At 40.0% G+C, this 72,089-nt stretch overlaps 1 protein-coding gene across 1 annotated transcript; it reads right to left on the reverse strand.

Annotated features, from left to right (window-relative positions):
* Nucleotides 1-25,239: 25,239 nt before the first annotated feature.
* LOC137299682 (streptococcal hemagglutinin-like) lies at nt 25,240-31,492 on the reverse strand. Its single transcript, XM_067968621.1, has 15 exons — nt 31,330-31,492; nt 31,048-31,209; nt 30,785-30,961; nt 30,386-30,502; nt 30,000-30,179; nt 29,718-29,879; nt 29,455-29,631; nt 29,019-29,135; nt 28,633-28,812; nt 28,351-28,512; nt 26,830-26,990; nt 26,670-26,737; nt 25,783-25,952; nt 25,465-25,523; nt 25,240-25,302 (listed from the first exon to the last, which is right to left on the reverse strand). Exons 1-15 carry the CDS (start codon nt 31,490-31,492, stop codon nt 25,240-25,242), a joined length of 2,118 nt encoding a protein of 705 aa, XP_067824722.1.
* Nucleotides 31,493-72,089: the final 40,597 nt, after the last annotated feature.

Consider the following 72,089-nt stretch of genomic DNA (forward strand, 5'->3'; position numbering starts at 1 on the left):
GAGCATTCCTGATTCTTCTGACCCAACGTAATACAAACATTTTCAAAGATTTTTGGCCTCTTGCCACCAGTTAAGAAGCTGTAGACTTGGAAGAACTAGCTGCACCTAGTTCCTGTCCAATTTCACATCAGGGTCCTACAGCCAGCATAAGACCCCGATTTGAATAACCAAATATGCCTGCCGCCTGTTTCAGGTAAATGTCCTGGGGGACTAAAAGTCGCCTGATTCAATTTTGCATGAGGCACACTTCTGGATATAGAATATTGTGACATGATTTTGGACCCTGTTTCATCTATTTCACACCTGCAAAACAGGTGCATCAATGTCCAGTTTCTCTCCTAGTATAGCTACCGATTTATTGTGAGCAATACCATGGGAGAATTGCTGGTATTCCATTATATTTCTTTAAGAAAACTGTATTGTGAATTTGGCAATCTTTTCATTACCAATAATATATTAAACGTTCTATGTCCACATTTATAATGTTAACCGCCTAAGTAATTTGTAATGCTGCAATTACACCCTCCTCAGTGCCTCAGTTTTGTATTTCAGCTTCCTTAGCCTGGACTGCAGAGAAATTCTATCCACAAACCAACTCTACCTCTCTTCCCATATTGCGGTATGTTTTGCCATTTAACTATAAATAATAATATAAAGTCAAAGTATCATATAAAATTAAGGAAAGCATGTATGACTTTAAAATAGCAACTGAATTATGATCTGTCCAATTAATCCCCCCCCTCTTCATTTGAAGACTATGCTAGGTTGCGGCTGCAAATATACAATATCATGGGAAATCGACTAGCACTGTATTAACTTTTACACAGTAAATAAAAATCAGCCTTACCATATTAGTGATATTGGTTACCATACTTCGATATTCAAATGAATTTTTATTTTCAAGTTTTTTTGTAAACTTTCTGTTTACTATTGTGAAATTGAGTCTGAATGACTGATCCTTCGTTTGTGGGGTTTGTTCACTTGGTTTTGGCTCCTGGTAACCTAAAATTAATTTTGAAAATTAATACTTCTGTGGAAATTGTAAAGATGTATCTGTACATACATTTCTTGTAAGCCACAGCAACATTACTAGTGTAAAAAAAACTTAGTTCCCCATTTTTTGTAAATGGCAGAGTTTATGAATTAATTCATCTGCTTATTAATATGTTCATAAAAGCTTTTTCTTCTAGGTTTCTAAAAATACAATTTAAAAGTCCTCTTCATGTAAAACCAAGCAGTACTGATTTTCCTGTCCATAATACCCCATGTGCCCCAGTTTTGTAACGTTGGGTCACATGCCTTTTGAACATGACACACATTTCCAGGGGCCAAATGGGCAGGTTCAATTCAGATGGAAGCAATTAAATGATGCAGAAGAGATGATAATACTTTCCACGTCATTTTACAGCTCTAACACTGGGCAGAAGCTTGCGTTAAAAAATGCCAATAGAAACTGGGCTCTCGGTGATGCTAGTTGTGCTGTGAGATTGCAAGATCTTTAAAGGGGCAGCCTGCAACTTTGGCTTCACTTTTGGGACATTCGTCGACCTATGGTAAAACTCCATTGTGGGTGAAGGCAATTTTACTGCTGACAGAAATCAGGGTAAAAATTCCTTTCCCCATTACAAGTTTCCACTCCTTATTTTGAGCAGGTGCTGAATCAATGGTGGAACAACCAACACTAACCCAGGACATTTAAATCAGCTAAACCCAGAAATACAGCTGGGTTCAACAGAGCTCAAGTTGGTCATGTGAAAAATGCACACAATACAAAATCTGCTGACAAGATGGTGGGTGGAGAAAACTCAGCACAGCACCTTTAAATTATTAGAGATGGATTGAAACAAAATGTAAGATTTCTTCTAAATTCTAAAAGTTGTACAAAGTATGTAGATGGCCAGTGAATTATTTATGCTAATTCTTTTATTAAAAAGTGATAATTAATTTGAACAAGTAAATACCATTTACAAACAGACTGCTGCTGTTCAGTGAATATGGTCCTAAGGCAGAGATTTGCCTTGTGTTGTCGCTGAACTCACGGTACACAGTAACTTTACCAACTTTCTGAGGGGTTGGTTCATTTTTAAAACGACAGACTGCAGACACTGCTGTCTTATCATCATTTGCACGACTGTGGGAAAAAAAGGTACAAAAAATCATTGATGATGTTGCTAGCTTAGCATTATAATCCTTTAAAAATTAAAGCTTTAATGTCCTTCATTAAAATACTTCCTGGATTTTATCATACTACAATTCAGAAAACATTGATCTTTCCATTATCCATTTTATCTCCTGTGATTATCATTCAAGTCTGTGAATAATCACTTGGTTGCATGGAATGTATTAATACACTGATATGTCCAAGCTTGAAATTATTTCCTTGGTACATCAGCAAGAGATAAGGCTTAATTATTTGGGAAAATGGTGAATTCATATGAGTGCAAGAACAATTGTAATTTTTATACTGACTGACTTGTCCTCCCAGTTAGAAAAGGCACACAATTGGTGGATAGTTGTGATTCTGCATGTGTTACTGCTCTGGATCCTAAATATTAGTTTTAAAATTTAATATTTATTTTGAAAAAAATTGTTTGGAATTTTTATTTGTTACTTAACCATTCAGTCCTCTTATCTGATTGTTACTGTGCATCATGATTTGTCAAAATTATACTGACATTTTGTTTAGTGTTTGGTAGATGTGAATTATCACAAAAATCTGTCAATGTATCCAAAAAATGATGCGCACTAAACAAGGAAAATTAACGATGGGGTCATTTTTAACCTAACCCACCTGGTATGAAACTGACACGATCAGGTTAGCCATCAGTTTTATACCCCACTCAATTTCACTTCCTATTGACTTCAATTGAGAGTAAAATCGGGTGGGGTGTTAAACAGGTGGCCAATCTGATCAGTTTCCCATCGAGCGGGTTAGGTTAATATTCTCCCCAATATTTTTATGCATTGTACAAATCTTTGGTGTACTTTTGCAATTTGAATGAAACATACATTTCCTTAACCTTCTCAAAACAATCTTTTATCAATTCTGAACACATTTGCAGTTATCCCAGAATAAGTATCAAAAGGAACGGCTCAGTCTCCTGTTTCTTATTTATATTGCTACAAATCGAAAAACAATTACAATGTTTTCTCAAATTGTGCATGACTCTGAAATTGAACATTATTAAAAGCAATAATTCTTACCTGAAGGATAAAATCTTACAATTTGAGAATGTTGATTTTATATTGCTCTTGGTGTACAGATTCTCAAGCTGCAAGAATTAGTAAGTTTAGTTACAGAAATTAAAAAGTATAACAAAAATTGATTTAAAAATATGACTGACCACAATCATACCCTATTAATAATAATTGCTGATGCAGACTTATGGAGTGGAGAGTTGGGATTTTGTAGAAATGCTGTGAATGGTAAACTAGTAATAATGAATCTCATATTAAACTCAGTTGGTTGTCTTCCTAGATTTGGTGATTCAGCTAAAAAAAAAGCACAAGCAGATCAGTAATGAGAAAGTACAACTGAATAATTTGCTTTTCAAATGTCTTATTTTTAATGCAACCAAAGAGCATAAAATAAATCAGGAGACTTGTTTTGTTCAGCTACTAATGTCCATAATAAAATTCAAATGTTTTATTGAGTTGGAATAAAAAACGCTCTATTTCAACTACCCAGAATTTTAACTTTTGGTGGTTTGGGGCCCAGCAAGGCGGGACTTCAGACCACCTTATGGATGCATGCCTGGGTCCAGCCAATCCTCCAACTTCAGGATCCTTTCACCAGGAATTCCGTCCAGATTGGGGCTGGAGATTTGCTGTGGCAGGCCTCGAGGCCAATCGCAAAATGCAATTATAATTTTCTTTGCTATCAGCTTCCACCAAAACAAATTCTACAAGATATGGCAGCCATGACGCTTTAAACCCTAACAATAAAATTTATCACATAATAATCATGAACTTGAATGTAACAACTATTCTCCCTTCCACAAGCTTCATAACAAACTATTCCCGAGGACATCTTGGAGTCTGAGTACACCTTCCCCTCCCCACCCAGTAAACAATTGGGAAAAATCTATGATGTATTAAATTTGCTATTTATGTTATGCATTCCTTATTTGAGCATTGATATTTTTAACACATAGATGGTGATTTTCAACTGCCAACCGCCTATTTCTTGCCTGAAAAACAGGCGGCCAGCAGTTGAAAATCAAAAAGGGCCATCGGCTGCCCCATTGACACCCAAGACCCACATGATGCAATTTTCAGATGGACATGTGAATGGACGAGCAGCATGCCCTCCCGTTTTGTGCGTATGGCTGTTTAAATATGCAATTGGGACTCTACAGCAGTTGTAGGACCCGGTTTCCAAATTTCAGGTACAAATGAAAGGAGGTTGCGCCACACACGCCCTGCCCACTTGTACCAGGTGGTGAGCGGCCTAACCAGTGGTCCTTATAGGGACCACTAGTGGCCACTCAGGAAAAGGTCCAGAAATTTGTTTTTGGAAGAATGTTTGTGGGGCCAGGAGGAGCAAGAGTGCTCTTGCTGGCTCCACAAAAATACTGCAATCTGCTGCCAGCCCATGCTCAACCCCCTCCGGGATAGCCCCCCCCCCCCCCCCCCACTGCCAAACATGGGTTGACCTGCTCAGTGTGGGAACTGGCACTTTACCACCCTCCCACAACAGGCAAGTTACAGTGTGGCACCTGTTTGACTGCCGGCAGCATTAAAATGGTTCAGATGTCCTGATACTGGCTTCGGGCAGAAGTCGAATTTCACCGTCCCCACATTCACACAGAGCACTTCTAGCTCTGATGGAACACCATTAGCTCCAAAAGCAGCAGCTCCCCATCTTCATACCGATAGCATTGCTAATACACTCTGAGGGAAATTCACATCCCACTTTCTGTGGGCAAAACCGTGGGTGATCAATTAGTTTGTATAAAATTTGTCTGTCTGTGACCCAAGGACTACATTTCCAACAGTGGCTCACCATATGGCCATTTCCCCCCTCCCCTGAACATTTCCAGGAGGCTGTCTGCACATATCCTGTCCCACACTAAGTCCTGTTCACCCATCACCCCTGCCTTCGCTGAGCTACACTCGCTCGCCTTCTCACATCACTTCAAAGTTAAAATTATTGTCCTTGTCTTTAAATCTCTCCATGGTCTTGCCCACCTTACCTCTGTAACCTCCTCCAGCTCTATATCATCTCCTAACACTCTGGTTGTACTAGAAGTGAGAGGAATGGCTGCTGTTGGGGGCAGGGTAGGCCCATGTGATAAAACACTAAGAGCAATGTCACCAAGAACTCATGAGCGGGAGTGGGCAAGTATAGCCAAACAAAAAAGTGTGACAATAAACAAAAACACTGATTAAGAAAAATATGCTACTTACTGGTTAAATTTGTTGACTCATGGTAATCTGTTAAATTAATAACATTTGCAAGAATTAGTTAATTCAGTTAAATATTGAAATCAGAATCAATAAATTTGTTTTAATTCCTCTCAATACACTTTGATATAAAAGAATATTTAATTTGATGCATAAATACCATTCACATAGAGGCTGTCTCTGTCCAGTGAATAAGGTCCTAAAGCAGAGATCTTCTTCGTGTTCTCTCTAAACTCACGGTAAACGGTAACTTTATCAACCTGCTGAACAGCAGTACCTTTTTTGAAAGTACAGACTGCGTACACTGTAGTGCTACCAACATTTGCACCACTGCTGAATAAAAAGAGCCAATTAATGATATAAGCCATGAAAAGCTAAACTTTAAAACAATATTATCAACCTGAAAATTGATGTGTTTTACAAACACTGAAAGTCAGACACGCTGGCGGTTAAAATACGAGTGCAAAACAGGCACACCGGAAATTGGACCAAGGATAGTCTGAAATCGGACTTTGTCACCATGAAACTGGCGAGTAGTGGGTGCCAATCAGGCATCCTGATGCAGCTTGCCGCTCGGGCGCAGCACTATATCGACTGGCTCGGAGGCCAGCAGCAGACCTCAGGTATGTCCTGGGAGGGCGAGACGAATGGGAGGGAGCGAATGCTGTCTGGCAGTGGCCTGCAGTATTGCTCCTCCGGCTCCTCCTCGCTCCACATTAAGGTAAGTGTTCCTTTAAGGACCACAGGTTAGGCTGCTGTAGACCTGTAAAAATTAGTCACCTAGATTTTGACGAATTTCAGATCAGGGTCCTTAGGGACATTAGGCCCCTTATTAGCATATGCAAGGAGCCTACCTCCGGCTTAAGGCAGCCACCAGGGATGCCTGAATATCGCTTGAGCTAATATGGCGTTGGATGTATTTCAAGCGCCCTTGGTACGCGGGACATAGCCCTGCGAGATTGGACCTTTTTGCCCCCGTTTTGCACTCGGGAAATGGGCAAAACGAGATACAATCTCGCCCCCAAAATGTATCTACACTTATTAAAGGTGCTTCCACCTATCACATTGTAAATTAATTAGGTATTATATTGTTATTGTATGGCACCATTCTATAATTATTGTTATTTATTGCGTATGTGTATCTATTAAATTCAAACAATTACTTTTAGTGGATTTAAATTTGAAGACAAAGCTCTCACCTGAGAGATTCTATTTTGCATCCTGAGAATGTTGATTTGATGTTGCTGTTTTTATACAAATGGTCGAGCTAAAGCAACAAAAAACAAAATATATTACAAGAAATAAGTTGCTCAAGAAACTAATTTTTTTACTGATAATTCTGGTACAACAATCTTACCCTGTTAGCAATAATCATTGATGCGGACTGGTAGAGTTGAGAATTAGGATTTTTTAGAGTTGATGTGAATGCCAGGTTAGTAATAATAAAGGTCACATTGAATATTGTTGTCAGTGCTCCCTGGTTTGGATTTTGTGTTACCACCACAATAGGTTCTTCCGCTATAAAGAAACACAAGTGAATTATTGAACTGAAAATCTCTCCTTCCTTTTATTTCCACTTCAGGAAGACTAGGGTGGGAGGACTCAGAACTAGTGTCATGGGGTTTGTGAGAAGGCAGTGGAGTGCTGAGGGGTGGGTAGTGAGCACCAGTGGGAAGTAATGTTCATTGGGAGGTGTTGTTGACACTGAGCAATGCGGTACAAAACTCAGAACTTAAAAGGTACACAATGCAGGACCATACTAGGGAGTAGAAGGTGCATTGAGCCTCGAAATGGACAGGAATGTAGCAAAGAGTTAGCCAGAAGAAGCAGTGAAGTCAATGGCTTGGCATTTATGGAAGGAACGTGTGATGATTACCGTGCAAATGTTTAACGTGAACATTTTGTTGTCCGCTATTATAATGGAAATATTAATCCGATTAGCTAAACCAGCTTAAAATCTCTGTTAATTTATATTATTATATATATTTAATGCCCCTTTCAAAACAAAAATCTAATGTTAACATTTTGTACTGAAAATGCAACCCTGTGCTCCCAGCAGGTAAGTGAACTGAAGGGGCACGGGTTGGAGAAAGCATTACTCATTGTAGCCCCACATCACTGATCCATGCCCCTATTGAACATAGCTCCCTACAGGAGTGTGTGATTGCTGATTTTACCCTTAAGATGCTGTGGTGGCTCAGTGCAGAAATACACTGAATGTTGTGTCACAGGCTCGGATGTGCTTCTGGTTCCTAAAGTAGTCACTAATTTTTCTGCAAATGACCTCACAGATTAAAATATAATACTGCCAAAAACAAGATCATACTTACTGGTTAAAGGAGTTGATTCATTATAACCTGCGGAACAGAAACACAATGGGGTCAATTTTAGGATGGCCGAGCGGGTGCGTTCGTGGGGGGGGGGGTTCCTAAAATTGGGGAATCCTGGAGAGGGTCCGGAGCCCGGCTCCAACCCGCCCACTTCCGGGTTCCCCAATGACGCAAATCGGTGCGCGCCCAGCTCCCGCATGCGGGACTCCCACCGGCAATTAAAGCTCGCGGGATGACAGTTTAGGTAGTTAGGGAGGTACTTGAGGTCGTTGACAGACCTCATTGGGAAGAGATTTTAGCAGGGATGTGATTTTGGACTCTCCTCAGCGTGTTTCCCATGCTGTAGGAAACACTCCCTGTTGTTGCAGATGTGTATCAGTCAGCAGCCATTGGGAGATGCAGAGGATTCCTTGAAGGTTGGGGGAAATACCTCATTCATTGCAGCAGGGCACCCTGTCACCTCAGACAAAGTTTTGCCTGTCACACCGTTGTCTCCACACTCAAAATTATTACATCATGCCCTAAACATTGCTGTCCAAACACATTTACCTACTTTGCGGACCCCCTCACACTCACACCGTCAGGATGGAGGGGGGAGTTCCATGGCTGCATTCATCACTCCATTGGAGGACAAGCAACATCACCAGCCTCGCCAGGCATGCCGTCCACCTCCACCACGTGGAGCTACACAACACAGTGCTGCGCAACAGGCAGCTGCACAAAGTAGTCGTGCAAGTACACATACACCCACTGTAGGGTGACCCAATGGGTGGCATCAAGGGTGTTCATGGAGAACCTCATGAAAGGGCATTATTGCACAAGCCAGTCAAGAATGGCCAAGAAGTGGCAGTAGTGGTGACAATGTAATATGTAATGTGAGTTGATCAGAAATCAAATATAAGTAAAAACCATGACAAACCCTCAAACACCCCTTCATGCCCATGACATGTTTGCCTTACGCTTCCTACTACACATATGTCATGCATGCCCTGTGGCTGCAGCACAGGTAGTGGCAGGTTGGGTGAGGCTGACCGTGAAAGAGATGCATGAGAGGGTGAGTGTGAGATAGAGCCATGAGATAGTATGAGGATTGGGTTGAGTGGTTGTGGTGGAATGAGTACTGGGGTGATGAGTAAGTGCAGGTAAGATGAGGATGAGGATTCAGTGGGTGTGAGAATTGATGTGATAGAGTAGTGTTGGCAGTGCAGAAGGAGATGTGGGGTGGGGGCGCTGGTGTGGCAAATGGAGTGTAGTGGAATGAGTAAGAATACTCACTTCAGCTGACCTGGTTAGGTCATTGAAGCACCTCCTGCACTGTATGCAGGTGCGTGATATGTTGGTGGTGCTGGTGACCTCCTCTGCCACCTCAAGCCAGGCCTTCGTGGTGGCAGAGGCAGGCCACTTCCTCCTGTCTGCCGGGTGGAAGATCTCCCTCCTCCTCCTCCTCCTCCTCCTCACCCTATCCAGTAAGACCTGGAGTGAGGCATCATTAAACCTGGAGCAGCCTTCCCCCTGGGCTACTCCATGCTGTAATTTTGCCTATTTTCTGCAGCATCTGTCAGTGGAGGACTGCCCCTTTAAATAGGGCTCCTCCAGCTGACAGCCTATGATGCGGGTGTGCAGTTCGCCCGCTGCGCAGCTTTCCAGCGCGAATCCCGGAAGCCAAGGTAAGTTTACTTACGATCGCGTGCCAAACCCACCGATTTCACTGGGCATGTTACCCACGCGCCCAGTCGACCCCCCCACTGCCAACCCACCTCCCTCCTAATATTGGGCCCCATGACTTACCATAGTAGAATCAACACAGGGTATCACAATTCTGTGGGACAAGCTGGATGGACTAGAGGCTCTTGTCCTGTCAATCATTCTTTGTATAATGTATTTTGTTTGGTTTAACTGAACACTTAAATTTTAACTACAGAGATTACATTTTAACATGAAAGAATATTTAATTTGATACATAAATACCATTCACATAGAGGCTGTCTCTGTCCAGTGAATAAGGTCCTAAAGCAGAGATCTTCTTCGTGTTCTCCCTGAACTCACGGTAAACGATAACTTTATCAACCTGCTGAGCAGCAGCACCTTTTTTGAAAGTACAGACTGCGTACACTCTAGTGCTACCAACATTTGCACCACTGCCGAATAAAAGAGCCAATTAATGACACAAATATAATATATTAAACAATATTAACAACCTCAGACATTTGCAAGTCAATTATACACCACTATTAGATTTGAAAGACAGATATATTATGCATGTTCATTTTAAGGTGCTTTCCGCCTATCCCATAATCATTTAACAGGTAATTCTTATGGGGTTGAATATCTGTGGAGTTCTCCCAATCTTCCACTGTAATTTTATCAAAAGATCCGTATCAACCTCGGAAATGAAAATGGGGCGAGTTCTGTAGCAGGTGTGTGATTTGTTCTGCCAGTTTACCGTTCAAGCGAAGAAGGTGAAAATTACCCCCAAATTATCTTCATAAACTCCAGATCAAACTCAAAGTTTGTTGAACAACTCCAGGCTGATAAGTATTGGAGTTTGTAGGAATTTGAATAACCATCTTCCATGTTCAAAAGGAATTACCAACCAGTCACATATCTGAACCAATCACATGACATGATGTTGTTTGAATTGTGTGGCTTGGTTCCTTCCTCAAGAATATTAGTAAACAATTTTACAACGCCAAGTTATAGTCCAGCAATTTTATTTTAAATTCACAAGCTTTCGGAGGCTTCCTCCTTCCTCAGGTAAACGTTCACCTGAGGAAGGAGGAAGCCTCCGAAAGCTTGTGAATTTAAAATAAAATTGCTGGACTATAACTTGGTGTTGTAAAATTGTTTACAATTGTCAACCCCAGTCCATCACCGGCATCTCCACATCAAGAATATTTGCACAGAGATAGATGAACAATCGTTGCAACATTTATCCTGATTTAGGCTAGGACAGGGCTTCTGTGACTGTAATAGATTTTTAACCATTTGTTGTACCATGACTGAGTTAAAGGAGCCCCAACCTAGCTAAAACTGGACAATAAAACGCTTCATTTTTGTCACATTTGCTTCCTTTGTATTAATTTTTTTAGTATTTTTTCAATTTTACGATAAAATGTTGGTACTTAAAATCGTCTCATGTTAATGTAATGGTGAATGCACATAATGCTTTCTATGCACGAACACTAAAACATTGTATAATATTATAAGCATTAAGCACAATTTTAGTCAATATTTAATTTTTTAAAAATTTGTTAGGCTTATGATGAATTTAAATAACACAACTTCAAAGTAAAGGTATCAATCAAAAATATTAAGGATTAAATCGCACTGCGTAATAGTAGCAATATAGATGTCAATGTGTTTTTGTGAAATTCCGTTCCCTGCTATTTGGAAATGGTCCCCAGCATAAGGTAAGTGCTTGGCGGGGTTCCAAAAAGATACCGTGTAGGGACGGCTGGGCCAGAGTAGGCCCAAGGATTCCTTCCAGGGCCTGGAGGAGTATGTCTGATTCTCCTGGTCCCCAAGGAATCCACACAAGGAATAACATTTTTACTTATCTTGGCCTCTTCTAGCCACTCTCCTACATCCCGCCAGATTTCTCTGGCGGTTTTGACACCAGGCGGGCCTCTGTCTGAGTCTCCGTTAAAATCACATTGCGCATCAATGTCATCATCGGGCACAACATTTAGATTTAAATTAGGTCGCCGCCTGCTTGGAGTGTGAGCCTCGGCTGACTTCAAAGTTGGTGAAGGTAAAATGCCACTGAGTGGGAATGGTGCGGCCTCGGGCCGGATAGTGGACTCGGCTGACTTTAATCTCTCCCGCACACCATTCCTGCAGGGCGGGGGATTAAAATCGACCCCATAGATTGTTGTAGTGGGAAACAAAGGAAGTTCACCCAAAAGTATGAATCAAGAGGTTACAAATAATGCCCAACAGAATTTCATCCCCTAAATGAGTAGTTTTAAGAGCAAAACTTTTCACCTGAGAGATTTTACTTTGCATCCTGAGAATGTTGATTTGATGTCGCTGATTTTATACAAATGGTCGAGCTGGATGAACAAAATCAAAATATATTACAAGAAATAAGTTGGGAAAGAAATAAAATCATAAATACTGTTTACTGATAATTCTGGTACCACAATCTTACCCTGTTAGCAATAATCATTGATGCGGACCGGTAGAGTTTAGAATTAGGATTTTTTAGAGTTGATGTGAATGCCAGGTTGGTAATAATAAAGGTCACATTGAATATTGTTGTCGGTGCTCCCTGGTTTGGATTTTGTGTTACCACCACAATAGGTTCTTCCGCTGTAAAGAAACACAAGTGAATTATTGAACTGAAAATCTCTCCTTCCTTTTATTTCCACTTAAGGACAGGGAGACTAGGGTGGGAGGACTCAGAACTAATGTCATGGGGTTTGTGAGAAGGCAGTGGAGTGCTGAGGCGGAGTGGTGAGCACCAGTGGGAAGTAATGGTCACTGGGAGGTATTGTTGACACTGGACAATGTGGTACAAAACTCAGAAATGACCAGATCCACAATGCAGGACCATACAGGGAGCAAAAGATAACATTGAGCCTCAAAATGGACAGGAATGTAGCAAAGAGTTAGCCAAAAGGAGCAGTGAAGTCAGTGGCTTGGCGTTGCTTTAGGGAAGGAAAATGTGATGATTACCGTGCAAATGTTTAATGTGAACATTTCTTTGTCCACTATTTTAACGGGAAAATTAACCCATTTAGCTAAAATGGCTTAAAATCTCTGTTAACATCTGCTATTTTATATATATATATATATATATTTATATTTTTATTGACCCTTTCAAACCAAAACGACTAACATTAACATTTTGCACTGAAAACGCAATCCTGTGCTCTCAGCAGGTAAGTGAACTGAAGGGGCACAGGTGGGAGAAAGCGTTACTCATTGTAGCCCTATATCACTGATCTATGCCCCTATTGAACATAACTCCCTGCAGGAGTGTGTTATTGCTGATTTTACCCTTAAGATGCTGTGGTGGCTCAGTGCAGAAATACACTGAATGTTGTGTCACAGGCTCGGATGTGCTTCTGGTTCCTAAAGTAGTCACTAATTTTCCTGCAAATGACTTCACAGATTAAAATACAGTACTGTCACAAACAAGATCATACTTACTGGTTAAAGAAGTTGATTCATGATAACCTGTGGAACAGAAACATGATGACTTACAACAGTATATTTTGTTTGGTTTAACTGCAGCATGAACACAACTTTAAACTATAGAGATTAGATTTTAACAAGAAAGAATATTTAATTTGATACGTAAATACCATTCACATAGAGGCTGTCTCTGTCCAGTGAATAAGGTCCTAAAGCAGAGATCTTCTTCGTGTTCTCCCTGAACTCATGGTAAACGGTAACTTTATCAACCTGCTGAGCAGCAGCACCTTTTTTGAAAGTACAGACTGCGTACACTGTAGTGCTACCAACATTTGCACCACTGCCAAATGAAAAGAGCCAATTAATGACACAAATACAATATATTATACCATAGACATTTGCAGGATTCTGGACAGCATGCAAGTCAATTATACACCACTATTAGATTTGAAAGACAGATATATTATGATGTCCATTTTAAGGAGCATGTTGGAATTTGAATAACTGTCTTCTAAGTTCAAAAGGAATTGCCAACCAGTCACATATCTGAACCAATCACATGACATGTTGAAGTTTGAATTATGTGGCTTGGTTCCTTCCTCAAGAATATTTGCACAGAGACAGATGAACAATCGTTGCAACATTTATCCTGATTTAGGCTAGGAATGGGCTTCTGTGAATGTAATAGATTTTAAAGGATGTAATAGACTGAGTTAAAGGAGTTAAAGGAGACCCTACATAGCTAAAACTAGACAATAAAAGGCTTCATTTTTGTCATTTTGCTTCCTATTGTATTAATTTTTAGTCTTTTTCTAATTTGCAATAAAACGTTAGTACTTGTTAATGTAAGCATGAATGCATGTAATGGTTTCTATGCACTAACATGTAAGCATTTTACTGTATTATAAACATTAAGCACAATTTTAGTCAATATTTCATTGTTTTAATTTGTTAGGCTTGTGATAAATTTAAACAACATAACTCCAATGTAAGGGTATTAACAAAACATAATAGGGTTTAAATCACTCTGCATGATAATAGCAACATAGATGTCAATTTGTTTGTGTGAAATTCCGTTCCCTGCTCGGTTTCTCTGGCGGTTTTGACACCACACGAACCTCCGCTTGAGTCTCTGTTAAAATCACATTGCATGCCAATGTCATCATCGGGGCACAACATTTAGGTTTAATTTAGGCCCCCGCCTGCTTGCAGTGTGAGCCTCGGCCGACTTCAAAGTCGGTGAAGATAAAATGCCACCGGTTGGGAATGGTGCGTCCTTGGATCGGAAAGTGGACTCGACCGATTTTAACCTCTCCCGCGCACCATTCCTTAAATTAAAATCACCTCTTAGACTTTGATGTAGCGGGAAACAAAGGAAGTTCAGCCAAAAGTGTTAATCAGAGGATTACAAATAATGCCCAATGGAATTTAATCCCTTTGAGTGAATAGTTTAAAGAGCAAAGATTTTCACCTGAGAGATTCTACTTTGCATTCTGAGAATTTTGATGTAATTTTGCTGTTTTTATACAAATGGTTGAGCTGGAGGAACAAAAATAAAATATATTACAAAAAATAAGTTGCAAAAGAAATAAAAATCATAAACACTGTTTACTGATAATTCTGGTACCACAATCTTACCCTGTTAGCAATAATCATTGATGCGGACCGGTAGAGTTGAGAATTAAGTTTTTTTAGAGTTGATGTGAATGGCAGGTTGGTAATAATGAAGGTCACATTGAATATTGGTCCCTGGTTTGGCTTTTGTGTTACCACCACAATAGGTTCTTCCGCTGTAAAGAAACACAAAGGAATTACCAAACTGAATATGCAGTAGAAATAAATGAACTCTTCAACCATTTTCTTTTTAATTGCTAGATCTCCCATGGCTTTGCTCACCGAGAAATAGACAATACACTGTTTGATAACTACAGGAACATTATATCACACTGTACACACTGTAGCCACATTACACTGATGGTGGAGGGAGTGGATGTTTAAGTGAATAGATGAGGTGCCAATCAAGCAAACTGCTTTGTCCTGGATAATGTCGAACTTCTTGAATGATGTTGTAGCTGCACCCATCCAGGAGAGTATACCATCACACTGCTGACTTATGTAGGTGGTTGAGAGGCTTTGGGGAGTCAGGACGTGAGCCACTCACTGCAGAATACCCAGCCTCTGACCTGATCTAGTAGCCACAGCATTTATGTGGCTGGTCCAGGTGAGTTTCTGGTCAACGGTGACTCCCAGGATGTGATGATGGGGGGCTTGGCAATCATAATGCCATTGAATGTCAAGGAGAGGTGGTTATGCTCTCCCTTGTTGGAGATGGTTATTGCTTGAAACATGTGTGGCGCTAATGTCACTTGCCACTTATCAGCTCAAGCCTGGATGTTGTCCAGGTCTTGCTGCATGTGGGCATGAACTGCTTCATTATCTGAGGAATTGCGAATGGAGCTGAACACTATGCAATCGTTGGTGAACAGCCCCACTTCTGATCTTATGATGGAGGGAAGGTCATCGATGAAGCAGCCGGAGATAGTTGGGCCTAGGACACTGCTCTGAGGAACTCCTGCAGCAATGTCCTGGAGCTGAGATGATTGGCCTCCAACAACCACAACCATCTTCCTTTGTGCCAGGTATGGCTCCAGCCACTGGAGAGTTTTCCCCCTGATCCCCATTGACTTCTGTTTTACTAGGGCTCCTTGATGCCACATTCGGTCAAACTGACTTGATGTCAAGGGCAGTCACTCTCACCTTACCTCTGGAATTCAGCTTGCATGTCCATGTTTGAACCTAGGCTGTAATGAGGTCTGGAGCCGAGTAGCTAAGCTTTAGAGATCAGGAAGATTCCAGTTTGATTCTGGTGTTGAGTTGGATAAACTTAGCTGAGTTGGTAGCAGAGGCACTACAATTGGTCTCAGTGCTCCTGGATTAGAGAGGGTGAAATTGGCTAGGGTTCCCACTCGTGAAATTATTGTGTAGAATTCTCGTGCTCGCTACTTCTACAGGGTCTAAAAAGTCATTTTTACTATTTTGTTATGAAAAAGCAAAGCAGAACCAAAGCTGCTCTGGTGGCTTAGTCCAGAAATACTGTGTCCTGGGTGTCAGCCGTAGCTCAGTGGGCAGCACTCTTGTTGCTGAGTCAAAAGGTTGTGGATTCATATCCCACTCCAGAAACTTAATCTAGGCTGATACTCTTGTGCAATACTGAGGGAGTGCTGCACTCTCAGAGGGGCCGTCTTTCTGATGAGACGTTAAACCAAGGTCCCATCTGCCCTCTAAGGTGGACGTAAATGATCGCATGACACTATTTCAAAGAAGAACAGCGGAGTGCTCCCGATGTCAACATTTATCCCTCAACCAACACCTAAAAACAGCTTATCTGGTCATTTGTCTCATTGCTGTTTGTGGGATCTTGCTGTGCACAAATTGGCTGCTGCATTTCCTACATTACAACAGTGAACACACTTCAAAGTATTACATTGGCTGTAAAGTGCTTTGGAACATCCTGAGGTCGTGAAAGGCGCTATATAAATGTAAGTTCCTTCTTTCTTTCTACCACTGGCTGAGGTGAGCTGCTGTTTCGAATAGTCACTAATTGGTTTGATTATGATCTCCCACATTAAAATATAATACTGCCAAAAAAAAATCACACTTACTGGTTGGAGGAGTTGATTCATGATAATCTGTGGATCAGAAACAGGATGACTTAATTCAGTGAATTATTTCCCTTATAACAGTGAAATCATTACATTTTATTTGGTATAAGTATTCTTAACAGGATGAACTAAAGCATAACTTTTAACTACAGAGACTATGCTTTAACATGGAGGAATATTTAATTTGAATACATAAATACCATTCACATAGAGGCTGTCTCTGTCCAGTGAATAAGGTCCTAAAGCAGAGATCTTCTTCGTGTTCTCTCTGAACTCACGGTAAACGGTAACTTTATCAACCTGCTGAACACCAGCTTCATTTTTGTAAGCACAGATGGCGTCCACTTTAGTGTTACCACCATTTACACCACTGCCAAGTAAAAAAAGCCATTAATGAAACAAGCCATTAAACATAACATATCAACACAATTTTAAAAAGCTCAAAAATAGATTTTTTTCCACAAAATAACTAAGACTTGCAGGATCATAAATAAATTCCATACAACTGTTTATACACTATCAAATTTGAATAACTTTGAGTTATGAATGCACATTGATTTATTACATTATCTTCCTTTTATTCTGTAACTTAGTGAAGCAATCAGTCTCTGTTCGCTGTGCAGCATTTCCATGATTACATTGTTACTCATTCTGGATGTGCACCCAGAAATTCAATACAACTAGCCTTTCTACTGGGTTCTTCATGTCCAAGAAGACATCTCAAAGTCGATAATAATGGAAGGAGAAACAGTGGATGCTAAGCAGATGGGGAAGAGGGAAAAGTGGAGAGATTTAGTGAAGTTACAGGCATCTGTCACAGCTCACTGCCATCGAAAAGATAAAATTTAGAGTATTATGATGAGTTATTCTCTTAAACAACAGCCTACTCATCGCACTTTCCGCAGGCAAACCTCTCACCCTCTATGATCCAGAAGCTGCAGCCCTGTTGCTTTCTGCCTTGACAGGTGCCTCATACCACTCAAGACTCACACCATCCTACATCACCTCATTTTTCTGGTGCCGGCTGCGTTCAGGGCAGCCCAATTTTGCATAGAGGGCTTCAAATGCCCTTCGGTCTTTTGCATCTGCAAATAGGGAGCCAATGTCTGTTTCAGGCCCTGGTCCTGGATGTCTCTTTTTCTGCCTTCACCAATATGGCAGGTGATGCACCTCCATGAGTAATGAATGCGTGCACCTCACCCGTTATATTGGATGCTAAGGTGCCTGTTTTGCACCTGAAAAATGAGGGTGATGCCATCGCATTTCGAGGCCATGGTTCCAAAAGCTTTCCACCACTGGACATTTTCCTCACCTCAAGTCTGGGTCTGTTGTAGACTAATTGATAGAGATTGATTACCATGATTAGTCAGCAACTCCATTATCGTTGTAGAAGGCGAACGAGATGGATCTGGGTCTTTTTTCATCTAACAATTCTTATGTTCCTATGAGCCACAGAGACCAAGAAGGTCCCACTACCATATCCCTCTAGTTTTATGCTAGGTTTAGTTTAACTCAGGTGCTGTATGAAGTCATTTTGCAAAGGTGTCCAGGCATTATGCAGACAGTCTGTTGGACAGTGTGAATACTATAAACTGAAACGGCTTCTTTTTAAAGTTATGAGAGTGTGGATTCTTCCTTTTGCACACCGAAAACAATAAAAATTTGCCAGCCAGGGAGCGGACCTTTTAAATGTGTGTTCAGCACACACGAAGAATGTTCTCTTTTGACTAAATTCATTGCAAGACTTAGCAATGTGCAGCATAACTCTGGTCTGTAAGTGCACATCGTAATCCACTGGTCTTAGATTGGTACGTATAACAGCAGTGTTAACTTCTTATCACCATTGTCTGAAGTAACAGGAATATTTTCACCTGGTTTCTTCTGACTGTTTTTATTTATTGGAATGGTAAGGACAAGAATTCTCACCTGAGAGATTTTATCTTGCATCCTAAGAATGTTGCTTTGATGTTGCTGTTTTTATACAAATGGTCAAGCTGGAGGAACAAAGCAAAATAATGTATGAGAAGAAATAACTTGACACATAAAGCGTGTCAATAAAAAAATGCAATTTGACAAAAAGTATTTTTTCTAAAAGCTTACATGGTGAACAATGATCATTGACGTTGACTTGTAGAGCAGAGAATTGGGGTTTTTTAGTAGTGATGTGAATGGCAGTTTAGTAACAATGAAGGTCACATTGAATGTTGTTGATTCTTCTGCTACAAAGAGACAAAAGTAAAGTATTAAACTAAAAACACAATAAAAATGTATTTGCTCTTCAAATACATTAGGGCTTAAAATCTGTAGTACTTGCTGTGTGCTCCTGCCATAACAGATGGAGCACTGCATTGTCAGAGGTGTTGCCTTTTGGAATGTATATTAAACTGAGGCTCCGTATGCCTTTTCAGGTGGATGTAAAAGATCCAATGGTATTATTTAAAAAAGAGCAGATAAATTGTCCTGACCAACATATATCCCTCAGCCAACATCACCAAAACAGGTTAATTGGCCTCGTTCCATATTGTAACCTGTCTATGATTCTATGATTCTGTTATATTTTGACACTGGTGCTAAGTTATACTGCTGCCATCACTCTGGTTAGGTAAAACAGAGCTCCACACACCAGCGCCCAGATACTGATTATACTTAGGAATTACTGTTGTCAGCATATGTCATGGTACATACGGTATTAAAAACCAGGTTCATTCATGGGAAAATAAACAGAAATGACTAGACATTTTCTTGCCGTTGCCTCCAGGTGCACATGTCAGGACACCTGTACCCTGGGCACAAAATCTGGAAAAAGGTGGGAGAGACCTATTACGCCTGATGTCCCCCCTCCTTATGGGACTTCAGAATTTCCAGGGCTTCCCCAGAGGGATGAAGCAGGGCCCAGAACTGCAATAGGTGCAGGTCCTACGTTACTATGTTAAAGGAACAGGAGGGGCAGTACCCAGCTTCGCTTCTCAATTGGGGTCATGTTAGCCAATACCAAATTCAGACACTTCTTTTCCTGGACTGGTGCAGCACTGTGTCAACATACTACGCCTATTTACTTGTGAAGGTCAGAGGGGATCAGGAAAATTGGTTCCTATGTCTGTGTCAGGTATCTGAGGGAGGGACCAAGCCATTCAAACCAAATACAATCTTACGGGTTTTGTTTGTTGGCAGCTCTTCTTCAGTTACAGAGACACATATTTAAATTTCTTTTGACCCAGTCAAATTTTGTAATGTATTTCTCAGCCTATCATGTTCCAGTTAAATAGTCTGTCTGAATCCATCTGAGATTCTGAACAGGAGAAAATATATCAAGTAAAAGCTCAATAGCTCCCTATCATGGTTAAATGACTGGTATGTTTAATATGTACTTGAAAAAAACAATAAAATAATATTCCAAAATAAAAATCCCGAAAATATTTTTTCAAAAATTATACTTACCGATTGAAGGAGTTGACTCGTGATAACCTGAGAAACAAAGAAGATTTGGTTTAATAAGCAAACTCAGTTAATTATTTCTCTTTAAACAATAAATAAATTTAATCACTCTGAGTTAAGGCTAACATCAAAAAATGCATGTGGCTGTGAAAATCTCTGGCCACTCCAGCAAACTCCCGCTGTAACTGGTGGATTATGTCAAAACGGACAGAAACCATGCCCACCCCAAATATGGCTAGTGATGTTCAAGGGGGCAGAAATGGGGACTTCACACGTCTGAGTTCCTGTTTCTGAGTTTCCCAGTGGATGGCTGGCGGATATGAGACCAGAAGTACGGGACAGAAATGGAGCCCACCTGGGGTGACCAGCAAAACCTGACAATGGTCACGATCCCAGTGTAAGAGCCAGGATCACTGGCTGGCGCATTTTTGGGGCCACAATCCTCAACGACACAGAGCACACTTTAACAAAAAGGAGTATTTAGTTTGAAAGGATCAATACCATTCACATAGAGGCTGTTGTTGTCCAGTGAATAAGGTCCTAAAGCAGAGATCTTCTTTGTGTTCTCCCTGAACTCACGGTAAATGGTAACTTTATCAACCTGCTGAGCAGCAGCACCTTTTTTGAAAGTACAGACTGCGTACACTGTTGTGCTACCAACATTTGCAGCGCTGCTGAATAAAAAGAGCCGATTAATGAAACAAGCCATGAAAAGCGAAACATTATAACAATATTATCAACCTCAAAGTTAATTTGTGCCATAAAAAGAGTAATAACCATAGGAATGTAAAAAAACATGAATATTACCTCTTGCATCTGATCATTTTAAATATCATAGGCACTATTATTTATGGTTCCTTCAGTCTTTTCCAGTGTAATTTAGTGAGAGCGTAAGTGTGTATTTATTGTGGAACACAAATTAATGATATTACTGCTATATTTATATATCTAGGAAGTTCAATAAAAACAACAGCTTTTTGGTATTTAAATTCAATATTTTTTTGTTTGAAAAATAAAGCATTTTTGCCTACGATATTCAAAGGCACTTGTAGGATTGAAAACCAAGTACACTCACTGAAAATAGGCCAACTTGTTTTGATACACAAAGCTCCAGAATATCGATATTGGCCTGGAATTTCCACTGGAGTTACGCCAGAAAGCTGGTGTAACTCCAAAGGAATGTGGCAGAAAATTCCCAAGGGGCTATCCCTCCAGCTCCCCTCTTGTCTGCAACACTTTTGATGTTTTATAACCATTGTCTCAATGTACTTGGGCATTTCCGACCTGTTTCTCCTGTTCTTATTTTATTTGTGGTGAAAATATTAGAATAATCACTAAAAGGACAGTTAAAAACAAGCACCAAACAGTGAGTTGCATTAAGAGCAAAAATTATTACCTGAGAGATTCTGTTTTGCAACCTAAGAATGTTGATTTGATGTTGCTGTTGCTATACAAGTTATCAAGCTGAAAATGTAGAAAAAAATCAGAAAGCACTGAATAAGAAACCCAGTTATTTTCATAAAATACAATCTACCATAATCAGGTAAACCCTCAGAATATTTATTCACCTCTACATTTCCACTATTCAATGTTGGACTTTTGCCTTCCACAGATGATAACACTACGCTGATACTGTCAGCACAGCATTAACATGGAGAATTGGATCATCTCAACCTGAGGGGTAGATTTATGAATTAGTGCTCCTGACACAGGAGCTTCACAGGAAAGGAACTTGGGTGTATAGCTCAATACGTCCCACCCAATTTTTCATCCATTATTTTTAAGTTTTGTTTCTCTCAAGTGACAACAAAATCACCTCTGTGAGTTTCTCCTGATAGTTGGCAGTACTAAGCACTTGAATTATCTATGCTTCAAATATAATTTTTAAGATAACTTGCACTCAGCAGCCACATATATTTTTTGGGCAACAGGTTAATAGCCTTGGTTTCTATGGGAGGAATGTACCTGTGTAGAGAGAACTGCAATTTCCTCTAATTTGCTGCATGCATTTTGAATCCATTGGACAGTTCACTTCTACTAAGACTAATGAGTACACACCTAGTAGAATGGTCTGTTTACACTTGTTAAGCCAGCAAACATCCATGATCCTAACTCTATCCCACTGTCAGTCAGGATCCCCAGTCCCACTGCCAGAAACAGCTGATGCACTAAAATGAACAAAGTTGCAGCTGACAAGTCAGCAACTGTTAAAATGGACAGGGCAATTATGCAAGGAAGATGAAGCAATAGTGTTAATCTTTTGAAGATATGAATGAAAAATAGCACACACCTAAATGAATGAAGTTATAATTCCATTCATTTTACTATGTGTTGCTTTTTATTTATACATTTCGATGTGTGACAGCTGTCTCTGGTAATTGGGTTGGATTGCCTTCAAATTTCCTACAGTCACGATCCCAATGATTACACTGAGATCATGCATGATGATGCCCTCCAGCACTGATCCCAACGCAGTTTGCGAGGTCAGTGGAAGGATGCATCTTTTATATGGGGCAGGTGGTGCATCTCTTTATTTAGCCATCTTGGTCTACGTCTGTTCTCTTGCTTCTTGCGAGTATATATTTTCTTTCCATATGCCTTTCTTCTGCTTCCTACTTAACTCTGCTTAGAGTGATTCTCACAGCCTCAAAACCTGCCCCATGCCCATGGAAACTCCCACAACTGACCACCTTTGTGGGTTAGGGGTTTCCCAGGCCTCCAAATGTTCCTGTCACCCCCCTGATTAAAGGCGCTGATCTGGTTAATTTTTTAAAAAGTTTTAATTCTTTAGGGGTCCGTTCAACATGTGGAGGTCGATACACTTCTATTCGTTTGGCATATTGGCTGCCACACTGTGGAGGAGGAGCAGGAATTCACAGTTTAGGGAGTCCCCACCCTTGGCCACACCCCTTGCCTGTCATTTACCTTGTCAGGGATGGATGGAAGTCCCACCTCTTAGAAATCACTGAGGAAACTCCCAGAAATGGCAGAGATCCGGCATAACTGGGTCTCCACCATTTCCTTGGGGGTTCGCCGGACTCCCTTTGGAGTTATGGCAGGAAATCGACAGATCCCTGTGGAATTTCAGGGCCCATATCTTTATTTAGCCATCTTGGTCTATATCTATTGTTCTCTTGTTTCTCACGAGTATATGCCTTTCGTCTGCTTCCTACTTAACTCTACTTAGAGTGATTCTCATAGCCCCAAAATCTACTTCCCTAAAGCTGCAAATCATAATCTTCCAAACAGCCTGGTGCATGATTTTTTTAAAATTCTGATAATTCTGCTACCACAATCTTACCCTGTTAGCAATAATCTTTGATGTGGACTGGTAGGGTTGAGAATTAGGATTTTTTAGATTTGACGTGAATGCCAGGTTGGTAATAATAAAGGTCACATTGAATATTGTTGTCAGTGCTCCCTGATTTGGATTTTGTGTTACCACCACAATTGGTTCTGTTGCTGAAAAGAAGCACAAAGGAATTATTGAATTAGAAGTGAATGATCTCTTCAACTATTTGTCTTTTTAATTATAAGAAAAGAAGTCTAAATAAATAAATTTGTAACTGAAATGCATAAACCAAAACATTCCATTAATTTATATGAAAACAACAATCTATTCTTTGCTAGTGTAAATAATTCTTACCATTTAATATTCAAAATATAATAAATATACATAGATAGGCTGGGATTGTCTATATAGTAAGTATCATACCCATTGACTTCAGTAAGTGAATTTGTTGTGCCTCCTAGCTTTGTAAGAGTGCAGATTGATTGGAACAGGAGACAGACAGGAAGGTCCAACAATGCTGCCAATCAAGGACTGCCCAAAACAGAGCATCACAAGGCTTCCCCCAACATTTCCCAACAAAATGGTACTGCAATGGTGCCCAAGCAATAATAAACATAGTGCAGTGGTGGAGAGAGGAAAGGAAAATAATTCCTAATGTAGTAAGATTATGAAACATTACAACCTTAAGTGGCATTATTCAGCTTTAGATATTATTTTGACTTACTTTTCATGTCAAACATTTTATCAGATGGTTACTAATCAACTATCCCTATCTATTTAGTATATAATAACATTAATCTTACTCATTGTTTCACTGGTGACTGATGCTCCTGTAACTGTTGTTGATTGAAGTGAAGAGGTTGGTGAAGTAGTCAGGGATGTTGTTCTCAACGTTGCCACAGTATTTGTGGTGGTTGGATGTCCAGATATTGCTGGAGATGACTGAGTAGTAGTTGATGTTGCTGGAGGGGACTGAGTAGTTGTTAATGGTGCTCCACTCGATGCAACTTTTCAAAAGAACAATATTCATTTGTTGCAGTCCACATTATGTAGAGAGTGACAGTTCATAGATTCATAAAACATTACAGCACAGAAACAAGTCATTTGGCTCATCAAGTCTACACCAGTGTTTTTCTCCACCTTGTTCTGTTATGCGACTGCCAGGATGGCAGAGGGTGAACTAGATAGACCTTGGTCTTTTATCGTCAACTCTAGCAATTCCTACATTCCTAACACCTAGTCTAATTCCAATCTTCTGGTTCCTTCCCATACTCTTTAATATTCTTCTTTTAAAATAACCATCTAATTCCCCAAAAGATAAGTGGAGCATTGGGAAATATGTTTCCCAGTCACGACGGTCTTCTGGAGCTTGTTTGCTCTCTTTTGGGAATCGGAGAGGAATTTCCCAGAGTTTTCTTTCCCCTAAATTGCCTAGTGTTTTTTTCTTGGTTTCTTTGCCTCTCCCAGAGGAGAGATTGTGTGACTGGTTGGTGGGGGAGGGTGGGGAGCGGGAGGGCGGATGGGGTTGTCGTATACATTCATCTCATAATGACATTTGACATAGGAACAAAGGAACAGGAGTAGGCCATTCAGCCCCAACAACCTGTTCCGCCATTCAATTAGATCAAGGCTGATCTGTACCTCAACTCCATTTACCTGACAAGCTTGATGGGTCAGCTGGTTTTTTCTGTCCTTCAGTCTTATTTCTCAGCATATCCACCTCACCCTGTGCCTTCAAAAGCCTCCTAAAGTTCCTCCTCATTTTATAAATGCTTTCATTCCCACCTGACTTCTCTTTCCTGTCTCTCCTTCCTGTTCAGTATTCACTGCACTGGAAAGCACTGTGAGATGTCTCTCTTTAGTGAGGAGTGTACAGAAATAAGTTGATGTTGCTGATTTATGTACAACATTTTAATAAATAGAGTATTAAATAGGTTCATCAAGAATACTTTAATAATGCATAGAGTTTTAAGGGCTAATTCTTTGATCCTGCATTCCCACTAAGGAGTAGAATTTGCTGCTGCTTGTAGTAGCTATCCTAGTATTTTGAAAGCATACTTATAAATATAAAATTAACTCACATACTGAACCAAACCCAGCTGTAGATTACTGGGATAAATACTGGTTTAAATACATGTACAAATATATATTCCCTGCTCTAAATGCTCATAGAACTGACCATATATTAAAGTCAACTCACTCTTGAATTTGATACTTTTAAATAAGACTGTAAATTCATTTCTTTGCTTTGCTGCTGTCCTGCATCATAAACACATATAATTCACAGAACAAAGTAACTTATAAAACACTCACTGGGTGAAGGAGTTGATTCGTGGTAGCCTGAAATATAAGACCGTAGGGTTAGAATGATATAAGCTAAAAATTTGCAATTTCTGGGATGTAACCATTTTTAGGTTTTTCTGTTTGGTGTTGATATTGAGATCAAATGAGTATTAATTATTCCCAGTGGCACAATGTAATGACGGAAATAAGATATTTGGTATGAATGAAAATCTACCATTTACGTAGAGGCTGTTGCTGTCCAGTGAATACACTCCTAAGGTGGAGATGTTCCTCGTGTTGTCTCTGAACTCCTGGTAGACATCAATTCTATCAACTTGCTGACCCAGAATGGATTTTTTGAAGATACAGAGTGCCTCCACTTCAGTACTGCCATTATTTGCAAGACTGACAAATAAAAACAATGATTAAGCTAAATTATGAATAACTTTATTTCAAAAGATGTTATTGGTCTCAAGAATGCATTGAAAATAAATATCAAATTCATATCATTAATAAACATGTTGACTAGGGTTGTAAACATCTTTGGGCTGCTTTTATACCAGAGATGCTGGTTTCAGACTGCATTCCACTGATATGCAACCAGCAGATCTGAGTCACACTGTCAGCTACGCCGAGCACTGAGCTCAGCAACAGAGGAGTATATTATTTTTAATATTATGAGAGGACAGGCTAAGTTTAAAAATTTTCTCGGCAATAGATTGTAGACTAGGGTCATATATTGTGCATCTATTTTTCCTGCGATTGATGAAATTTGGATCAGTTTGGATTATTTGACTTGTGTCCCCAACAAACTGCTGTAAATTCAACTTGATAGTTTTAATGCTTTGAGCATTATATTTCCTTTGCAATATTTCAAACTTACTAATTTCTATCACACAGGCTTCTGAAAGCAATGTGGTAAATTTATTTCCATTACATATAGAAATGTGGTTGAGTGAATGGCATTCAATCATATAACTATCCTTTACTAGTTGCACTCTCTAAACAAAATTCTTTTTTTTTGTACATTTCTTTGAAAATCTGTTTCCATATCCCAAAAACACAAGTCATTCTGAACAGTTTGAAAACTTCCACTGTCGTATTAAAAGGAATTATTCTTACCGGAGATAGACAGTTGTGCAACTTGAGAAGGTAGACTTTATACTGCTCTGACTGTACAGATTGTTGAGCTGGTGGGACAAATGTTTCAGGTTTTAGAAGCAAAAATAAGAGAAACCAGATTTAAAAAATAATATTTAAGAATGTAGTGCTGGAAACTCACCTTATCAATAATAGCGTGCGATGTAAAACTGTGTAGCATTGAACCAGGATTTTGTAAACCCATGTTGATTGGTGGCGTAATTATAATGAAGGTCACATGAAAATTAATCGGCAGTGCTGCCTGGTTTGGATTGTGTGTTTGTATTATAATTGGTGCTTCCACTATAAAATAAAATATTAAACAGAAAACATGTAGCTCTTGCTTATGTTTATTAAAATGTAAAAGAATACAAAATAAATAAACAGTATTTGAGATGCTCAACAATATTATTCCAGTAGTTTGGTGACTTATAAGCAAATAAACAGGTTCACCAGATGCAGTTTGCAGCCCCATTATACGGTGCTCACTACCACTGCGATCTGCCAAATGCTCTGTTGGGGATGTGACAGCAGTGCGTGAAGGCGGGAATTTTAAATTCATTATTCAAAGGACTTGTACAAAACAAAATCAATCATAATAATCATTTTAATTTTTATTTCAAGGTTACATGTACTTAGAAACCATTTTTCTAATTGCCTGATGTTGTGGTGCCATGTGGCCTGGCTCATGGACGTGCAATGTGCATCATTTTCCAACTATTAAAATGAATGATTGGTCACAATTTCCAATGTGCACTAAAAAAGAAAATATTTGCATTTATACAGCACCTTTCACGGCCACAGGGCATCCCAAAGTGCTTTACAGCCAATGAAGAACTTTTGAAGTGTAGACCGTTTGTGCACAGCAAGATCCCACAAGCAACAACAAATTAAATGTTGGCTAGGACACCAGGAGAACTCCCCTGCTCTTTTTCAAATAGTGCCATGCAATCTTTTTACGTGTACCTGGGAGGGTTTAATGTCTCATATGAAAGAAGGCACCTCCCACAGTGCAGCACTCACTCTGTACTGTACTGTAGTGTCAGCCTAGATTATGTGCTCAAGGCTCTGGAGTGGAACTTGAACCCAAAACCCATCTAATTCAGAGACGAGAATGTTACGATTGAGCCACAGCTGACACTAGCAGCAAGCGAGGCTCCCCGCTGGCTCCATGGACCCAGTACTCACCAGAGTTAAGACTCAAAAGCATAACATTGATGGCAAGGAGGACAATCTTCGATCACCCGAAACAGGCACAAAGTCGGTGGAGCGACTGCATCTCCTGCCCAAATTGGATGACAGAAGACCCAAACCAATTTCAATTAGGGCCTTGGTGTTACTGGGGAGCTGCGGATGCCAAAAGGTCATAATTATATACCTTTCCCGGAAGGGCACACGGTTCGTTTGCCACATTCCCACCTGAGAGTAAAACTTCCTAGATTCTGTGGCATTGGACAATTTTGTCTTAAATTAATTATTGCTCAGTTATTCATTAAACAAATTAAATATCACTGTAGGACCTTACTGTTGGAATTTACATTTTGCATTCCACAGAATTTATGAAATATTCTTTTGCAAAAAATTGTTCAACATGCTGACATCCTGAATTTATCCACTGAAGAAGAATAATTGAGAATGTATTGCGTAATTGTCTTTGTCTTACTTGTTTCAGTTGTGAACAATGTCCCAGTACTGCTTGTTGGTGAAGACGATTGTGTTGGTGCGGAATTTGTTGTCTCACTTGGACTGACGGATGACACTGGTGATTCAACCGTTATTGCTGGAGATAATGTGATTGGAGTTGATGCTGCTGTAATTGACGTGCCTTTTGAAAGAACAGTAACATGTATGTTAATGAACTTTTAAATCCATCTTTTCTAAATTTCGCAAAGCAGTGCAGTGACAAATAGTGTTCGACAAAGTAGTGCAATGGTTTTCATCCTACCTGTTTGACTGGTAACTGATGTCACTGCCGTGCTTCTTGGTGAAGATGCTCGTGTTGCTGAGCTTGGTGTTGTTGATATGGAATTTTCAGCCTGCACTGTACTACCAGATGAGGGTGTTGCCTGTGCAGATGTTGTAACTGATGACTCAGCAGATGTTGACGTGGCTTCAATGGATGCACCTTTTGATAGAATAGAATAATTTATGAACGTGAATTTTGTCATTCATATTGTGCATGGATGTAACAAATACAGTTTCTTGTTGCATCAATCAGAATTTGACGCTGCTGTATTGCATGAATTTCCACATTGTAAAACACAGAATTAAGTAAAAAAGCAGACTGCAAAATGTTGTCACCCAAAGTGTTGTATAATTGTTTTGTCTTACTTGTTTCAGATGTGGCTAATGTCACAGTAGTGCTTGCTGTTGAAGATGATTGTGTTGGTGACAAGTTTGATGTCTCTGTTGTACTGATCAATGTCGATGTTGATTGTGGAGAGGTTGCTGTGGATGAAAAGGATTATGGTTGATGGAACTGTACTTGATTCCTTTTCGGAAAGAACAGAATTGTTTCCCTCTGCAATCTTTATCGGGAAAACCCGTGTTCACATTTTGATCTGTGCTCGATGGCACTGTGGTCCAGGTGATCAAGGCTTTAAGGCTGCAGGCACTTCTGCTTCCAGAACTGCCTTCAAGAGGACTAACTGCTTGTTGCACGGAATTGGGGCATTTAGTCTTCTACTCCGTCCTTTCACAATTTCTGAACACAATAACCTTACCTTCAGGAATATACAAATTGTGAATTTTTTCATTTCCATCGTACCTGTTTCAGTTGTAGCAAGCGTCACTGTTGTGCGTGTTGGGGAAGATGATTCTGATTGTGAAATTGGGGCTATTGATATCAAATTTGTTGTCACTGTTGTACCAGCAGATGACAATGTTGACAGTGGAGGTGCTGGAGATGACTCAATGGAAGATGATCGGACTGTACTTGATGCACCTTTAGAAAGAAAAAATATCATTTATTCTTCTGGACCGTTAATTCCATGTTGTACACCATGTTTTGCTGAATTGTCTTTGTCTTACTAGTTTCAGCTGTGACTAATGTCCCAGTACTGCTTATTGGTGAAGACGATTGTGTTGCTGGGGAATTTGTTGTCTCTCTTGCACTGACGGATGACGCTGTTGATAGCGCCGTTGTTGCTGGAGATAATGTGATTGGAGTTGATGCTGCTGCAATTGACGCGCCTTTTGAAAGAACAGTAACATGTATGTTAATGAACTTTTAAAAACATCTTTTCCAAATTTCACAACGCATTGCAGTGACGAATCATGTTCGACAAAGTAGTGCAATGGTTTTCATCCTACCTGTTTGACTGGTAACAGATGTCACTGTCGTGCTTCTTGGTGAAGATGCTCGTGTTGCTGAGCTTGGTATTGTTGATATGGAATTTTCAGCCTGCACTGTGCTACCAGATGAGGGTGTTGCCTGTGCAGATGTTGTAACTGATGACTCAGCAGATGTTGACGTGGCTTCAATGGATGCACCTTTTGATAGAATAGAATAATTTATGAACGTGAATTTTGTCATTCATATTGTGCATGGATGTAACAAATACAGTTTCTTGTTGCATTAATCAGAATTTGATGCTGCTGTATTGCATGAATTTCCACATTGTAAAACACAGAATTAAGTAAAAAAGCAGACTGCAAAATGTTGTCACCCAAAGTGTTGTATAATTGTTTTGTCTTACTTGTTTCAGATGTGGCTAATGTCACAGTAGTGCTTGCTGTTGAAGATGATTGTGTTGGTGACAAGTTTGATGTCTCTGTTGTACTGATCAATGTAGATGTTGATTGTGGAGAGGTTGCTGTGGATGAAAAGGATTATGGTTGATGGAACTGTACCTGATTCCTTTTTGGAAAGAACAGAATTGTTTCCCTCTGCAATCTTTATAGGGAAAACCCGTGTTCACATTTTGATCTGTGCTTGAAGGCACTGTGACCTAGATCATCAAGGCTTTAAGGTGCAGGCACGTCTGCGTCCAGAACTGCTTGGTGCACGGAATTGGGGCGTCCTTTCACAATTTCTGAACACAATAACCTTAGTTTCAGTAATTTACAAATTGTGATTTTTTTCATTTCCATCGTACCTGTTTCAGTTGCAGCAAGCGTCACTGTTGTGCGTGTCGGGGAAGATGATTCTGATTGTGAAATTGGGGCTATTGATATCAAATTTGTTGTCACTGTTGCACCAGCAGATGACAATGTTGACAGTGGAGGTGCTGGAGATGACTCAATGGAAGATGATCGGACTGTACTTGATGCACCTTTAGAAAGAAAAAATATCATTTATTCTTCTGGACCGTTAATTCCATGTTGTACACCATGTTTTGCTGAATTGTCTTTGTCTTACCAGTTTCAGCTGTGACTAATGTCCCAGTACTGCTTATTGGTGAAGACGATTGTGTTGCTGGGGAATTTGTTGTCTCTCTTGCACTGACGGATGACGCTGTTGATAGCGCCGTTGTTGCTGGAGATAATGTGATTGGAGTTGATGCTGCTGTAATTGACGCGCCTTTTGAAAGAACAGTAACATGTATGTTAATGAACTTTTAAAAACATCTTTTCCAAATTTCACAACGCATTGCAGTGACGAATCATGTTCGACAAAGTAGTGCAATGGTTTTCATCCTACCTGTTTGACTGGTAACAGATGTCACTGCCGTGCTTCTTGGTGAAGATGCTCGTGTTGCTGAGCTTGGTATTGTTGATATGGAATTTTCAGCCTGCACTGTACTACCAGATGAGGGTGTTGCCTGTGCAGATGTTGTAACTGATGACTCAGCAGATGTTGACATGGCTTCAATGGATGCACCTTTTGATAGAATAGAATAATTTATGAACGTGAATTTTGTCATTCATATTGTGCATGGATGTAACAAATACAGTTTCTTGTTGCATTAATCAGAATTTGACGCTGCTGTATTGCATGAATTTCCACATTGTAAAACACAGAATTAAGTAAAAAAGCAGACTGCAAAATGTTGTCACCCAAAGTGTTGTATAATTGTTTTGTCTTACTTGTTTCAGATATGGCAAATGTCATAGTAGTGCTTGCTGTTGAAGATGATTGTGTTGGTGACAAGTTTGATGTCTCTGTTGTACTGATCAATGTAGATGTTGATTGTGGAGAGGTTGCTGTGGATGAAAAGGATTATGGTTGATGGAACTGTACTTGATTCCTTTTTGGAAAGAACAGAATTGTTTCCCTCTGCAATCTTTATAGGGAAAACCCGTGTTCACATTTTGATCTGTGCTTGATGGCACTGTGACCTAGATGATCAAGGCATTAAGGTGCAGGCAGGTCTGCGTCCAGAACTGCCTTCAAGAGGTCTAACTGCTTGGTGCACGGAATTGGGGCGTCCTTTCACAATTTCTGAACACAATAACCTTAGTTTCAGTAATTTACAAATTGTGATTTTTTTCATTTCCATCGCACCTGTTTCAGTTGTAGCAAGCGTCACTGTTGTGCGTGTCGGGGAAGATGATTCTGATTGTGAAATTGGGGCTATTGATATCAAATTTGTTGTCACTGTTGCACCAGCAGATGACAATGTTGACAGTGGAGGTGCTGGAGATGACTCAATGGAAGATGATCGGACTGTACTTGATGCACCTTTAGAAAGAAAAAATATCATTTATTCTTCTGGACCGTTAATTCCATGTTGTACACCATGTTTTGCTGAATTGTCTTTGTCTTACTAGTTTCAGCTGTGACTAATGTCCCAGTACTGCTTATTGGTGAAGACGATTGTGTTGCTGGGGAATTTGTTGTCTCTCTTGCACTGACTGATGACGCTGTTGATAGCGCCGTTGTTGCTGGAGATAATGTGATTGGAGTTGATGCTGCTGTAATTGACGCGCCTTTTGAAAGAACAGTAACATGCATGTTAATGAACTTTTAAAAACATCTTTTCCAAATTTCACAACGCATTGCAGTGACGAATCATGTTCGACAAAGTAGTGCAATGGTTTTCATCCTACCTGTTTGACTGGTAACAGATGTCACTGCCGTGCTTCTTGGTGAAGATGCTCGTGTTGCTGAGATTGGTATTGTTGATATGGAATTTTCAGCCTGCACTGTACTACCAGATGAGGGTGTTGCCTGTGCAGATGTTGTAACTGATGACTCAGCAGATGTTGACGTGGCTTCAATGGATGCACCTTTTGATAGAATAGAATAATTTATGAACGTAAATTTTGTCATTCATATTGTGCATGGATGTAACAAATACAGTTTCTTGTTGCATTAATCAGAATTTGACGCTGCTGTATTGCATGAATTTCCACATTGTAAAACATAGAATTAAGTAAAAAAGCAGACTGCAAAATGTTGTCACCCAAAGTGTTGTATAATTGTTTTGTCTTACTTGTTTCAGATGTGGCTAATGTCACAGTAGTGCTTGCTGTTGAAGATGATTGTGTTGGTGACAAGTTTGATGTCTCTGTTGTCCTGATCAATGGAGATGTTGATTGTGAAGAGGTTGCTGTGGATGAAAAGGATTATGGTTGATGGAACTGTACTTGATTCCTTTTTGGAAAGAACAGAATTGTTTCCCTCTGCAATCTTTATAGGGAAAACCCGTGTTCACATTTTGATCTGTGCTTGATGGCACTATGACCTCGATGATCAAGGCTTTCAGGTGCAGGCACGTCTGCGTCCAGAACTGCCTTCAAGAGGTCTAACTGCTTGGTGCACGGAATTGAGGCGTCCTTTCACAATTTCTGAACACAATAACCTTAGTTTCAGTAATTTACAAATTGTGATTTTTTTCATTTCCATCGTACCTGTTTCAGTTGTAGCAAGCGTCACTGTTGTGCGTGTCGGGGAAGATGATTCTGATTGTGAAATTGGGGCTATTGATATCAAATTTGTTGTCACTGTTGTACCAGCAGATGACAATGTTGACAGTGGAGGTGCTGGAGATGACTCAATGGAAGATGATCGGACTGTACTTGATGCACCTTTAGAAAGAAAAAATATCATTTATTCTTCTGGACCGTTAATTCCATGTTGTACACCATGTTTTGCTGAATTGTCTTTGTCTTACTAGTTTCAGCTGTGACTAATGTCCCAGTACTGCTTATTGGTGAAGACGATTGTGTTGCTGGGGAATTTGTTGTCTCTCTTGCACTGACGGATGACGCTGTTGATAGCGCCGTTGTTGCTGGAGATAATGTGATTGGAGTTGATGCTGCTGAAATTGACGCGCCTTTTGAAAGAACAGTAACATGTATGTTAATGAACTTTTAAAAACATCTTTTCCAAATTTCACAACGCATTGCAGTGACGAATCATGTTCGACAAAGTAGTGCAATGGTTTTCATCCTACCTGTTTGACTGGTAACAGATGTCACTGCCGTGCTTCTTGGTGAAGATGCTCGTGTTGCTGAGCTTGGTATTGTTGATATGTAATTTTCAGCCTGCACTGTACTACCAGATGAGGGTGTTGCCTGTGCAGATGTTGTAACGGATGACTCAGCAGATGTTGACGTGGCTTCAATGGATGCACCTTTTGATAGAATAGAATAATTTATGAACGTGAATTTTGGCATTCATATTGTGCATGGATGTAACAAATACAGTTTCTTGTTGCATTAATCAGAATTTGACGCTGCTGTATTGCATGAATTTCCACATTGTAAAACACAGAATTAAGTAAAAAAGCAGACTGCAAAATGTTGTCACCCAAAGTGTTGTATAATTGTTTTGTCTTACTTGTTTCAGATGTGGCTAATGTCACAGTAGTGCTTGCTGTTGAAGATGATTGTGTTGGTGACAAGTTTGATGTCTCTGTTGTACTGATCAATGTAGATGTTGATTGTGGAGAGGTTGCTGTGGATGAAAAGGATTATGGTTGATGGAACTGTACTTGATTCCTTTTTGGAAAGAACAGAATTGTTTCCCTCTGCAATCTTTATCGGGAAAACCCGTGTTCACATTTTGATCTGTGCTTGATGGCACTGTGACCGAGATGATCAAGGCTTTAAGGTGCAGGCACGTCTGCGTCCAGAACTGCCTTCAACAGGTCTAACTGCTTGGTGCACGGTATTGGGGCGTCCTTTCACAATTTCTGAACACAATAACCTTAGTTTCAGTAATTTACAAATTGTGATTTTTTTCATTTCCATCGTACCTGTTTCAGTTGTAGCAAGCGTCACTGTTGTGCGTGTCGGGGAAGATGATTCTGATTGTGAAATTGGGGCTATTGATATCAAATTTGTTGTCACTGTTGTACCAGCAGATGACAATGTTGACAGTGGAGGTGCTGGAGATGACTCAATGGAAGATGATCGGACTGTACTTGATGCACCTTTAGAAAGAAAAAATATCATTTATTCTTCTGGACCGTTAATTCCATGTTGTACACCATGTTTTGCTGAATTGTCTTTGTCTTACTAGTTTCAGCTGTGACTAATGTCCCAGTACTGCTTATTGGTGAAGACGACTGTGTTGCTGGGGAATTTGTTTTCTCTCTTGCACTGACGGATGACGCTGTTGATAGCGCCGTTGTTGCTGGAGATAATGTGATTGGAGTTGATGCTGCTGTAATTGACGCGCCTTTTGAAAGAACAGTAACATGTATGTTAATGAACTTTTAAAAACATCTTTTCCAAATTTCACAACGCATTGCAGTGACGAATCATGTTCGACAAAGTAGTGCAATGGTTTTCATCCTACCTGTTTGACTGGTAACAGATGTCAATGCTGTGCTTCTTGGTGAAGATGCTCGTGTTGCTGAGCTTGGTATTGTTGATATGGAATTTTCAGCCTGCACTGTACTACCAGATGAGGGTGTTGCCTGTGCAGATGTTGTAACTGATGACTCAGCAGATGTTGACGTGGCTTCAATGGATGCACCTTTTGATAGAATAGAATAATTTATGAACGTGAATTTTGTCATTCATATTGTGCATGGATGTAACAAATACAGTTTCTTGTTGCATCAATCAGAATTTGACGCTGCTGTATTGAATGAATTTCCACATTGTATAACACAGAATTAAGTAAAAAAGCAGACTGCAAAATGTTGTCACCCAAAGTGTTGTATAATTGTGTTGTCTTACTTGTTTCAGATGTGGCTAATGTCACAGTAGTGCTTGCTGTTGAAGATGATTGTGTTGGTGACAAGTTTGATGTCTCTGTTGTACTGATCAATGTAGATGTTGATTGTGGAGAGGTTGCTGTGGATGAAAAGGGTTATGGTTGATGGAACTGTATTGATTCCTTTTTGGAAAGAACAGAATTGTTTCCCTCTGCAATCTTTATAGGGAAAACCCGTGTTCACATTTTGATCTGTGCTTGATGGCACTGTGACCAAGATGATCAAGGCTTTAAGGTGCAGGCACGTCTGCGTCCAGAACTGCTTGGTGCACGGAATTGGGGCGTCCTTTCACAATTTCTGAACACAATAACCTTAGTTTCAGGAATTTACAAATTGTGATTTTTTTCATTTCCATCGTACCTGTTTCAGTTGTAGCAAGCGTCACTGTTGTGCGTGTCGGGGAAGATGATTCTGATTGTGAAATTGGGGCTATTGATATCAAATTTGTTGTCACTGTTGTACCAGCAGATGACAATGTTGACAGTGGAGGTGCTGGAGATGACTCAATGGAAGATGATCGGACTGTACTTGATGCACCTTTAGAAAGAAAAAATATCATTTATTCTTCTGGACCGTTAATTCCATGTTGTACACCATGTTTTGCTGAATTGTCTTTGTCTTACTAGTTTCAGCTGTGACTAATGTCCCAGTACTGCTTATTGGTGAAGACGATTGTGTTGCTGGGGAATTTGTTGTCTCTCTTGCACTGACGGATGACGCTGTTGATAGCGCCGTTGTTGCTGGAGATAATGTGATTGGAGTTGATGCTGCTGTAATTGACGCGCCTTTTGAAAGAACAGTAACATGTATGTTAATGAACTTTTAAAAACATCTTTTCCAAATTTCACAACGCATTGCAGTGACGAATCATGTTCGACAAAGTAGTGCAATGGTTTTCATCCTACCTGTTTGACTGGTAACAGATGTCAATGCTGTGCTTCTTGGTGAAGATGCTCGTGTTGCTGAGCTTGGTATTGTTGATATGGAATTTTCAGCCTGCACTGTACTACCAGATGAGGGTGTTGCCTGTGCAGATGTTGTAACTGATGACTCAGCAGATGTTGACGTGGCTTCAATGGATGCACCTTTTGATAGAATAGAATAATTTATGAATGTGAATTTTGTCATTCATATTGTGCATGGATGTAACAAATACAGTTTCTTGTTGCATCAATCAGAATTTGACGCTGCTGTATTGAATGAATTTCCACATTGTATAACACAGAATTAAGTAAAAAAGCAGACTGCAAAATGTTGTCACCCAAAGTGTTGTATAATTGTGTTGTCTTACTTGTTTCAGATGTGGCTAATGTCACAGTAGTGCTTGCTGTTGAAGATGATTGTGTTGGTGACAAGTTTGATGTCTCTGTTGTACTGATCAATGTAGATGTTGATTGTGGAGAGGTTGCTGTGGATGAAAAGGGTTATGGTTGATGGAACTGTATTGATTCCTTTTTGGAAAGAACAGAATTGTTTCCCTCTGCAATCTTTATAGGGAAAACCCGTGTTCACATTTTGATCTGTGCTTGATGGCACTGTGACCAAGATGATCAAGGCTTTAAGGTGCAGGCACGTCTGCGTCCAGAACTGCTTGGTGCACGGAATTGGGGCGTCCTTTCACAATTTCTGAACACAATAACCTTAGTTTCAGTAATTTACAAATTGTGATTTTTTTCATTTCCATCGTACCTGTTTCAGTTGTAGCAAGCGTCACTGTTGTGCGTGTCGGGGAAGATGATTCTGATTGTGAAATTGGGGCTATTGATATCAAATTTGTTGTCACTGTTGTACCAGCAGATGACAATGTTGACAGTGGAGGTGCTGGAGATGACTCAATGGAAGATGATCGGACTGTACTTGATGCACCTTTAGAAAGAAAAAATATCATTTATTCTTCTGGACCGTTAATTCCATGTTGTACACCATGTTTTGCTGAATTGTCTTTGTCTTACTAGTTTCAGCTGTGACTAATGTCCCAGTACTGCTTATTGGTGAAGACGATTGTGTTGCTGGGGAATTTGTTGTCTCTCTTGCACTGACGGATGACGCTGTTGATAGCGCCGTTGTTGCTGGAGATAATGTGATTGGAGTTGATGCTGCTGTAATTGACGCGCCTTTTGAAAGAACAGTAACATGTATGTTAATGAACTTTTAAAAACATCTTTTCCAAATTTCACAACGCATTGCAGTGACGAATCATGTTCGACAAAGTAGTGCAATGGTTTTCATCCTACCTGTTTGACTGGTAACAGATGTCAATGCTGTGCTTCTTGGTGAAGATGCTCGTGTTGCTGAGCTTGGTATTGTTGATATGGAATTTTCAGCCTGCACTGTACTACCAGATGAGGGTGTTGCCTGTGCAGATGTTGTAACTGATGACTCAGCAGATGTTGACGTGGCTTCAATGGATGCACCTTTTGATAGAATAGAATAATTTATGAATGTGAATTTTGTCATTCATATTGTGCATGGATGTAACAAATACATTTTCTTGTTGCATCAATCAGAATTTGACGCTGCTGTATTGCATGAATTTCCACATTGTAAAACACAGAATTAAGTAAAAAAGCAGACTGCAAAATGTTGTCACCCAAAGTGTTGTATAATTGTGTTGTCTTACTTGTTTCAGATGTGGCTAATGTCATAGTAGTGCTTGCTGTTGAAGATGATTGTGTTGGTGACAAGTTTGATGTCTCTGTTGTACTGATCAATGTAGATGTTGATTGTGGAGAGGTTGCTGTGGATGAAAAGGATTATGGTTGATGGAACTGTACTTGATTCCTTTTCGGAAAGAACAGAATTGTTTCCCTCTGCAATCTTTATGGGGAAAACCCGTGTTCACATTTTGATCTGTGCTTGATGGCACTGTGACCTAGATAATCAAGGCTTTAAGGTGCAGGCACGTCTGCGTATAGAACTGCTTGGTGCACGGAATTGGGGCGTCCTTTCACAATTTCTGAACACAATAACCTTAGTTTCAGTAATTTACAAATTGTGATTTTTTTCATTTCCATCGTACCTGTTTCAGTTGTAGCAAGCGTCACTGTTGTGCGTGTCGGGGAAGATGATTCTGATTGTGAAATTGGGGCTATTGATATCAAATTTGTTGTCACTGTTGTACCAGCAGATGACAATGTTGACAGTGGAGGTGCTGGAGATGACTCAATGGAAGATGATCGGACTGTACTTGATGCACCTTTAGAAAGAAAAAATATCATTTATTCTTCTGGACCGTTAATTCCATGTTGTACACCATGTTTTGCTGAATTGTCTTTGTCTTACTAGTTTCAGCTGTGACTAATGTCCCAGTACTGCTTATTGGTGAAGACGATTGTGTTGCTGGGGAATTTGTTGTCTCTCTTGCACTGACGGATGACGCTGTTGATAGCGCCGTTGTTGCTGGAGATAATGTGATTGGAGTTGATGCTGCTGTAATTGACGCGCCTTTTGAAAGAACAGTAACATGTATGTTAATGAACTTTTAAAAACATCTTTTCCAAATTTCACAACGCATTGCAGTGACGAATCATGTTCGACAAAGTAGTGCAATGGTTTTCATCCTACCTGTTTGACTGGTAACAGATGTCACTGCCGTGCTTCTTGGTGAAGATGCTCGTGTTGCTGAGCTTGGTATTGTTGATATGGAATTTTCAGCCTGCACTGTACTACCAGATGAGGGTGTTGCCTGTGCAGATGTTGTAACTGATGACTCAGCAGATGTTGACGTGGCTTCAATGGATGCACCTTTTGATGGAATAGAATAATTTATGAACGTGAATTTTGGCATTCATATTGTGCATGGATGTAACAAATACAGTTTCTTGTTGCATTAATCAGAATTTGACGCTGCTGTATTGCATGAATTTCCACATTGTAAAACACAGAATTAAGTAAAAAAGCAGACTGCAAAATGTTGTCACCCAAAGTGTTGTATAATTGTTTTGTCTTACTTGTTTCAGATGTGGCTAATGTCACAGTAGTGCTTGCTGTTGAAGATGATTGTGTTGGTGACAAGTTTGATGTCTCTGTTGTACTGATCAATGTAGATGTTGATTGTGGAGAGGTTGCTGTGGATGAAAAGGATTATGGTTGATGGAACTGTACTTGATTCCTTTTTGGAAAGAACAGAATTGTTTCCCTCTGCAATCTTTATAGGGAAAACCCGTGTTCACATTTTGATCTGTGCTTGATGGCACTGTGACCTAGATGATCAATGCTTTAAGGTGCAGGCACGTCTGCGTCCAGAACTGCCTTCAACAGGTCAAACTGCTTGGTGCACGGAACTGGGGCGTCCTTTCACAATTTCTGAACACAATAACCTTAGTTTCAGTAATTTACAAATTGTGATTTTTTTCATTTCCATCGTACCTGTTTCAGTTGCAGCAAGCGTCACTGTTGTGCGTGTCGGGGAAGATGATTCTGATTGTGAAATTGGGGCTATTGATATCAAATTTGTTGTCACTGTTGTACCAGCAGATGACAATGTTGACAGTGGAGGTGCTGGAGATGACTCAATGGAAGATGATCGGACTGTACTTGATGCACCTTTAGAAAGAAAAAATATCATTTATTCTTCTGGACCGTTAATTCCATGTTGTACACCATGTTTTGCTGAATTGTCTTTGTCTTACTAGTTTCATCTGTGACTAATGTCCCAGTACTGCTTATTGGTGAAGACGATTGTGTTGCTGGGGAATTTGTTGTCTCTCTTGCACTGACGGATGACGCTGTTGATAGCGCCGTTGTTGCTGGAGATAATGTGATTGGAGTTGATGCTGCTGTAATTGACGCGCCTTTTGAAAGAACAGTAACATGTATGTTAATGAACTTTTAAAAGCATCTTTTCCAAATTTCACAACGCATTGCAGTGACGAATCATGTTCGACAAAGTAGTGCAATGGTTTTCATCCTACCTGTTTGACTGGTAACAGATGTCACTGCCGTGCTTCTTGGTGAAGATGCTCGTGTTGCTGAGCTTGGTATTGTTGATATGGAATTTTCAGCCTGCACTGTACTACCAGATGAGGGTGTTGCCTGTGCAGATGTTGTAACTGATGACTCAGCAGATGTTGACGTGGCTTCAATGGATGCACCTTTTGATAGAATAGAATAATTTATGAACGTGAATTTCGTCATTCATATTGTGCATGGATGTAACAAATACAGTTTCTTGTTGCATTGATCAGAATTTGACGCTGCATGAATTTCCACATTGTAAAACACAGAATTAAGTAAAAAAGCAGACTGCAAAATGTTGTCACCCAAAGTGTTGTATAATTGTTTTGTCTTACTTGTTTCAGATGTGGCTAATGTCACAGTAGTGCTTGCTGTTGAAGATGATTGTGTTGGTGACAAGTTTGATGTCTCTGTTGTACTGATCAATGTAGATGTTGATTGTGGAGAGGTTGCTGTGGATGAAAAGGATTATGGTTGATGGAACTGTACTTGATTCCTTTTTGGAAAGAACAGAATTGTTTCCCTCTGCAATCTTTATAGGGAAAACCCGTGTTCACATTTTGATCTGTGCTTGATGGCACTGTGACCTCGATGACCAAGGCTTTAAGGTGCAGGCACGTCTGCGTCCAGAACTGCCTTCAAGAGGTCTAACTGCTTGGTGCACGGAATTGGGGCGTCCTTTCACAATTTCTGAACACAATAACCTTAGTTTCAGTAATTTACAAATTGTGATTTTTTTTCATTTCCATCGTACCTGTTTCAGTTGTAGCAAGCGTCACTATTGTGCGTGTCGGGGAAGATGATTCTGATTGTGAAATTGGGGCTATTGATATCAAATTTGTTGTCACTGTTGTACCAGCAGATGACAATGTTGACAGTGGAGGTGCTGGAGATGACTCAATGGAAGATGATCGGACTGTACTTGATGCACCTTTAGAAAGAAAAAATATCATTTATTCTTCTGGACCGTTAATTCCATGTTGTACACCATGTTTTGCTGAATTGTCTTTGTCTTACTAGTTTCAGCTGTGACTAATGTCCCAGTACTGCTTATTGGTGAAGACGATTGTGTTGCTGGGGAATTTGTTTTCTCTCTTGCACTGACGGATGACGCTGTTGATAGCGCCGTTGTTGCTGGAGATAATGTGATTGGAGTTGATGCTGCTGTAATTGACGCGCCTTTTGAAAGAACAGTAACATGTATGTTAATGAACTTTTAAAAACATCTTTTCCAAATTTCACAACGCATTGCAGTGACGAATCATGTTCGACAAAGTAGTGCAATGGTTTTCATCCTACCTGTTTGACTGGTAACAGATGTCAATGCTGTGCTTCTTGGTGAAGATGCTCGTGTTGCTGAGCTTGGTATTGTTGATATGGAATTTTCAGCCTGCACTGTACTACCAGATGAGGGTGTTGCCTGTGCAGATGTTGTAACTGATGACTCAGCAGATGTTGACGTGGCTTCAATGGATGCACCTTTTGATAGAATAGAATAATTTATGAACGTGAATTTTGTCATTCATATTGTGCATGGATGTAACAAATACAGTTTCTTGTTGCATCAATCAGAATTTGACGCTGCTGTATTGCATGAATTTCCACATTGTAAAACACAGAATTAAGTAAAAAAGCAGACTGCAAAATGTTGTCACCCAAAGTGTTGTATAATTGTGTTGTCTTACTTGTTTCAGATGTGGCTAATGTCACAGTAGTGCTTGCTGTTGAAGATGATTGTGTTGGTGACAAGTTTGATGTCTCTGTTGTACTGATCAATGTAGATGTTGATTGTGGAGAGGTTGCTGTGGATGAAAAGGGTTATGGTTGATGGAACTGTATTGATTCCTTTTTGGAAAGAACAGAATTGTTTCCCTCTGCAATCTTTATAGGGAAAACCCGTGTTCACATTTTGATCTGTGCTTGATGGCACTGTGACCAAGATGATCAAGGCTTTAAGGTGCAGGCACGTCTGCGTCCAGAACTGCTTGGTGCACGGAATTGGGGCGTCCTTTCACAATTTCTGAACACAATAACCTTAGTTTCAGTAATTTACAAATTGTGATTTTTTTTCATTTCCATCGTACCTGTTTCAGTTGTAGCAAGCGTCACTGTTGTGCGTGTCGGGGAAGATGATTCTGATTGTGAAATTGGGGCTATTGATATCAAATTTGTTGTCACTGTTGTACCAGCAGATGACAATGTTGACAGTGGAGGTGCTGGAGATGACTCAATGGAAGATGATCGGACTGTACTTGATGCACCTTTAGAAAGAAAAAATATCATTTATTCTTCTGGACCGTTAATTCCATGTTGTACACCATGTTTTGCTGAATTGTCTTTGTCTTACTAGTTTCAGCTGTGACTAATGTCCCAGTACTGCTTATTGGTGAAGACGATTGTGTTGCTGGGGAATTTGTTGTCTCTCTTGCACTGACGGATGACGCTGTTGATAGCGCCGTTGTTGCTGGAGATAATGTGATTGGAGTTGATGCTGCTGTAATTGACGCGCCTTTTGAAAGAACAGTAACATGTATGTTAATGAACTTTTAAAAACATCTTTTCCAAATTTCACAACGCATTGCAGTGACGAATCATGTTCGACAAAGTAGTGCAATGGTTTTCATCCTACCTGTTTGACTGGTAACAGATGTCAATGCTGTGCTTCTTGGTGAAGATGCTCGTGTTGCTGAGCTTGGTATTGTTGATATGGAATTTTCAGCCTGCACTGTACTACCAGATGAGGGTGTTGCCTGTGCAGATGTTGTAACTGATGACTCAGCAGATGTTGACGTGGCTTCAATGGATGCACCTTTTGATAGAATAGAATAATTTATGAACGTGAATTTTGTCATTCATATTGTGCATGGATGTAACAAATACAGTTTCTTGTTGCATCAATCAGAATTTGACTCTGCTGTATTGCATGAATTTCCACATTGTAAAACACAGAATTAAGTAAAAAAGCAGACTGCAAAATGTTGTCACCCAAAGTGTTGTATAATTGTTTTGTCTTACTTGTTTCAGATGTGGCTAATGTCACAGTAGTGCTTGCTGTTGAAGATGATTGTGTTGGTGACAAGTTTGATGTCTCTGTTGTACTGATCAATGTAGATGTTGATTGTGGAGAGGTTGCTGTGGATGAAAAGGATTATGGTTGATGGAACTGTACTTGATTCCTTTTTGGAAAGAACAGAATTGTTTCCCTCTGCAATCTTTATAGGGAAAACCCGTGTTCACATTTTGATCTGTGCTTGATGGCACTGTGACCTAGATGATCAAGGCTTTAAGGTGCAGGCACGTCTGCGTCCAGAACTGCTTGGTGCACGGAATTGGGGCGTCCTTTCACAATTTCTGAACACAATAACCTTAGTTTCAGGAATTTACAAATTGTGATTTTTTTCATTTCCATCGTACCTGTTTCAGTTGTAGCAAGCGTCACTGTTGTGCGTGTCGGGGAAGATGATTCTGATTGTGAAATTGGGGCTATTGATATCAAATTTGTTGTCACTGTTGTACCAGCAGATGACAATGTTGACAGTGGAGGTGCTGGAGATGACTCAATGGAAGATGATCGGACTGTACTTGATGCACCTTTAGAAAGAAAAAATATCATTTATTCTTCTGGACCGTTAATTCCATGTTGTACACCATGTTTTGCTGAATTGTCTTTGTCTTACTAGTTTCAGCTGTGACTAATGTCCCAGTACTGCTTATTGGTGAAGACGATTGTGTTGCTGGGGAATTTGTTGTCTCTCTTGCACTGACGGATGACGCTGTTGATAGCGCCGTTGTTGCTGGAGATAATGTGATTGGAGTTGATGCTGCTGTAATTGACGCGCCTTTTGAAAGAACAGTAACATGTATGTTAATGAACTTTTAAAAACATCTTTTCCAAATTTCACAACGCATTGCAGTGACGAATCATGTTCGACAAAGTAGTGCAATGGTTTTCATCCTACCTGTTTGACTGGTAACAGATGTCAATGCTGTGCTTCTTGGTGAAGATGCTCGTGTTGCTGAGCTTGGTATTGTTGATATGGAATTTTCAGCCTGCACTGTACTACCAGATGAGGGTGTTGCCTGTGCAGATGTTGTAACTGATGACTCAGCAGATGTTGACGTGGCTTCAATGGATGCACCTTTTGATGGAATAGAATAATTTATGAATGTGAATTTTGGCATTCATATTGTGCATGGATGTAACAAATACAGTTTCTTGTTGCATTAATCAGAATTTGACGCTGCTGTATTGCATGAATTTCCACATTGTAAAACATAGAATTAAGTAAAAAAGCAGACTGCAAAATGTTGTCACCCAAAGTGTTGTATAATTGTTTTGTCTTACTTGTTTCAGATGTGGCTAATGTCACAGTAGTGCTTGCTGTTGAAGATGATTGTGTTGGTGACAAGTTTGATGTCTCTGTTGTACTGATCAATGTAGATGTTGATTGTGGAGAGGTTGCTGTGGATGAAAAGGATTATGGTTGATGGAACTGTACTTGATTCCTTTTTGGAAAGAACAGAATTGTTTCCCTCTGCAATCTTTATAGGGAAAACCCGTGTTCACATTTTGATCTGTGCTTGATGGCACTGTGACCTCGATGACCAAGGCTTTAAGGTGCAGGCACGTCTGCGTCCAGAACTGCCTTCAAGAGGTCTAACTGCTTGGTGCACGGAATTGGGGCGTCCTTTCACAATTTCTGAACACAATAACCTTAGTTTCAGTAATTTACAAATTGTGATTTTTTTTCATTTCCATCGTACCTGTTTCAGTTGTAGCAAGCGTCACTATTGTGCGTGTCGGGGAAGATGATTCTGATTGTGAAATTGGGGCTATTGATATCAAATTTGTTGTCACTGTTGTACCAGCAGATGACAATGTTGACAGTGGAGGTGCTGGAGATGACTCAATGGAAGATGATCGGACTGTACTTGATGCACCTTTAGAAAGAAAAAATATCATTTATTCTTCTGGACCGTTAATTCCATGTTGTACACCATGTTTTGCTGAATTGTCTTTGTCTTACTAGTTTCAGCTGTGACTAATGTCCCAGTACTGCTTATTGGTGAAGACGATTGTGTTGCTGGGGAATTTGTTGTCTCTCTTGCACTGACGGATGACGCTGTTGATAGCGCCGTTGTTGCTGGAGATAATGTGATTGGAGTTGATGCTGCTGTAATTGACGCGCCTTTTGAAAGAACAGTAACATGTATGTTAATGAACTTTTAAAAACATCTTTTCCAAATTTCACAACGCATTGCAGTGACGAATAATGTTCGACAAAGTAGTGCAATGGTTTTCATCCTACCTGTTTGACTGGTAACAGATGTCACTGCTGTGCTTCTTGGTGAAGATGCTCGTGTTGCTGAGCTTGGTATTGTTGATATGGAATTTTCAGCCTGCACTGTACTACCAGATGAGGGTGTTGCCTGTGCAGATGTTGTAACTGATGACTCAGCAGATGTTGACGTGGCTTCAATGGATGCACCTTTTGATAGAATAGAATAATTTATGAACGTGAATTTTGTCATTCATATTGTGCATGGATGTAACAAATACAGTTTCTTGTTGCATCAATCAGAATTTGACGCTGCTGTATTGCATGAATTTCCACATTGTAAAACACAGAATTAAGTAAAAAAGCAGACTGTAAAATTTTGTCACCCAAAGTGTTGTATAATTGTTTTGTCTTACTTGTTTCAGATGTGGCTAATGTCACAGTAGTGCTTGCTGTTGAAGATGATTGTGTTGGTGACAAGTTTGATGTCTCTGTTGTACTGATCAATGTAGATGTTGATTGTGGAGAGGTTGCTGTGGATGAAAAGGATTATGGTTGATGGAACTGTACTTGATTCCTTTTTGGAAAGAACAGAATTGTTTCCCTCTGCAATCTTTATAGGGAAAACCCGTGTTCACATTTTGATCTGTGCTTGATGGCACTGTGACCAAGATGACCAAGGCTTTAAGGTGCAGGCACGTCTGCGTCCAGAACTGCCTTCAACAGGTCTAACTGCTTGGTGCACGGAATTGGGGCGTCCTTTCACAATTTCTGAACACAATAACCTTAGTTTCAGTAATTTACAAATTGTGATTTTTTTCATTTCCATCGTACCTGTTTCAGTTGTAGCAAGCGTCACTGTTGTGCGTGTCGGGGAAGATGATTCTGATTGTGAAATTGGGGCTATTGATATCAAATTTGTTGTCACTGTTGCACCAGCAGATGACAATGTTGACAGTGGAGGTGCTGGAGATGACTCAATGGAAGATGATCGGACTGTACTTGATGCACCTTTAGAAAGAAAAAATATCATTTATTCTTCTGGACCGTTAATTCCATGTTGTACACCATGTTTTGCTGAATTGTCTTTGTCTTACTAGTTTCAGCTGTGACTAATGTCCCAGTACTGCTTATTGGTGAAGACGATTGTGTTGCTGGGGAATTTGTTGTCTCTCTTGCACTGACGGATGACGCTGTTGATAGCGCCGTTGTTGCTGGAGATAATGTGATTGGAGTTGATGCTGCTGTAATTGACGTGCCTTTTGAAAGAACAGTAACATGTATGTTAATGAACTTTTAAAAACATCTTTTCCAAATTTCACAACGCATTGCAGTGACGAATCATGTTCGACAAAGTAGTGCAATGGTTTTCATCCTACCTGTTTGACTGGTAACAGATGTCACTGCCGTGCTTCTTGGTGAAGATGCTCGTGTTGCTGAGCTTGGTATTGTTGATATGGAATTTTCAGCCTGCACTGTACTACCAGATGAGGGTGTTGCCTGTGCAGATGGTGTAACTGATGACTCAGCAGATGTTGACGTGGCTTCAATGGATGCACCTTTTGATAGAATAGAATAATTTATGAACGTGAATTTTGGCATTCATATTGTGCATGGATGTAACAAATACAGTTTCTTGTTGCATCAATCAGAATTTGACGCTGCTGTATTGCATGAATTTCCACATTGTAAAACACAGAATTAAGTAAAAAAGCAGACTGCAAAATGTTGTCACCCAAAGTGTTGTATAATTGTTTTGTCTTACTTGTTTCAGATGTGGCTAATGTCACAGTAGTGCTTGCTGTTGAAGATGATTGTGTTGGTGACAAGTTTGATGTCTCTGTTGTACTGATCAATGTCGATGTTGATTGTGGAGAGGTTGCTGTGGATGAAAAGGATTATGGTTGATGGAACTGTACTTGATTCCTTTTTGGAAAGAACAGAATTGTTTCCCTCTGCAATCTTTATAGGGAAAACCCGTGTTCACATTTTGATCTGTGCTTGATGGCACTATGACCTCGATGATCAATGCTTTCAGGTGCAGGCACGTCTGCGTCCAGAACTGCCTTCAAGAGGTCTAACTGCTTGGTGCACGGAATTGGGGCGTCCTTTCACAATTTCTGAACACAATAACCTTAGTTTCAGTAATTTACAAATTGTGATTTTTTTCATTTCCATCGTACCTGTTTCAGTTGCAGCAAGCGTCACTGTTGTGCGTGTCGGGGAAGATGATTCTGATTGTGAAATTGGGGCTATTGATATCAAATTTGTTGTCACTGTTGCACCAGCAGATGACAATGTTGACAGTGGAGGTGCTGGAGATGACTCAATGGAAGATGATCTGACTGTACCTGATGTACCTTTAGAAAGAAAAAATATCATTTATTCTTCTGGACCGTTAATTCCATGTTGTACACCATGTTTTGCTGAATTGTCTTTGTCTTACTAGTTTCAGCTGTGACTAATGTCCCAGTACTGCTTATTGGTGAAGACGATTGTGTTGCTGGGGAATTTGTTGTCTCTCTTGCACTGACGGATGACGCTGTTGATAGCGCCGTTGTTGCTGGAGATAATGTGATTGGAGTTGATGCTGCTGTAATTGACGTGCCTTTTGAAAGAACAGTAACATGTATGTTAATGAACTTTTAAAAACATCTTTTCCAAATTTCACAACGCATTGCAGTGACGAATCATGTTCGACAAAGTAGTGCAATGGTTTTCATCCTACCTGTTTGACTGGTAACAGATGTCACTGCCGTGCTTCTTGGTGAAGATGCTCGTGTTGCTGAGCTTGGTATTGTTGATATGGAATTTTCAGCCTGCACTGTACTACCAGATGAGGGTGTTGCCTGTGCAGATGGTGTAACTGATGACTCAGCAGATGTTGACGTGGCTTCAATGGATGCACCTTTTGATAGAATAGAATAATTTATGAACGTGAATTTCGTCATTCATATTGTGCATGGATGTAACAAATACAGTTTCTTGTTGCATTAATCAGAATTTGACGCTGCATGAATTTCCACATTGTAAAACACAGAATGAAGTAAAAAAGCAGACTGCAAAATGTTGTCACCCAAAGTGTTGTATAATTGTTTTGTCTTACTTGTTTCAGATGTGGCTAATGTCACAGTAGTGCTTGCTGTTGAAGATGATTGTGTTGGTGACAAGTTTGATGTCTCTGTTGTACTGATCAATGTAGATGTTGATTGTGGAGAGGTTGCTGTGGATGAAAAGGATTATGGTTGATGGAACTGTACTTGATTCCTTTTTGGAAAGAACAGAATTGTTTCCCTCTGCAATCTTTATAGGGAAAACCCGTGTTCACATTTTGATCTGTGCTTGATGGCACTGTGACCTAGATGACCAAGGCTTTAAGGTGCAGGCACGTCTGCGTCCAGAACTGCCTTCAAGAGGTCTAACTGCTTGGTGCACGGAATTGGGGCGTCCTTTCACAATTTCTGAACACAATAACCTTAGTTTCAGTAATTTACAAATTGTGATTTTTTTTCATTTCCATCGTACCTGTTTCAGTTGTAGCAAGCGTCACTATTGTGCGTGTCGGGGAAGATGATTCTGATTGTGAAATTGGGGCTATTGATATCAAATTTGTTGTCACTGTTGTACCAGCAGATGACAATGTTGACAGTGGAGGTGCTGGAGATGACTCAATGGAAGATGATCGGACTGTACTTGATGCACCTTTAGAAAGAAAAAATATCATTTATTCTTCTGGACCGTTAATTCCATGTTGTACACCATGTTTTGCTGAATTGTCTTTGTCTTACTAGTTTCAGCTGTGACTAATGTCCCAGTACTGCTTATTGGTGAAGACGATTGTGTTGCTGGGGAATTTGTTGTCTCTCTTGCACTGACGGATGACGCTGTTGATAGCGCCGTTGTTGCTGGAGATAATGTGATTGGAGTTGATGCTGCTGTAATTGACGCGCCTTTTGAAAGAACAGTAACATGTATGTTAATGAACTTTTAAAAACATCTTTTCCAAATTTCACAACGCATTGCAGTGACGAATCATGTTCGACAAAGTAGTGCAATGGTTTTCATCCTACCTGTTTGACTGGTAACAGATGTCACTGCTGTGCTTCTTGGTGAAGATGCTCGTGTTGCTGAGCTTGGTATTGTTGATATGGAATTTTCAGCCTGCACTGTACTACCAGATGAGGGTGTTGCCTGTGCAGATGTTGTAACTGATGACTCAGCAGATGTTGACGTGGCTTCAATGGATGCACCTTTTGATAGAATAGAATAATTTATGAACGTGAATTTTGTCATTCATATTGTGCATGGATGTAACAAATACAGTTTCTTGTTGCATTAATCAGAATTTGACGCTGCTGTATTGCATGAATTTCCACATTGTAAAACACAGAATTAAGTAAAAAAGCAGACTGTAAAATTTTGTCACCCAAAGTGTTGTATAATTGTTTTGTCTTACTTGTTTCAGATGTGGCTAATGTCACAGTAGTGCTTGCTGTTGAAGATGATTGTGTTGGTGACAAGTTTGATGTCTCTGTTGTACTGATCAATGTAGATGTTGATTGTGGAGAGGTTGCTGTGGATGAAAAGGATTATGGTTGATGGAACTGTACTTGATTCCTTTTTGGAAAGAACAGAATTGTTTCCCTCTGCAATCTTTATAGGGAAAACCCGTGTTCACATTTTGATCTGTGCTTGATGGCACTGTGACCAAGATGACCAATGCTTTCAGGTGCAGGCACGTCTGCGTCCAGAACTGCCTTCAAGAGGTCTAACTGCTTGGTGCACGGAATTGGGGCGTCCTTTCACAATTTCTGAACACAATAACCTTAGTTTCAGTAATTTACAAATTGTGATTTTTTTCATTTCCATCGTACCTGTTTCAGTTGCAGCAAGCGTCACTGTTGTGCGTGTCGGGGAAGATGATTCTGATTGTGAAATTGGGGCTATTGATATCAAATTTGTTGTCACTGTTGCACCAGCAGATGACAATGTTGACAGTGGAGGTGCTGGAGATGACTCAATGGAAGATGATCTGACTGTACCTGATGTACCTTTAGAAAGAAAAAATATCATTTATTCTTCTGGACCGTTAATTCCATGTTGTACACCATGTTTTGCTGAATTGTCTTTGTCTTACTAGTTTCAGCTGTGACTAATGTCCCACTACTGCTTATTGGTGAAGACGATTGTGTTGCTGGGGAATTTGTTGTCTCTCTTGCACTGACGGATGACGCTGTTGATAGCGCCGTTGTTGCTGGAGATAATGTGATTGGAGTTGATGCTGCTGTAATTGACGTGCCTTTTGAAAGAACAGTAACATGTATGTTAATGAACTTTTAAAAACATCTTTTCCAAATTTCACAACGCATTGCAGTGACGAATCATGTTCGACAAAGTAGTGCAATGGTTTTCATCCTACCTGTTTGACTGGTAACAGATGTCACTGCCGTGCTTCTTGGTGAAGATGCTCGTGTTGCTGAGCTTGGTATTGTTGATATGGAATTTTCAGCCTGCACTGTACAACCAGATGAGGGTGTTGCCTGTGCAGATGGTGTAACTGATGACTCAGCAGATGTTGACGTGGCTTCAATGGATGCACCTTTTGATAGAATAGAATAATTTATGAACGTGAATTTTGGCATTCATATTGTGCATGGATGTAACAAATACAGTTTCTTGTTGCATCAATCAGAATTTGACGCTGCTGTATTGCATGAATTTCCACATTGTAAAACACAGAATTAAGTAAAAAAGCAGACTGCAAAATGTTGTCACCCAAAGTGTTGTATAATTGTTTTGTCTTACTTGTTTCAGATGTGGCTAATGTCACAGTAGTGCTTGCTGTTGAAGATGATTGTGTTGGTGACAAGTTTGATGTCTCTGTTGTACTGATCAATGTAGATGTTGATTGTGGAGAGGTTGCTGTGGATGAAAAGGATTATGGTTGATGGAACTGTACTTGATTCCTTTTTGGAAAGAACAGAATTGTTTCCCTCTGCAATCTTTATAGGGAAAACCCGTGTTCACATTTTGATCTGTGCTTGATGGCACTATGACCTCGATGATCAATGCTTTCAGGTGCAGGCACGTCTGCGTCCAGAACTGCCTTCAAGAGGTCTAACTGCTTGGTGCACGGAATTGGGGCATCCTTTCACAATTTCTGAACACAATAACCTTAGTTTCAGTAATTTACAAATTGTGATTTTTTTCATTTCCATCGTACCTGTTTCAGTTGTAGCAAGCGTCACTGTTGTGCGTGTCGGGGAAGATGATTCTGATTGTGAAATTGGGGCTATTGATATCAAATTTGTTGTCACTGTTGCACCAGCAGATGACAATGTTGACAGTGGAGGTGCTGGAGATGACTCAATGGAAGATGATCTGACTGTACCTGATGTACCTTTAGAAAGAAAAAATATCATTTATTCTTCTGGACCGTTAATTCCATGTTGTACACCATGTTTTGCTGAATTGTCTTTGTCTTACTAGTTTCAGCTGTGACTAATGTCCCAGTACTGCTTATTGGTGAAGACGATTGTGTTGCTGGGGAATTTGTTGTCTCTCTTGCACTGACGGATGACGCTGTTGATAGCGCCGTTGTTGCTGGAGATAATGTGATTGGAGTTGATGCTGCTGTAATTGACGCGCCTTTTGAAAGAACAGTAACATGTATGTTAATGAACTTTTAAAAACATCTTTTCCAAATTTCACAACGCATTGCAGTGACGAATCATGTTCGACAAAGTAGTGCAATGGTTTTCATCCTACCTGTTTGACTGGTAACAGATGTCACTGCCGTGCTTCTTGGTGAAGATGCTCGTGTTGCTGAGCTTGGTATTGTTGATATGGAATTTTCAGCCTGCACTGTACAACCAGATGAGGGTGTTGCCTGTGCAGATGGTGTAACTGATGACTCAGCAGATGTTGACGTGGCTTCAATGGATGCACCTTTTGATAGAATAGAATAATTTATGAACGTGAATTTTGGCATTCATATTGTGCATGGATGTAACAAATACAGTTTCTTGTTGCATCAATCAGAATTTGACGCTGCTGTATTGCATGAATTTCCACATTGTAAAACACAGAATTAAGTAAAAAAGCAGACTGCAAAATGTTGTCACCCAAAGTGTTGTATAATTGTTTTGTCTTACTTGTTTCAGATGTGGCTAATGTCACAGTAGTGCTTGCTGTTGAAGATGATTGTGTTGGTGACAAGTTTGATGTCTCTGTTGTACTGATCAATGTAGATGTTGATTGTGGAGAGGTTGCTGTGGATGAAAAGGATTATGGTTGATGGAACTGTACTTGATTCCTTTTTGGAAAGAACAGAATTGTTTCCCTCTGCAATCTTTATAGGGAAAACCCGTGTTCACATTTTGATCTGTGCTTGATGGCACTGTGACCTAGATGATCAAGGCTTTAAGGTGCAGGCACGTCTGCGTCCAGAACTGCTTGGTGCACGGAATTGGGGCGTCCTTTCACAATTTCTGAACACAATAACCTTAGTTTCAGTAATTTACAAATTGTGATTTTTTTCATTTCCATCGTACCTGTTTCAGTTGTAGCAAGCATCACTGTTGTGCGTGTCGGGGAAGATATTTCTGATTGTGAAATTGGGGCTATTGATATCAAATTTGTTGTCACTGTTGTACCAGCAGATGACAATGTTGACAGTGGAGGTGCTGGAGATGACTCAATGGAAGATGATCGGACTGTACTTGATGCACCTTTAGAAAGAAAAAATATCATTTATTCTTCTGGACCGTTAATTCCATGTTGTACACCATGTTTTGCTGAATTGTCTTTGTCTTACTAGTTTCAGCTGTGACTAATGTCCCAGTACTGCTTATTGGTGAAGACGATTGTGTTGCTGGGGAATTTGTTGTCTCTCTTGCACTGACGGATGACGCTGTTGATAGCGCCGTTGTTGCTGGAGATAATGTGATTGGAGTTGATGCTGCTGTAATTGACGCGCCTTTTGAAAGAACAGTAACATGTATGTTAATGAACTTTTAAAAACATCTTTTCCAAATTTCACAACGCATTGCAGTGACGAATCATGTTCGACAAAGTAGTGCAATGGTTTTCATCCTACCTGTTTGACTGGTAACAGATGTCAATGCTGTGCTTCTTGGTGAAGATGCTCGTGTTGCTGAGCTTGGTATTGTTGATATGGAATTTTCAGCCTGCACTGTACTACCAGATGAGGGTGTTGCCTGTGCAGATGTTGTAACTGATGACTCAGCAGATGTTGACGTGGCTTCAATGGATGCACCTTTTGATAGAATAGAATAATTTATGAACGTGAATTTTGTCATTCATATTGTGCATGGATGTTATAAATACAGTTTCTTGTTGCATCAATCAGAATTTGACGCTGCTGTATTGCATGAATTTCCACATTGTAAAACACAGAATTAAGTAAAAAAGCAGACTGCAAAATGTTGTCACCCAAAGTGTTGTATAATTGTGTTGTCTTACTTGTTTCAGATGTGGCTAATGTCACAGTAGTGCTTGCTGTTGAAGATGATTGTGTTGGTGACAAGTTTGATGTCTCTGTTGTACTGATCAATGTAGATGTTGATTGTGGAGAGGTTGCTGTGGATGAAAAGGATTATGGTTGATGGAACTGTACTTGATTCCTTTTTGGAAAGAACAGAATTGTTTCCCTCTGCAATCTTTATAGGGAAAACCCGTGTTCACATTTTGATCTGTGCTTGATGGCACTGTGACCTAGATGATCAAGGCTTTAAGGTGCAGGCACGTCTGCGTCCAGAACTGCTTGGTGCACGGAATTGGGGCGTCCTTTCACAATTTCTGAACACAATAACCTTAGTTTCAGTAATTTACAAATTGTGATTTTTTTCATTTCCATCGTACCTGTTTCAGTTGTAGCAAGCGTCACTGTTGTGCGTGTCGGGGAAGATGATTCTGATTGTGAAATTGGGGCTATTGATATCAAATTTGTTGTCACTGTTGTACCAGCAGATGACAATGTTGACAGTGGAGGTGCTGGAGATGACTCAATGGAAGATGATCGGACTGTACTTGATGCACCTTTAGAAAGAAAAAATATCATTTATTCTTCTGGACCGTTAATTCCATGTTGTACACCATGTTTTGCTGAATTGTCTTTGTCTTACTAGTTTCAGCTGTGACTAATGTCCCAGTACTGCTTATTGGTGAAGACGATTGTGTTGCTGGGGAATTTGTTGTCTCTCTTGCACTGACGGATGACGCTGTTGATAGCGCCGTTGTTGCTGGAGATAATGTGATTGGAGTTGATGCTGCTGTAATTGACGCGCCTTTTGAAAGAACAGTAACATGTATGTTAATGAACTTTTAAAAACATCTTTTCCAAATTTCACAACGCATTGCAGTGACGAATCATGTTCGACAAAGTAGTGCAATAGTTTTCATCCTACCTGTTTGACTGGTAACAGATGTCACTGCCGTGCTTCTTGGTGAAGATGCTCGTGTTGCTGAGCTTGGTATTGTTGATATGGAATTTTCAGCCTGCACTGTACTACCAGATGAGGGTGTTGCCTGTGCAGATGTTGTAACGGATGACTCAGCAGATGTTGACGTGGCTTCAATGGATGCACCTTTTGATAGAATAGAATAATTTATGAACGTGAATTTTGGCATTCATATTGTGCATGGATGTAACAAATACAGTTTCTTGTTGCATTAATCAGAATTTGACGCTGCTGTATTGCATGAATTTCCACATTGTAAAACACAGAATTAAGTAAAAAAGCAGACTGCAAAATGTTGTCACCCAAAGTGTTGTATAATTGTTTTGTCTTACTTGTTTCAGATGTGGCTAATGTCACAGTAGTGCTTGCTGTTGAAGATGATTGTGTTGGTGACAAGTTTGATGTCTCTGTTGTCCTGATCAATGAAGATGTTGATTGTGGAGTGGTTGCTGTGGATGAAAAGGATTATGGTTGATGGAACTGTACTTGATTCCTTTTTGGAAAGAACAGAATTGTTTCCCTCTGCAATCTTTATCGGGAAAACCCGTGTTCACATTTTGATCTGTGCTTGATGGCACTGTGACCGAGATGATCAAGGCTTTCAGGTGCAGGCACGTCTGCGTCCAGAACTGCCTTCAACAGGTCTAACTGCTTGGTGCACGGTATTGGGGCGTCCTTTCACAATTTCTGAACACAATAACCTTAGTTTCAGTAATTTACAAATTGTGATTTTTTTCATTTCCATCGTACCTGTTTCAGTTGTAGCAAGCGTCACTGTTGTGCGTGTCGGGGAAGATGATTCTGATTGTGAAATTGGGGCTATTGATATCAAATTTGTTGTCACTGTTGTACCAGCAGATGACAATGTTGACAGTGGAGGTGCTGGAGATGACTCAATGGAAGATGATCGGACTGTACTTGATGCACCTTTAGAAAGAAAAAATATCATTTATTCTTCTGGACCGTTAATTCCATGTTGTACACCATGTTTTGCTGAATTGTCTTTGTCTTACTAGTTTCAGCTGTGACTAATGTCCCAGTACTGCTTATTGGTGAAGACGATTGTGTTGCTGGGGAATTTGTTGTCTCTCTTGCACTGACGGATGACGCTGTTGATAGCGCCGTTGTTGCTGGAGATAATGTGATTGGAGTTGATGCTGCTGCAATTGACGCGCCTTTTGAAAGAACAGTAACATGTATGTTAATGAACTTTTAAAAACATCTTTTCCAAATTTCACAACGCATTGCAGTGACGAATCATGTTCGACAAAGTAGTGCAATGGTTTTCATCCTACCTGTTTGACTGGTAACAGATGTCAATGCTGTGCTTCTTGGTGAAGATGCTCGTGTTGCTGAGCTTGGTATTGTTGATATGGAATTTTCAGCCTGCACTGTACTACCAGATGAGGGTGTTGCCTGTGCAGATGTTGTAACTGATGACTCAGCAGATGTTGACGTGGCTTCAATGGATGCACCTTTTGATAGAATAGAATAATTTATGAACGTGAATTTTGGCATTCATATTGTGCATGGATGTAACAAATACAGTTTCTTGTTGCATTAATCAGAATTTGACGCTGCTGTATTGCATGAATTTCCACATTGTAAAACACAGAATTAAGTAAAAAAGCAGACTGCAAAATGTTGTCACCCAAAGTGTTGTATAATTGTGTTGTCTTACTTGTTTCAGATGTGGCTAATGTCACAGTAGTGCTTGCTGTTGAAGATGATTGTGTTGGTGACAAGTTTGATGTCTCTGTTGTCCTGATCAATGAAGATGTTGATTGTGGAGTGGTTGCTGTGGATGAAAAGGATTATGGTTGATGGAACTGTACTTGATTCCTTTTTGGAAAGAACAGAATTGTTTCCCTCTGCAATCTTTATCGGGAAAACCCGTGTTCACATTTTGATCTGTGCTTGATGGCACTGTGACCGAGATGATCAAGGCTTTAAGGTGCAGGCACGTCTGCGTCCAGAACTGCCTTCAACAGGTCTAACTGCTTGGTGCACGGTATTGGGGCGTCCTTTCACAATTTCTGAACACAATAACCTTAGTTTCAGTAATTTACAAATTGTGATTTTTTTCATTTCCATCGTACCTGTTTCAGTTGTAGCAAGCGTCACTGTTGTGCGTGTCGGGGAAGATGATTCTGATTGTGAAATTGGGGCTATTGATATCAAATTTGTTGTCACTGTTGTACCAGCAGATGACAATGTTGACAGTGGAGGTGCTGGAGATGACTCAATGGAAGATGATCGGACTGTACTTGATGCACCTTTAGAAAGAAAAAATATCATTTATTCTTCTGGACCGTTAATTCCATGTTGTACACCATGTTTTGCTGAATTGTCTTTGTCTTACTAGTTTCAGCTGTGACTAATGTCCCAGTACTGCTTATTGGTGAAGACGATTGTGTTGCTGGGGAATTTGTTGTCTCTCTTGCACTGACGGATGACGCTGTTGATAGCGCCGTTGTTGCTGGAGATAATGTGATTGGAGTTGATGCTGCTGTAATTGACGCGCCTTTTGAAAGAACAGTAACATGTATGTTAATGAACTTTTAAAAACATCTTTTCCAAATTTCACAACGCATTGCAGTGACGAATCATGTTCGACAAAGTAGTGCAATGGTTTTCATCCTACCTGTTTGACTGGTAACAGATGTCAATGCTGTGCTTCTTGGTGAAGATGCTCGTGTTGCTGAGCTTGGTATTGTTGATATGGAATTTTCAGCCTGCACTGTACTACCAGATGAGGGTGTTGCCTGTGCAGATGTTGTAACTGATGACTCAGCAGATGTTGACGTGGCTTCAATGGATGCACCTTTTGATAGAATAGAATAATTTATGAACGTGAATTTTGGCATTCATATTGTGCATGGATGTAACAAATACAGTTTCTTGTTGCATCAATCAGAATTTGACGCTGCTGTATTGCATGAATTTCCACATTGTAAAACACAGAATTAAGTAAAAAAGCAGACTGCAAAATGTTGTCACCCAAAGTGTTGTATAATTGTGTTGTCTTACTTGTTTCAGATGTGGCTAATGTCACAGTAGTGCTTGCTGTTGAAGATGATTGTGTTGGTGACAAGTTTGATGTCTCTGTTGTACTGATCAATGTAGATGTTGATTGTGGAGAGGTTGCTGTGGATGAAAAGGATTATGGTTGATGGAACTGTACTTGATTCCTTTTTGGAAAGAACAGAATTGTTTCCCTCTGCAATCTTTATAGGGAAAACCCGTGTTCACATTTTGATCTGTGCTTGATGGCACTGTGACCTAGATGATCAAGGCTTTAAGGTGCAGGCACGTCTGCGTCCAGAACTGCTTGGTGCACGGAATTGGGGCGTCCTTTCACAATTTCTGAACACAATAACCTTAGTTTCAGTAATTTACAAATTGTGATTTTTTTCATTTCCATCGTACCTGTTTCAGTTGTAGCAAGCGTCACTGTTGTGCGTGTCGGGGAAGATGATTCTGATTGTGAAATTGGGGCTATTGATATCAAATTTGTTGTCACTGTTGTACCAGCAGATGACAATGTTGACAGTGGAGGTGCTGGAGATGACTCAATGGAAGATGATCGGACTGTACTTGATGCACCTTTAGAAAGAAAAAATATCATTTATTCTTCTGGACCGTTAATTCCATGTTGTACACCATGTTTTGCTGAATTGTCTTTGTCTTACTAGTTTCAGCTGTGACTAATGTCCCAGTACTGCTTATTGGTGAAGACGATTGTGTTGCTGGGGAATTTGTTGTCTCTCTTGCACTGACGGATGACGCTGTTGATAGCGCCGTTGTTGCTGGAGATAATGTGATTGGAGTTGATGCTGCTGTAATTGACGCGCCTTTTGAAAGAACAGTAACATGTATGTTAATGAACTTTTAAAAACATCTTTTCCAAATTTCACAACGCATTGCAGTGACGAATCATGTTCGACAAAGTAGTGCAATGGTTTTCATCCTACCTGTTTGACTGGTAACAGATGTCAATGCTGTGCTTCTTGGTGAAGATGCTCGTGTTGCTGAGCTTGGTATTGTTGATATGGAATTTTCAGCCTGCACTGTACTACCAGATGAGGGTGTTGCCTGTGCAGATGTTGTAACTGATGACTCAGCAGATGTTGACGTGGCTTCAATGGATGCACCTTTTGATAGAATAGAATAATTTATGAACGTGAATTTTGGCATTCATATTGTGCATGGATGTAACAAATACAGTTTCTTGTTGCATTAATCAGAATTTGACGCTGCTGTATTGCATGAATTTCCACATTGTAAAACACAGAATTAAGTAAAAAAGCAGACTGCAAAATGTTGTCACCCAAAGTGTTGTATAATTGTTTTGTCTTACTTGTTTCAGATGTGGCTAATGTCACAGTAGTGCTTGCTGTTGAAGATGATTGTGTTGGTGACAAGTTTGATGTCTCTGTTGTACTGATCAATGTAGATGTTGATTGTGGAGTGGTTGCTGTGGATGAAAAGGATTATGGTTGATGGAACTGTACTTGATTCCTTTTTGGAAAGAACAGAATTGTTTCCCTCTGCAATCTTTATCGGGAAAACCCGTGTTCACATTTTGATCTGTGCTTGATGGCACTGTGACCGAGATGATCAAGGCTTTAAGGTGCAGGCACGTCTGCGTCCAGAACTGCCTTCAACAGGTCTAACTGCTTGGTGCACGGTATTGGGGCGTCCTTTCACAATTTCTGAACACAATAACCTTAGTTTCAGTAATTTACAAATTGTGATTTTTTTCATTTCCATCGTACCTGTTTCAGTTGTAGCAAGCGTCACTGTTGTGCGTGTCGGGGAAGATGATTCTGATTGTGAAATTGGGGCTATTGATATCAAATTTGTTGTCACTGTTGTACCAGCAGATGACAATGTTGACAGTGGAGGTGCTGGAGATGACTCAATGGAAGATGATCGGACTGTACTTGATGCACCTTTAGAAAGAAAAAATATCATTTATTCTTCTGGACCGTTAATTCCATGTTGTACACCATGTTTTGCTGAATTGTCTTTGTCTTACTAGTTTCATCTGTGACTAATGTCCCAGTACTGCTTATTGGTGAAGACGATTGTGTTGCTGGGGAATTTGTTGTCTCTCTTGCACTGACGGATGACGCTGTTGATAGCGCCGTTGTTGCTGGAGATAATGTGATTGGAGTTGATGCTGCTGTAATTGACGCGCCTTTTGAAAGAACAGTAACATGTATGTTAATGAACTTTTAAAAATATCTTTTCCAAATTTCACAACGCATTGCAGTGACGAATCATGTTCGACAAAGTAGTGCAATGGTTTTCATCCTACCTGTTTGACTGGTAACAGATGTCAATGCTGTGCTTCTTGGTGAAGATGCTCGTGTTGTTGAGCTTGGTATTGTTGATATGGAATTTTCAGCCTGCACTGTACTACCAGATGAGGGTGTTGCCTGTGCAGATGTTGTAACTGATGACTCAGCAGATGTTGACGTGGCTTCAATGGATGCACCTTTTGAAGCAATTCAATAATTTATGAACGTGAATTTTGTCATTCATATTGTGCATGGATGTAACAAATACAGTTTCTTGTTGCATCAATCAGAATTTGACGCTGCTGTATTGCATGAATTTCCACATTGTAAAACACAGAATTAAGTAAAAAAGCAGACTGCAAAATGTTGTCACCCAAAGTGTTGTATAATTGTGTTGTCTTACTTGTTTCAGATGTGGCTAATGTCACAGTAGTGCTTGCTGTTGAAGATGATTGTGTTGGTGACAAGTTTGATGTCTCTGTTGTACTGATCAATGTAGATGTTGATTGTGGAGAGGTTGCTGTGGATGAAAAGGATTATGGTTGATGGAACTGTACTTGATTCCTTTTTGGAAAGAACAGAATTGTTTCCCTCTGCAATCTTTATAGGGAAAACCCGTGTTCACATTTTGATCTGTGCTTGATGGCACTGTGACCTAGATGATCAAGGCTTTAAGGTGCAGGCACGTCTGCGTCCAGAACTGCTTGGTGCACGGAATTGGGGCGTCCTTTCACAATTTCTGAACACAATAACCTTAGTTTCAGTAATTTACAAATTGTGATTTTTTTCATTTCCATCGTACCTGTTTCAGTTGTAGCAAGCATCACTGTTGTGCGTGTCGGGGAAGATATTTCTGATTGTGAAATTGGGGCTATTGATATCAAATTTGTTGTCACTGTTGTACCAGCAGATGACAATGTTGACAGTGGAGGTGCTGGAGATGACTCAATGGAAGATGATCGGACTGTACTTGATGCACCTTTAGAAAGAAAAAATATCATTTATTCTTCTGGACCGTTAATTCCATGTTGTACACCATGTTTTGCTGAATTGTCTTTGTCTTACTAGTTTCAGCTGTGACTAATGTCCCAGTACTGCTTATTGGTGAAGACGATTGTGTTGCTGGGGAATTTGTTGTCTCTCTTGCACTGACGGATGACGCTGTTGATAGCGCCGTTGTTGCTGGAGATAATGTGATTGGAGTTGATGCTGCTGTAATTGACGCGCCTTTTGAAAGAACAGTAACATGTATGTTAATGAACTTTTAAAAACATCTTTTCCAAATTTCACAACGCATTGCAGTGACGAATCATGTTCGACAAAGTAGTGCAATGGTTTTCATCCTACCTGTTTGACTGGTAACAGATGTCAATGCTGTGCTTCTTGGTGAAGATGCTCGTGTTGCTGAGCTTGGTATTGTTGATATGGAATTTTCAGCCTGCACTGTACTACCAGATGAGGGTGTTGCCTGTGCAGATGTTGTAACTGATGACTCAGCAGATGTTGACGTGGCTTCAATGGATGCACCTTTTGATAGAATAGAATAATTTATGAACGTGAATTTTGTCATTCATATTGTGCATGGATGTAACAAATACATTTTCTTGTTGCATCAATCAGAATTTGACGCTGCTGTATTGCATGAATTTCCACATTGTAAAACACAGAATTAAGTAAAAAAGCAGACTGCAAAATGTTGTCACCCAAAGTGTTGTATAATTGTGTTGTCTTACTTGTTTCAGATGTGGCTAATGTCACAGTAGTGCTTGCTGTTGAAGATGATTGTGTTGGTGACAAGTTTGATGTCTCTGTTGTACTGATCAATGTAGATGTTGATTGTGGAGAGGTTGCTGTGGATGAAAAGGATTATGGTTGATGGAACTGTACTTGATTCCTTTTTGGAAAGAACAGAATTGTTTCCCTCTGCAATCTTTATAGGGAAAACCCGTGTTCACATTTTGATCTGTGCTTGATGGCACTGTGACCTAGATAATCAAGGCTTTAAGGTGCAGGCACGTCTGTGTATAGAACTGCTTGGTGCACGGAATTGGGGCGTCCTTTCACAATTTCTGAACACAATAACCTTAGTTTCAGTAATTTACAAATTGTGATTTTTTTCATTTCCATCGTACCTGTTTCAGTTGTAGCAAGCGTCACTGTTGTGCGTGTCGGGGAAGATGATTCTGATTGTGAAATTGGGGCTATTGATATCAAATTTGTTGTCACTGTTGTACCAGCAGATGACAATGTTGACAGTGGAGGTGCTGGAGATGACTCAATGGAAGATGATCGGACTGTACTTGATGCACCTTTAGAAAGAAAAAATATCATTTATTCTTCTGGACCGTTAATTCCATGTTGTACACCATGTTTTGCTGAATTGTCTTTGTCTTACTAGTTTCAGCTGTGACTAATGTCCCAGTACTGCTTATTGGTGAAGACGATTGTGTTGCTGGGGAATTTGTTGTCTCTCTTGCACTGACGGATGACGCTGTTGATAGCGCCGTTGTTGCTGGAGATAATGTGATTGGAGTTGATGCTGCTGTAATTGACGCGCCTTTTGAAAGAACAGTAACATGTATGTTAATGAACTTTTAAAAATATCTTTTCCAAATTTCACAACGCATTGCAGTGACGAATCATGTTCGACAAAGTAGTGCAATGGTTTTCATCCTACCTGTTTGACTGGTAACAGATGTCAATGCTGTGCTTCTTGGTGAAGATGCTCGTGTTGCTGAGCTTGGTATTGTTGATATGGAATTTTCAGCCTGCACTGTACTACCAGATGAGGGTGTCGCCTGTGCAGATGTTGTAACTGATGACTCAGCAGATGTTGACGTGGCTTCAATGGATGCACCTTTTGATAGAATAGAATAATTTATGAACGTGAATTTTGTCATTCATATTGTGCATGGATGTAACAAATACAGTTTCTTGTTGCATCAATCAGAATTTGACGCTGCTGTATTGCATGAATTTCCACATTGTAAAACACAGAATTAAGTAAAAAAGCAGACTGCAAAATGTTGTCACCCAAAGTGTTGTATAATTGTGTTGTCTTACTTGTTTCAGATGTGGCTAATGTCACAGTAGTGCTTGCTGTTGAAGATGATTGTGTTGGTGACAAGTTTGATGTCTCTGTTGTACTGATCAATGTAGATGTTGATTGTGGAGAGGTTGCTGTGGATGAAAAGGATTATGGTTGATGGAACTGTACTTGATTCCTTTTTGGAAAGAACAGAATTGTTTCCCTCTGCAATCTTTATAGGGAAAACCCGTGTTCACATTTTGATCTGTGCTTGATGGCACTGTGACCGAGATGATCAAGGCTTTAAGGTGCAGGCACGTCTGCGTCCAGAACTGCTTGGTGCACGGAATTGGGGCGTCCTTTCACAATTTCTGAACACAATAACCTTAGTTTCAGTAATTTACAAATTGTGATTTTTTTCATTTCCATCGTACCTGTTTCAGTTGTAGCAAGCGTCACTGTTGTGCGTGTCGGGGAAGATGATTCTGATTGTGAAATTGGGGCTATTGATATCAAATTTGTTGTCACTGTTGTACCAGCAGATGACAATGTTGACAGTGGAGGTGCTGGAGATGACTCAATGGAAGATGATCGGACTGTACTTGATGCACCTTTAGAAAGAAAAAATATCATTTATTCTTCTGGACCGTTAATTCCATGTTGTACACCATGTTTTGCTGAATTGTCTTTGTCTTACTAGTTTCAGCTGTGACTAATGTCCCAGTACTGCTTATTGGTGAAGACGATTGTGTTGCTGGGGAATTTGTTGTCTCTCTTGCACTGACGGATGACGCTGTTGATAGCGCCGTTGTTGCTGGAGATAATGTGATTGGAGTTGATGCTGCTGTAATTGACGCGCCTTTTGAAAGAACAGTAACATGTATGTTAATGAACTTTTAAAAACATCTTTTCCAAATTTCACAACGCATTGCAGTGACGAATCATGTTCGACAAAGTAGTGCAATGGTTTTCATCCTACCTGTTTGACTGGTAACAGATGTCAATGCTGTGCTTCTTGGTGAAGATGCTCGTGTTGCTGAGCTTGGTATTGTTGATATGGAATTTTCAGCCTGCACTGTACTACCAGATGAGGGTGTTGCCTGTGCAGATGTTGTAACTGATGACTCAGCAGATGTTGACGTGGCTTCAATGGATGCACCTTTTGATAGAATAGAATAATTTATGAACGTGAATTTTGTCATTCATATTGTGCATGGATGTAACAAATACATTTTCTTGTTGCATCAATCAGAATTTGACGCTGCTGTATTGCATGAATTTCCACATTGTAAAACACAGAATTAAGTAAAAAAGCAGACTGCAAAATGTTGTCACCCAAAGTGTTGTATAATTGTGTTGTCTGACTTGTTTCAGATGTGGCTAATGTCACAGTAGTGCTTGCTGTTGAAGATGATTGTGTTGGTGACAAGTTTGATGTCTCTGTTGTACTGATCAATGTAGATGTTGATTGTGGAGAGGTTGCTGTGGATGAAAAGGATTATGGTTGATGGAACTGTACTTGATTCCTTTTTGGAAAGAACAGAATTGTTTCCCTCTGCAATCTTTATAGGGAAAACCCGTGTTCACATTTTGATCTGTGCTTGATGGCACTGTGACCTAGATAATCAAGGCTTTAAGGTGCAGGCACGTCTGCGTATAGAACTGCTTGGTGCACGGAATTGGGGCGTCCTTTCACAATTTCTGAACACAATAACCTTAGTTTCAGTAATTTACAAATTGTGATTTTTTTCATTTCCATCGTACCTGTTTCAGTTGTAGCAAGCGTCACTGTTGTGCGTGTCGGGGAAGATGATTCTGATTGTGAAATTGGGGCTATTGATATCAAATTTGTTGTCACTGTTGTACCAGCAGATGACAATGTTGACAGTGGAGGTGCTGGAGATGACTCAATGGAAGATGATCGGACTGTACTTGATGCACCTTTAGAAAGAAAAAATATCATTTATTCTTCTGGACCGTTAATTCCATGTTGTACACCATGTTTTGCTGAATTGTCTTTGTCTTACTAGTTTCAGCTGTGACTAATGTCCCAGTACTGCTTATTGGTGAAGACGATTGTGTTGCTGGGGAATTTGTTGTCTCTCTTGCACTGACGGATGACGCTGTTGATAGCGCCGTTGTTGCTGGAGATAATGTGATTGGAGTTGATGCTGCTGTAATTGACGCGCCTTTTGAAAGAACAGTAACATGTATGTTAATGAACTTTTAAAAATATCTTTTCCAAATTTCACAACGCATTGCAGTGACGAATCATGTTCGACAAAGTAGTGCAATGGTTTTCATCCTACCTGTTTGACTGGTAACAGATGTCAATGCTGTGCTTCTTGGTGAAGATGCTCGTGTTGCTGAGCTTGGTATTGTTGATATGGAATTTTCAGCCTGCACTGTACTACCAGATGAGGGTGTCGCCTGTGCAGATGTTGTAACTGATGACTCAGCAGATGTTGACGTGGCTTCAATGGATGCACCTTTTGATAGAATAGAATAATTTATGAACGTGAATTTTGTCATTCATATTGTGCATGGATGTAACAAATACAGTTTCTTGTTGCATCAATCAGAATTTGACGCTGCTGTATTGCATGAATTTCCACATTGTAAAACACAGAATTAAGTAAAAAAGCAGACTGCAAAATGTTGTCACCCAAAGTGTTGTATAATTGTGTTGTCTTACTTGTTTCAGATGTGGCTAATGTCACAGTAGTGCTTGCTGTTGAAGATGATTGTGTTGGTGACAAGTTTGATGTCTCTGTTGTACTGATCAATGTAGATGTTGATTGTGGAGAGGTTGCTGTGGATGAAAAGGATTATGGTTGATGGAACTGTACTTGATTCCTTTTTGGAAAGAACAGAATTGTTTCCCTCTGCAATCTTTATAGGGAAAACCCGTGTTCACATTTTGATCTGTGCTTGATGGCACTGTGACCGAGATGATCAAGGCTTTAAGGTGCAGGCACGTCTGCGTCCAGAACTGCTTGGTGCACGGAATTGGGGCGTCCTTTCACAATTTCTGAACACAATAACCTTAGTTTCAGTAATTTACAAATTGTGATTTTTTTCATTTCCATCGTACCTGTTTCAGTTGTAGCAAGCGTCACTGTTGTGCGTGTCGGGGAAGATGATTCTGATTGTGAAATTGGGGCTATTGATATCAAATTTGTTGTCACTGTTGTACCAGCAGATGACAATGTTGACAGTGGAGGTGCTGGAGATGACTCAATGGAAGATGATCGGACTGTACTTGATGCACCTTTAGAAAGAAAAAATATCATTTATTCTTCTGGACCGTTAATTCCATGTTGTACACCATGTTTTGCTGAATTGTCTTTGTCTTACTAGTTTCAGCTGTGACTAATGTCCCAGTACTGCTTATTGGTGAAGACGATTGTGTTGCTGGGGAATTTGTTGTCTCTCTTGCACTGACGGATGACGCTGTTGATAGCGCCGTTGTTGCTGGAGATAATGTGATTGGAGTTGATGCTGCTGTAATTGACGCGCCTTTTGAAAGAACAGTAACATGTATGTTAATGAACTTTTAAAAACATCTTTTCCAAATTTCACAACGCATTGCAGTGACGAATCATGTTCGACAAAGTAGTGCAATGGTTTTCATCCTACCTGTTTGACTGGTAACAGATGTCACTGCCGTGCTTCTTGGTGAAGATGCTCGTGTTGCTGAGCTTGGTATTGTTGATATGGAATTTTCAGCCTGCACTGTACTACCAGATGAGGGTGTTGCCTGTGCAGATGTTGTAACTGATGACTCAGCAGATGTTGACGTGGCTTCAATGGATGCACCTTTTGATGGAATAGAATAATTTATGAACGTGAATTTTGGCATTCATATTGTGCATGGATGTAACAAATACAGTTTCTTGTTGCATTAATCAGAATTTCACGCTGCTGTATTGCATGAATTTCCACATTGTAAAACACAGAATTAAGTAAAAAAGCAGACTGCAAAATGTTGTCACCCAAAGTGTTGTATAATTGTTTTGTCTTACTTGTTTCAGATGTGGCTAATGTCACAGTAGTGCTTGCTGTTGAAGATGATTGTGTTGGTGACAAGTTTGATGTCTCTGTTGTACTGATCAATGTAGATGTTGATTGTGGAGAGGTTGCTGTGGATGAAAAGGATTATGGTTGATGGAACTGTACTTGATTCCTTTTTGGAAAGAACAGAATTGTTTCCCTCTGCAATCTTTATAGGGAAAACCCGTGTTCACATTTTGATCTGTGCTTGATGGCACTGTGACCTAGATGATCAATGCTTTAAGGTGCAGGCACGTCTGCGTCCAGAACTGCCTTCAACAGGTCAAACTGCTTGGTGCACGGAACTGGGGCGTCCTTTCACAATTTCTGAACACAATAACCTTAGTTTCAGGAATTTACAAATTGTGATTTTTTTCATTTCCATCGTACCTGTTTCAGTTGTAGCAAGCGTCACTGTTGTGCGTGTCGGGGAAGATGATTCTGATTGTGAAATTGGGGCTATTGATATCAAATTTGTTGTCACTGTTGTACCAGCAGATGACAATGTTGACAGTGGAGGTGCTGGAGATGACTCAATGGAAGATGATCGGACTGTACTTGATGCACCTTTAGAAAGAAAAAATATCATTTATTCTTCTGGACCGTTAATTCCATGTTGTACACCATGTTTTGCTGAATTGTCTTTGTCTTACTAGTTTCAGCTGTGACTAATGTCCCAGTACTGCTTATTGGTGAAGACGATTGTGTTGCTGGGGAATTTGTTGTCTCTCTTGCACTGACGGATGACGCTGTTGATAGCGCCGTTGTTGCTGGAGATAATGTGATTGGAGTTGATGCTGCTGTAATTGACGCGCCTTTTGAAAGAACAGTAACATGTATGTTAATGAACTTTTAAAAACATCTTTTCCAAATTTCACAACGCATTGCAGTGACGAATCATGTTCGACAAAGTAGTGCAATGGTTTTCATCCTACCTGTTTGACTGGTAACAGATGTCACTGCCGTGCTTCTTGGTGAAGATGCTCGTGTTGCTGAGCTTGGTATTGTTGATATGGAATTTTCAGCCTGCACTGTACTACCAGATGAGGGTGTTGCCTGTGCAGATGTTGTAACTGATGACTCAGCAGATGTTGACGTGGCTTCAATGGATGCACCTTTTGATGGAATAGAATAATTTATGAACGTGAATTTTGGCATTCATATTGTGCATGGATGTAACAAATACAGTTTCTTGTTGCATTAATCAGAATTTCACGCTGCTGTATTGCATGAATTTCCACATTGTAAAACACAGAATTAAGTAAAAAAGCAGACTGCAAAATGTTGTCACCCAAAGTGTTGTATAATTGTTTTGTCTTACTTGTTTCAGATGTGGCTAATGTCACAGTAGTGCTTGCTGTTGAAGATGATTGTGTTGGTGACAAGTTTGATGTCTCTGTTGTACTGATCAATGTAGATGTTGATTGTGGAGAGGTTGCTGTGGATGAAAAGGATTATGGTTGATGGAACTGTACTTGATTCCTTTTTGGAAAGAACAGAATTGTTTCCCTCTGCAATCTTTATAGGGAAAACCCGTGTTCACATTTTGATCTGTGCTTGATGGCACTGTGACCTAGATGATCAATGCTTTAAGGTGCAGGCACGTCTGCGTCCAGAACTGCCTTCAACAGGTCAAACTGCTTGGTGCACGGAACTGGGGCGTCCTTTCACAATTTCTGAACACAATAACCTTAGTTTCAGTAATTTACAAATTGTGATTTTTTTCATTTCCATCGTACCTGTTTCAGTTGTAGCAAGCGTCACTGTTGTGCGTGTCGGGGAAGATGATTCTGATTGTGAAATTGGGGCTATTGATATCAAATTTGTTGTCACTGTTGTACCAGCAGATGACAATGTTGACAGTGGAGGTGCTGGAGATGACTCAATGGAAGATGATCGGACTGTACTTGATGCACCTTTAGAAAGAAAAAATATCATTTATTCTTCTGGACCGTTAATTCCATGTTGTACACCATGTTTTGCTGAATTGTCTTTGTCTTACTAGTTTCAGCTGTGACTAATGTCCCAGTACTGCTTATTGGTGAAGACGATTGTGTTGCTGGGGAATTTGTTGTCTCTCTTGCACTGACGGATGACGCTGTTGATAGCGCCGTTGTTGCTGGAGATAATGTGATTGGAGTTGATGCTGCTGTAATTGACGCGCCTTTTGAAAGAACAGTAACATGTATGTTAATGAACTTTTAAAAACATCTTTTCCAAATTTCACAACGCATTGCAGTGACGAATCATGTTCGACAAAGTAGTGCAATGGTTTTCATCCTACCTGTTTGACTGGTAACAGATGTCACTGCCGTGCTTCTTGGTGAAGATGCTCGTGTTGCTGAGCTTGGTATTGTTGATATGGAATTTTCAGCCTGCACTGTACTACCAGATGAGGGTGTTGCCTGTGCAGATGTTGTAACTGATGACTCAGCAGATGTTGACGTGGCTTCAATGGATGCACCTTTTGATGGAATAGAATAATTTATGAACGTGAATTTTGGCATTCATATTGTGCATGGATGTAACAAATACAGTTTCTTGTTGCATTAATCAGAATTTCACGCTGCTGTATTGCATGAATTTCCACATTGTAAAACACAGAATTAAGTAAAAAAGCAGACTGCAAAATGTTGTCACCCAAAGTGTTGTATAATTGTTTTGTCTTACTTGTTTCAGATGTGGCTAATGTCACAGTAGTGCTTGCTGTTGAAGATGATTGTGTTGGTGACAAGTTTGATGTCTCTGTTGTACTGATCAATGTAGATGTTGATTGTGGAGAGGTTGCTGTGGATGAAAAGGATTATGGTTGATGGAACTGTACTTGATTCCTTTTTGGAAAGAACAGAATTGTTTCCCTCTGCAATCTTTATAGGGAAAACCCGTGTTCACATTTTGATCTGTGCTTGATGGCACTGTGACCTAGATGATCAATGCTTTAAGGTGCAGGCACGTCTGCGTCCAGAACTGCCTTCAACAGGTCAAACTGCTTGGTGCACGGAACTGGGGCGTCCTTTCACAATTTCTGAACACAATAACCTTAGTTTCAGTAATTTACAAATTGTGATTTTTTTCATTTCCATCGTACCTGTTTCAGTTGTAGCAAGCGTCACTGTTGTGCGTGTCGGGGAAGATGATTCTGATTGTGAAATTGGGGCTATTGATATCAAATTTGTTGTCACTGTTGTACCAGCAGATGACAATGTTGACAGTGGAGGTGCTGGAGATGACTCAATGGAAGATGATCGGACTGTACTTGATGCACCTTTAGAAAGAAAAAAATATCATTTATTCTTCTGGACCGTTAATTCCATGTTGTACACCATGTTTTGCTGAATTGTCTTTGTCTTACTAGTTTCAGCTGTGACTAATGTCCCAGTACTGCTTATTGGTGAAGACGATTGTGTTGCTGGGGAATTTGTTGTCTCTCTTGCACTGACGGATGACGCTGTTGATAGCGCCGTTGTTGCTGGAGATAATGTGATTGGAGTTGATGCTGCTGTAATTGACGCGCCTTTTGAAAGAACAGTAACATGTATGTTAATGAACTTTTAAAAACATCTTTTCCAAATTTCACAACGCATTGCAGTGACGAATCATGTTCGACAAAGTAGTGCACTGGTTTTCATCCTACCTGTTTGATTGGTAACAGATGTCACTGTCGTGCTTCTTGGTGAAGATGCTCGTGTTGCTGAGCTTGGTATTGTTGATATGGAATTTTCAGCCTGCACTGTACTACCAGATGAGGGTGTTGCCTGTGCAGATGTTGTAACTGATGACTCAGCAGATGTTGACGTGGCTTCAATGGATGCACCTTTTGATGGAATAGAATAATTTATGAACGTGAATTTTGGCATTCATATTGTGCATGGATGTAACAAATACAGTTTCTGGTTGCATTAATCAGAATTTGACGCTGCTGTATTGCATGAATTTCCACATTGTAAAACACAGAATTAAGTAAAAAAGCAGACTGCAAAATGTTGTCACCCAAAGTGTTGTATAATTGTTTTGTCTTACTTGTTTCAGATGTGGCTAATGTCACAGTAGTGCTTGCTGTTGAAGATGATTGTGTTGGTGACAAGTTTGATGTCTCTGTTGTACTGATCAATGTAGATGTTGATTGTGGAGAGGTTGCTGTGGATGAAAAGGATTATGGTTGATGGAACTGTACTTGATTCCTTT

The sequence above is a fragment of the Heptranchias perlo genome, chromosome 29 (assembly GCF_035084215.1).
Source record: "Heptranchias perlo isolate sHepPer1 chromosome 29, sHepPer1.hap1, whole genome shotgun sequence".
NCBI lineage: Eukaryota > Metazoa > Chordata > Chondrichthyes > Hexanchiformes > Hexanchidae > Heptranchias > Heptranchias perlo.

Coding starts and splice junctions, on each gene's coding strand:
- LOC137299682 (XM_067968621.1), bottom strand. CDS start 31,492: ATGTCAACATCTGCTGAGTCATCAGTTACAACATCTGCACAGGCAACA. Junction 28,513..28,632: donor ATCAGTTACCAGTCAAACAG/GTAGGATGAAAA, acceptor TTCTTTCAAAAG/GCACGTCAATTACAGCAGCA. Junction 26,738..26,829: donor CGCACGCTATTATTGATAAG/GTGAGTTTCCAG, acceptor TTGTCCCACCAG/CTCAACAATCTGTACAGTCA.